General features: G+C 39.1%; 2 protein-coding genes and 1 long non-coding RNA gene across 6 annotated transcripts; 2 read left to right on the top strand and 1 right to left on the bottom strand.

The window, feature by feature from the left end:
* The first annotated feature begins 8,210 nt into the window (after positions 1-8,210).
* On the top strand, positions 8,211-9,128 carry LOC135415290 (uncharacterized). The gene is made up of 2 exons (XR_010431056.1): positions 8,211-8,299; positions 8,785-9,128. It is a non-coding gene; the product is annotated as an uncharacterized LOC135415290 (long non-coding RNA).
* Positions 9,129-26,401: 17,273 nt separating this feature from the next.
* On the bottom strand, positions 26,402-45,859 carry RPAP3 (RNA polymerase II associated protein 3). Of its 3 annotated transcripts, XM_064655822.1 has the most exons (18): positions 45,729-45,857; positions 44,837-44,878; positions 43,690-43,848; positions 43,008-43,148; positions 42,395-42,517; positions 41,083-41,210; positions 40,374-40,495; positions 39,960-40,030; positions 38,622-38,750; positions 37,130-37,257; positions 35,408-35,529; positions 33,928-33,998; positions 33,645-33,761; positions 31,462-31,673; positions 30,148-30,343; positions 29,525-29,622; positions 28,003-28,103; positions 26,402-26,896 (listed from the first exon to the last, which is right to left on the bottom strand). In XM_064655822.1, the coding sequence occupies exons 3-18, from the start codon at positions 43,840-43,842 to the stop codon at positions 26,805-26,807; spliced, it is 2,004 nt and encodes a 667-aa protein (XP_064511892.1). In that variant the 5' UTR covers positions 43,843-43,848; positions 44,837-44,878; positions 45,729-45,857; the 3' UTR covers positions 26,402-26,804. The 3 variants fall into 3 exon arrangements, with proteins under 3 accessions (XP_064511892.1, XP_064511893.1, XP_064511894.1); XM_064655823.1 differs by lacking the exon at positions 44,837-44,878 and having other exon boundaries at positions 45,729-45,850; XM_064655824.1 differs by lacking the exon at positions 26,402-26,896 and having other exon boundaries at positions 28,024-28,134; positions 45,729-45,859.
* Positions 45,860-45,902: 43 nt separating this feature from the next.
* ATP23 (ATP23 metallopeptidase and ATP synthase assembly factor homolog) lies at positions 45,903-53,155 on the top strand. Of its 2 annotated transcripts, none has more exons than XM_064655825.1 (6): positions 45,903-46,198; positions 47,483-47,528; positions 47,636-47,717; positions 48,348-48,485; positions 51,451-51,534; positions 52,460-53,155. In XM_064655825.1, the coding sequence occupies exons 1-6, from the start codon at positions 46,018-46,020 to the stop codon at positions 52,661-52,663; spliced, it is 735 nt and encodes a 244-aa protein (XP_064511895.1). In that variant the 5' UTR covers positions 45,903-46,017; the 3' UTR covers positions 52,664-53,155. The 2 variants fall into 2 exon arrangements, with proteins under 2 accessions (XP_064511895.1, XP_064511896.1); XM_064655826.1 differs by having other exon boundaries at positions 46,072-46,198; positions 47,446-47,528.
* The last annotated feature ends 13,762 nt before the right edge of the window (positions 53,156-66,917 follow it).

The raw sequence follows: 66,917 nt of genomic DNA, 5'->3' as shown, positions 1-66,917 counted from the left end.
CGTTTTCTTAATCACATCTTCACTTGCTGCAACAGTGTTAAGGAGCTTGTTTAATACTGACACAAAGCAGTTAAAATAAATCACAGCAGAAGAAATGACCATATGCTTGGCTGGACAGGACTAGGATTTTGCATGAAGACATATCTTGCCCAGCTGATACACATAGTGGGAGTACAAGAGTTAAAACCAAAATTTTAAGCAAAAAGTCTTCCATTAGATCAATCCCTCTGTTAAATAGTGGCTCTCTATTTCTTTTTTCAGTGAGTTTATGTCATAACATATCAGAATAGATGCAATCCAGCCTGCATGCTGACTTAACTCACTGTGAAAACAATCACAAAGTTGCACAGAAGAGCCATCAGGTCTTTCATGGTGCTAGGCATTTCCTACCAGATGGGAAATAACTAAGGATCTCATTCTAAAAAAGCTATTTTTCTTCTTCTTTTCGCCTTCTTTCTGTGAGTGTGGGTGTTGATTTGGACACACACAGGCAGGTTAAAGCGAGATGGCTGCATACTGTGCCTGTTTACTCACCAGCTCCTCTTGCAGTCATGCCACCTCTATGGCAACAAGTGAACCGTGTGTGTAGCTCCTGACTGTCAGCCCACACAATTAAATCAAAGCTTCTTATGGGCTGTATGAACACACCATTCTGTAGGCTGAAGAGTTTCAGAGGCTGCTTTGTGTACAATGAAATGTTTCTGCTGAAAGACGACTTAGTCTAATAGCTTCTGGACTGATTGAAATCTCCCATTATCTGAAGTCTTTTAGAAATAAGTTCTCCATCCTATCAATTTTGATACTCACAAGGGTAAAATGAATGTTGGCTGCATTTTTTTAGCAGTTTGGTAGATCCGGTGATCTGACTGGAAGAAGTTGGGTATCACATGTAAAGTTTTCTGCTTTCATCTCTCACAATTTACAAGAGCAATATCCAAATATAGTTTGTGTTGGCACAGAAATACATTACTTGAAAGCAAACCTGCTCCCACTGAGACTATTAAAAATTCTACGGTGTGGGGAATAACTCAGGAATGACATTTACTCCTTCCATTGTATGCTAAAGGAATTGCAATATGAGAGATAAAAACAAATTTTAAGAAGTCAAAGAAATGACTGTGGAATTGCTTAGGTGTTTTTGGCCAACACTGCAGATTCCCCATCTAGAAGAAAATGCTGATTTTTTAAAAAGCTAACAGTTAATTTAAGGAAATAAGATTACAGTTTTCACAGCATACTATTTCAGAATTATTTCTGTAAGGCTCCCTTAACAATTTATTTTTGCAAGAATTAATTTTGACACGAAAATAATACAAAGAAGATGCAACTCTCTGATATGTTTTGGGAGCTGTTTATGACGCTGTGTAGTGCAAAAATTGCTCATGAAGTGATCTGATATCGTCCATCCCATATAACAGCAGCGCAAAAACACTTAAAAAGGTTAAACTACAAGTAAAGGTACAAATCAGATTTGGTGAAAAATATGAGCCTGTTCTCTTGTTTTGTCATCTGGTTTATTTTTATACTATTTATTGCTTGATCTATGTCTACTGTTCCAAAATTATGTTATTTTAATTAAGCAGAACTGCTCAGCCTTTCTCACACACTTCAGACATAAAAATGAGGATAGCATGATGACAGCAGAATGTTTTTTGAAAATACTCTCATGAATGGTTTTCCTTCAGTGAGATTTTTTTGATCATTACTGTATTATAGCACTAAGCATATGGAGAAATTTGCTCTTGTGAAGAAGAGCAAATATATTCAGTGTTCAAGGCTGGTCAGGGTGTTGTGAATCATCTGACTGGAGAAAAGGTCCAACCAGGATGGGAATTATGCAAAGATGCATTTTTTTTATTTTTTTTTTATTATTTTTTTTTATTATTATTTTTTTTATTTATTTTTTTTTTTTGAGTCCAATTGCTCTCTAATGAGAGCAGTCACACAACACATGAAATCTCTAGACTACTCCCTGTTTTCTCTGTGGAAATTCAGTTTCCGTATCTCATCTGGTCACTGAACTATTAGCTACCCTGATAATCAGGATAGAGAAAGAGGTTCCTAGTCTCTTTTTTTTAACTGGATCCCATTTTGAACAGACTAACTTAACCTTGTTAAATGAAAGGAGAGAAAACAGACAACAACTAGGACATTGACCTGGAAAGTATGAGAGAGATTATTTTCAGTGCCTGCCTCACAGGCCAAAGGAAAGATTTTAACTTCTTCTCCTTTTTAAGCTGCTCCACCCATTAAAAGACTATGCGTTTGTCTTTGGCATGTATTGTGGGAAAAGTGCTATAGGCATCTGGGTCTGAGAGAAGCTCAGGGTGATGAACCCAAACCTTCAAATAGAGGAGAAGAGGTCAGAAGGGAAAACTCTTCTTAATCTTTTCTGTGGTTCTTGAGGTTCCCTATCAACCCTGTCTATCCCATCTGTCCTTTTCCAGGCACTACATGATAAGCCCTGACTAGAAAAAGACTAGAAAACTGCTGTCTTGATGGCATCCATATGTTGTTTAATTGAAACAGAGAATGTATGTGATTTTCCAGTACTATTTTCAAAAAAAGAGACAGAAGAAAATATTGCCATTTGTTATATTGCTTGTTTTGCGGATAGGCAAAGTTAGGGTTATTAGACATGCTCCTGCATCATGCCATTTTTGTGCCACACTGAGTTAGTTTACGAAAGAATAAGGAGACAGCCAAGGAGGAACAGAGATATGTAAACAGAATTTTAGCTTTTGCAGTGTTCCCAAGGAAGACACAGAAAGAAGCCAAACAAATCATGGATGATAATGGATTTCTTGTAGCAACTTCCACTTGTCAAGAGCACTCCAAATCGAGCTCTCGACTGAGCACAGCTGCTCCTTTTTGGACCACCTCCTGAACCCAGAAGCACCTATTCAGGAACACCCCAGCCATCCCTAGGGCAGATCAACACATACACATCCATATGGCACTGTGCAGCCAGAAAGATTTTAGTCAGAAAACTGTGTCCGTGCCAGCTGGCTGCTCTTGCCAGTGAAGATGATAGTCTGAGATGCAGAGTCAGTGCTACAACTTTGTGGTATTTGCCTTCTCTCTGCTAACACAGGACTTCTTGTCCTGCCCTGCAGCTTGGTGTGGGCACCTGCCAGAGGGGGGTGCTGGGAGCTAACCCCACCTGAAGAAACACAATGTTGGTTTTTGGTGTGGGAGATAAGCTCAACATACAGCATAGATTAAAGGCACAATGTCCAATGATATATGTTAGCCCAAGTATTACACTGATGTGCACCGAGTGGACAGAGAAGTATTTAAAAGATAGGCTTCACACTAATCCTGAGGCTTTTAAGACTTTATGAAATCAAAAATGCTTTAAGCTTTACATCTTTATTTCTCATCTTATGTTCTCACACAGTAGACTCAATTATGTCAATGGTATTTTCCAACCTAAATGATTCTATGTTCCCTGATTAAATCTATATGTTAAATATCAAAATGCTGTGGAAAAGACATTGTACTGAAAGACCCTATAGAAGTCTGTCAAGCTCACCAAACTTGCCAAGGTAGTTTAAACATCAGCAATGAGTACTTTAGGGAGAAGAAAATAAGAGGTCCTGAAGAGCTCACTAACCTACCAGAAAAAAACCTAATAATGTCTGTAAGTTAAACCGTAACCCAGATAAAACTTGGGTACTGCTCCTTTAAGTGATGAACTGGAATTTAGAAACCATATTTAGAGCAGGCAGTTCTCCCTCTCCTGCCATCTCCGGATCACATCCAGATGCCTTACTGTGATCTGCTCTATCTGAATACAATTATCAGTCTTGATACAGGGACTGGAAATATAAATCAAGTTTCTTGTATATGGGATATGTCATGGGGTGATAGGAAAAACACCAGCAGTCCTGAGCCACACAGCTGCAGACTCAGTGGCTGAGAATGGCTGGAGTGAGGTGCAACCTTGTGAGAAAACTGTGAGAACTCAACTCCAGCCAGGTGTGATGATGGGCATGTTTATGTCATGGTGCACAACACAGAGATAGATACTTAAGCCAACTGTCAGCCTTGCCAAGAGAAAGCTGGCAGCTACCTCTGACTGCCTGGATCAGAGTGTCACAGTAACGCTGTTTCAGGGGACAAGGTAGTACTTTTGGGCTGTGCTGCACTCACTCGTACTTGGTGACTGGCTTCTTTATAAAGGTCTTCAAATGCTCAATATACTTTAAAAAAAAAATGAGCAAAACTCAGCTGGAATTTATATTGTTTATGATGTAAATAGAGACTGGAAAACCAATTCATGCAGCAATAAGTGAAAGTCCTCTGATTATTTTTCATATTGAGTTAGCAGACTAAATTTTACCCACAACTCCATATGCATTTTTAGAGGTGTGACAAGTAATGATGGGTAAGGGGAGAAAGAGACTGGATATTTTTGCTACTAGTGCAACTCAGAACCATTTCCTCTCTTCACAATGTGTTACAACCAACGGATGTGCACAGAGTATGCATTTTAACTAGGAGTCGGATGTACTCTTGGCCCAGTAAATTAATACCTGTTTTTTTTTAATGCAAACTACAGTGTATGCCTCAGAGATTAATCAAAAAGATGAAGTAGTTTTAATATCCATTTAGGAAATGCTACATTAATCACATATTTTTATTTAAATTACAAAAAGAAATTGCCAGAGAGGCCTGACTTCAGGCATTTAGTTGGAATTCCATATATTTGTTGCTAACAGTTTAATAAAAGTATCAAAATTGGTTCTTCTGTTTTGCTGTTGTCCCACACCAGTATATTTCTTCAAGGCATTACCTAGTTGATATACTTGAGACTTTATATTTAAGTCAATATTTTTAGTTCTATTTAGCATTTGAAATCAAATATTCAGAGACTTGACCTATTCTTCTGGGCAAAATTACTGCTTCAGATGCCTCTGTTAAAATATTAATGAAAATATAACGTTTTTTTATAACTATGACTTTAGTCTGCACTTTTGATTCTAATTAAAAACAGTAAATCTGCCAGAAAAATCTAATTGTGTGCTTTCAGAATCATCATAAAATGGGAACATTTCATACCTCAATATTGTTTTCCAGAAATTCAGCTTTAAAATAGGAATGAAAATTGTTTTAAATTACATTACCATGAAGAATTTATGTTAGTGTCCTGTTCATAAGAGTTAATAGTAGTTTCTCATATTAAATCAACACTGGGTTTTATTTGAAATTTTTTCCACTATCTGTCCATCCAAGAGTCCAATGAATTGAGGCAAAGTTGAAAAAGCAAAATGTGCCCACAGTAGACCTACTCAGTGAGGTTTTAGATAATATTTTCAACAAAACTTTAAGCCAACCATTATTTTTAAACAGCTTCTCCTACAACGTCTACAAGAGGAAGGGTCCTAAGAGGAATTAAACATGGTAGCTGCTTCTCCTGCTACCTTGTTTTGTATTCATATTGATTGTTGCTGTAATGTATTTATTAACACCTTTACCTCCCAATTTTCTGTGACTCTGTCTGGGGAGCTGTTTCACAGCCAGAGGGGTAGATGTGGAGTGATAATTTCCAGAAACTCAATATGAAGTCATAGAATCATGGAATTATTAAGCTTGGAAAAGAACTCCACTGTCCTGGTCCTGTTGGCTGCACTATTTCTGATACAAGACGGGATGCCATTGGCCTTCTTGGCCACCTGGGCACACTGCTGGCTCACGTTCAGCTGGCTGTTGACCAGCACCACTATGTCCTTTTCCACTCAACAGCTTTCCTGATACCCTTCCCCAAGCCTATAGTGCTGCATGTGGTTGTTGTGGTTTAAGTGCAGGACCCAGCACTTCATCTTATTGAGCCTCATACAATTGGCCTAGGCTCATCAATCCAGCCTGTCCAAATCCCTCTGCAGAACCTTCCTATCCTCCAGCAGACCAACACTCCTGCCCAATGCGGTGTCATCCATGAAATTACTAAGGATACACTCAATCCCCTCATTCAGATCATTGATAAAAATATTAAACAGGACTGGTCCCAATACTGAGTCTTGGGGAATCCCACAAGTGACTGGCCACCAGCTGGATGTAGTACCATTCACCACTACATGATACTGATTTGTGGTTCATAGCTTAAGGAACCAAATATGGTGAAATTTGCTGTGAAAATATCTCCAGAAAAAGGGGAACAAGCATTTAAGATGTATATTTGGTAAGGTGGAGATTACTGTCAGTCACCCTCATACATACCCAAAGCTTTTCCTACTAGCTATTTGCAGAAACAACATCCACAATTGTGATATTTTTACGGGCAAGAGATGATCGCTCAAAGGCTGGGAACAGGACTTATCTCTGATTATGTAGGGCTGGTATTCAACTCATGAGATTAAGGCATGGACCCTTCTGCCATTGGGTGTGGAAGCAGACACCAGGGCTCACCACCTCCCAGGAATTGCCTCTCAAGGAAAGTTTTGAACATTACATAAAGATTTCAGTTTTTCTGTTGCCTACATTTTCTCTTGGGTTCTCTGAATCATAAAATCACAGGAAAAAAATCAGGTTGTAAGGGAGCACTGAAGGCCTCGAAGCCAGGCTACCTTTTCAGCTGTGTCAGGTTGCTTAAGGCTGTGTCTGGCCTTTTGAGCATCTCTTGGGGCTTCCACAACCACTCTGGGCAACTGACTTTGGTGTTTGAGCATCTTCATTGTGAATATATTTTTCAATACATGCAATTGAAATTTCTCTTGTTATAACTTGTGTCCATTGACTCTTTATTAGAGAAAAGCGAGGAAAAGATTATGGGTATACATTTTCTACAGCTACCTTTTTGGCAGCCGAAGGCAGCAGTTAAGTGTCCCTGAAGCCACATCTCCTCCAGGCTGAACCAGCCCAGGTCCCTCAGCCTCTCCTCACAGGTCAGGTGCTCCAGCCCCAACGAGTGTGGGGTCCTTCTGTCAAACTTGCTCCATATTTTTGTTGTTTCTTACACTTTATGGCCCACAAATAAACCCAGTAGGACAGATGCAAACCCATAACTGCTAAATAGAGATGAAGAGTCAATCCCTTGATGCCCTGGCTGCATTCTTGTTAATGCCTTATGAGGCTGACCTTCTTCCCCACAAGCGCACACTGTTGACTTAAGACTCCATTTGTTGCCCATCAGGACAACAATTCACAGGTCCTTTTTTGCAAAGTGATTTCTAGCCAGTCAATGCAGAGTCTGTGCTGTCATGTAGGCTTATTCCATTCAGGGGTTTTACATTTGTCATTTGCTGAACTTCATGAGGTTCCTGCCAGTCCATTCTTCCAGCCTGTTGATGTCTCTTCACATAAAAGCTTTGCCCTTTGGTGTATCAACTGCTATCCCCATTTCATGCCATTCATGATCTTGTTGACTGTGCATTCCACCTCATTGTCCTGGTGAAAACACTGAATAGTAGCGGCCTCAGTATCAACCACTGAGGAACACCAGCCACTTGGTAGACTTCAAGTGAGTTATTGCTACTTTTGAGGCACATTCACTTATTGTAGCCTCCCCATCAGTCTATACCTCCTGAGTTTGGCTACAAGGAATTTTACATTCTTCCACATAAGGAAGTCTGGCTTCAAAAGAAAGAATGAAAATTGCATCTTTCCTCCTTTAATTTCTCCTGTTTCTTTCTGTCTTTAGTGCAGATCTCTTACTGTGGGTGATGTAGCCTCCTGGGTTTATATAAAGGGTGACTGGCGACATAGATTTTTGCTATAATTTTTGAATGAAAGAGATTGTAATTCTGTGCTGTTGCTGTGAATCCAGGGAGGTCTGAGTATGCTTATGGTAGTAAAGACATCTGCTCGCTGTGCTATATTTGAGCTGCATTGAGGCTTTCCCACTCATTGAACACGGCTTTGATGCTCAGACATTTTCTCTCTGATAATTTATGCCTGTACATGTATTCCTACTGTGCCTAAAAACATACTGGGCAGCATATACTGTTGTCTCCAGCATGTTGTTGGTTTTCCATCAACCTTCTTCCTTTCCTTTTATAAGAGAGAGATGTGGGAATGTATCCTGAAAATGTGGACTTTGCGCTACAACGCAAGTGGAGATCTCTGATTTTCCTAAGAAAGTTACTTAACAAGTTTTCCAGCACAGGACTACCACAACTGGTAGTTTGGGATTTGACCACGCAGGTTGGCTGTCTGCCTGGAAGCCACTGTATGTTTATTTCCCCCCAAATCTGGGTTTTATTTCCACAGGAGGAAGAGGGAGTGAGATGGGAGGGAAAAAGTGTGATACACACCCATGCCAACAAGCCAACATGCACACCAAAATCAGCTGCTACAGGTACAGTTAGTATTGGACAAGGGGATGTTCTGCAGATCACATCATGTTTTGTTTTCCTGAGTTTTAGCATGGGACTTGATATATGATATATGGTCCATATGCTGGAGATTGCCACTCTAGCAATTAATCCAGCAATTCTGTGGTTATAAACTAGTTATTAAACTTGTTCTCAGCAGCTAGAGAGAGATCAAGTTTTGTATCTTTGTTTTCTACTATATTCTTCCACATTTTTTCAAAACAGAATAATCCAATGATCTAATTAAGCCATGCAAAGTTGAATTTTCAGAGGCATTTAGGACCCACTGTCCAGGATGTTCTAGGGCACTGGCTTGACCTACAAGGATGAAGAAAGGAATTTGAACCAGGATTTTCCATTTTGATGCTCATCCACTGTGATCTCAGGGAGGCGTAGGGACATAAAGTTTTCCCTTGAGGCTGGTAGGGCAGATATACCCTAAACTAGTTTCAGTATTCTATCCTTCCAGGTTTTTGTGGTCTGCCTGTACACACTGTGAGGAACTTAAGCTGACTGAAAATTCAGTAGCAGAAATTGATGAGCTGAAGACATTTTACCTCGTAGGGAGGAAGAGGAGGATCTGATGCAGTAATTTGGGTCCCAAATCCTCTTTGGGTTGTTAAACCTCCAAAAAGCCTCTCTCCCTATCATTGTTTGACGTGGAGGAGCCAACAAGACTGAAGACTGTGTTTCTTCTACTGCTGAGAATACACATATAACATACCTTGGAAATCCCCAGCATGCTGCTGCATTTGCTAAATGTAGATTACAATAATTTCAATAATTAAACTACAGAATTATTAAATGACTTGATCAATGACTTCAGCATGAGTAATTTTAATGCCTTAGGATAAAAAAACCTCTTACAAAATATGTGAAATAGCAAGACTTGTGCTCAGAAGTACAAGTTGTACAAGTCAAGAGGGTTGAGTGTAGAACAGTTTGAAAAGGAAAAAGCCAGACTTTGTTTTTATCCTATTTTACTTTCAAAGTCTGGGCTTTTGGACACACTATACTGTGGTCAGCCTGTTTTACCTTTATTGGGTTTGTTGCTGTTTTCCTGATGTCAGTTTTTCTGCTGGTGCCTTTCTTTTTTTTTGTAATAGTTTTTATATAACTCTTGAAGAAGATTTAGAAAAAAACTACATGCCAAAAATGTAATCATGAGGCTGCCAGTCAGGTTATTCAGACTAAACATTCCTCCTTGTGTGTTTATTTTTCTAAACTAGGTTTAATGTTGGCTTTTGCAGCACAGTCTACCAATCAAATAAAAAGTCACAGTATCTTTTTGGTGTAATCACACAGGCTTAACCTCATCTTCCATTTTTTCTTTGACATAAAGACCCCTTTGGAGGAAACTATTCTATAAAGCTATTCGTTGCTTTGCTTTTCTTTTATTTATGTTCACAGATAAAAGAGCATTATGAGGAAAAATCACTGTAGCTCTAACCTTGTTTTGCTTTGTGTCATGAACAAGACTATATCATGACATCCAAAGAAGCACAGAAGAATATAAAAGATTCATATTTGTCATGTTTTCACAAGGTGGATTTAGCTGAGGAAAAGTGATATTTAAGCCAGAAGGCAAATATGTGTGTTGCATATGCTATTGGAAACTCAGCTGGTGAGGGGAGTGTGTGACTGTCATGGTTTGAGAGCCTCAAAATCCAATTCCCTAGTCTAAGCCCCCTCCCACATCTCAACCCAGTGTGAGATGGGTTTTCCAGACAACCATACGAGACTCAAAATGGGGGAAAGGGAATATATTACAATGACTGTACAAATAAATACTAACATACATTATATACAATCTTAATTATCTCTACCATGACATAAGTATTTACAATGGATCAAACCTCTTCTCCCCTCCAAATAAAAGTCCAGGAGGGAAGAAGGAAAGATCCCTTCTTCAGAGCAGCAATGTCTCTAAGGCAGCAGGTTTATCTGTTTCACTCTTCTTCTCATGCAGCAGCTGGATCTCTGCCAGCACATACGAGGGGTATCCAAGCCCCTCAGCCACCCGTCTTCAAATGAGGGTCTTCCTCCGTGGGCTGCGTAGCAGGGATAAAACTCGCTTCACCACAGGTATATCACGAAGTGCAGGGGTATCTTTGTGAAAGTCCCTTCCTCAGGGGGTTCACCCCTGAGTCAGAACATCTTGGGCTGCTTTCAGTTGCAAGCCTTTGCCTCAAGAGTTCTACCAGAGCTCCTGTGCTGTCTCAGCTGCTAGGCTTGGCAGCAGCAGCGAGGGGGGCCAAGATCACCCCCTCCGCATTCCGTCTGGCCGTCCCAGTCCAGCTTCAGGACGCCTGAGCTTCTCAGCTCCTCTCTCTCCGGTGCTGCAGCACTCTACGACTCCTTTCAAGCCGGAGTCCATCTCCCTCCTTTTTCGGAGGTCTTAGAGGGGTATGGGGTTTTTATTTCAGTTCTTACCCCAACTTCCTCTTGCTCTGCTGCTCTCTCAGACAACTTGGTGTCTTCCTTGGCTGCATACTGTTGCTTTCTTATCTTTTGGCTCTTAGCCACAGTCTCTGGACGCTGCTTCTGTCGCTGCTCTGTCTCTACTCACTCACAGTGGAGAAAACATTTTTAGCTTTGAGCCATAGGTACTTAGCCCAGCATTACACTGTTCCAAGTCCCTGCAGCCCACCCCAGCCAGGGGCTGGGGGGCCCCAGAGGCCCCAAGGGGCTCCGAGCCCCTTCCTCATGGTGTCAGAACATGGCTACCCCTTCTACCACCAAACTACAACTAAGCTTCTCTTCCGTTCTGGTTGTGATATGTTTATATTTTGCAGAAGCACTTATTGGATAAAACCTCAAAACTTCAAGGGTCACCGCCCCCTGGGGTTTTACCATTTTATAATTTCAGGGGGGAAAACTGTTTCCCCCCACCACAGTGACATACGGCTTTATGCCTGAAAGTAGTGTTTTTCATTCATTCTTTGTGTTTAGCAAACTCACCTTTGCAAGGAAAAATTGCTATGATTTCAACAAGTAGCAGAGCAGTACAAAAAGTCAGACGTTGGTCTGACAGCTGAAGAGAGGGTCCTGATCCTCTTTTGTACCCCACCATCTCTTTCCTTCCTTATTAGCTGCTCCATTGCACGACTGGCGCTCTCAGTACAAAAGAGCAAGTGCAGCCTGAGAGACGCTGTTTCTTGGTTTCTTCCAGCCTCCATCCTGTGGGCAAAGTGGAATAAGCGCAGAAATTTAGGAAAGGCATTTTTCAGCCCTGTGCACCTTCATTCTTCCAGCTTTCCTTCAACATATTCCTATTTTACACAACATTTATTCTTGCGGCATGTCTGGGCTAAAGGAAGTGCACAATTGTTCAAGCCAGTTGAAGAAAACTCCTTCTTGCAATAGAACTGCATTTGTTTCATTTGCCTTGAATGATAAGCAGGAACCTTTTCTTTTCTCTTTTCTCCAAATAAGTCTTTTTGGCTTTTTGGTGTTTTGCCTTGTTTAAAGAAACTGAACTGCTAGTGATTAATGACTCAAACATTCAACCACCTGCAATGATTACTCAGGTGCTGTAAGAGACTAGACTGTTGGTGCTCATGGCTCAATCAGCAGTGTGCTTTGCTAACAATGTGCAGAGTGGCAACCCACACCAGGTGCTGAGGGTGTGCACATCTCACACATCAGGCTACAAGCTGAGTATTAAACAAGATAAAGAAAGAGGGAAATCCTGTAAGGTGGGATAGTGTTTCTTTTTTCGTACACAGATGACTCAGCTGTGATGACTCCTAGGAACATTCATACCCAGATTGAAGCTTTTCATCTCTTGTTGGTGAGCCATAATGGGCCATAATGGACTCAGCTGCACTGATGTAAGAGAGAGCTGCAACATCTTAGAAGGTGTCAAAGACTCCAGAAATATCCCATGATTCACAGGATTGTATCATCCGGTGTAAACTCTGTTCCAGGAGAGGTGCTGGAGGTGTTCCCACCTAAACTCTGAGTTTTGGGGGTTCTGTCACCCACCTGGGGCTTCCGTCACCACCTTGATGGATCTGGACTGTGACCACCACTTCGACCAATGAATATTGAAATTGCAAAAACCAAGTCTTGTTTCTGGATCCAGTGGATGTCTTGCAGGTCCTTCCAGTCACCCAGGGGGTCTACAGGCCTGCTCCGACTCCCTGTACCAGCAGCACAGCCTCACTCCAGCACCACACAAGCATCTGCCAGTATCAAATCCCAGCTATCTACCGTTTCCTGCCAGTGCTGACTCTCCAACTGTTCCTGCAGGTTTTCTGGGTGAGGGGGAGGTGAACCACATGGAAGTGTGGCCATCTTGTCTCTATGCTGTGGCCACGTGTGGTTTTCTGGCCAGCCACCATCTCCAGTGGTCCAGTAGGTGAGGCTTGGGAAATTTCTCCTCATCGGTTGGTTTAACTCAGATTTATCAATATTGTTATTAGCATCCTTCTTGGTAGAGTTATTTTTTTGCTTACATCTGGGTGTATTTGGTCTCTCTCCGGAAAAAACAGGGGTATTGAATGTGAGGAAGGAGACTTCTGTCTGACGTCTCTGTCACTCCAAATTGTCTCAAACCAAGACAAATATACTAAAAGATTTTAATTTCTCCAAATGGAGGTCCATTTCTATTATCTCTTTCACATTATTTATGTTAACACCGTAAAGACAATTCGTGTGGCTTTCATCAAAAATGCATAAATATAAGGAAATATTGTGAATTAGATGATTTCTTCCCATTGCTATTTTTTGCCTATTATGTTGCAAACTGTAAAAGTTCTGAAAAGCTATTTTGTTTTTGTATCTTCCCACAAAAGAAGGGATGGAGATATAGACGCATCTCATTTGCTGTTAGTGTACAGGCAGTAAATCAACCTATTTCTCCCTGCCGCGGTCCGAAGGGGGGATGGGGCTGTGGCACAGCACGGGTCTGGGACACAAAGTAGGGTGCCGGTAGAATCGTTTATTCAAGTGTGCACGCGTTTTTTTATCAGGTCAGGAGGGGAAAGGGCCAGAACATGGGACGGAGCATGAGACAGACAAGCGGGGGGACGAACCAGGATAGGGAAAAGGGCAAAAGGGGGAGGAGCACAGGAGGAACCACAGATGGAAAGGGTGAATGGGGGCTGTCTCCTCTCTGCAGCTTCTCCTGCCAACCAGCAGAGAATCAGGGGAGCAGGGAAGTGAACAAGCTGGGACATACCCAGGAGATACAAATTCTGGGGAAAACATACAATGTGTATATACATAATAACTGTAAAGTCTGCATCATAAAGTCTGTTCAATCACTGTACATATTTTTCCACTTCTGAAATTGTTCCCATTCTAATTCTTGGTCCTCGACATCTCCCATTTTGCCTTTTCCCCAAAAGAATTAATCCTTCCTCTCCATTTACAGTCCCTTTCATCTAAAGGCACTCCCATGTACCTCCAATTACAATAACTCCACATCTTCCTGCTGAGCTGGCTCTCCACTGCACTCCTCCTTGCTCTGTCCTCAGATGGTTTTGGTTTTTCTTGAATATGGTGAATTTTCAGGGAGGGTCAAAGGATCATGTCACGTGTTGGAGTTGGCACAGCTTCAGCAGCCTCCCAGGAAGCCCCTCTCCTCCTGGAACAGTCTCACCTGTGTTGCTTATACCAACCCCCTCATGGCTGCCATGTCTGACCACTGACACTCTTGCTGCTTGCAGACTTTCTTTTAGTTGAATAGCAGCAGCAGCTCTCCAAAAGCCTGTTAAATAGAGCTGCTCCCTCCCTGACTGACATGAAATTTGCTGTGTTTGGCTCAGCAGAAAGTGGTTTTTTCTATGTCTTTTGAGGTACTTTCACAAAGCTTATGGTTTGTTCATTAGGACAGTGTTATGGCTCATAGACACAGTTAATTAGCACTTATGAATAAAAGGAAAGTAGGAGGGAAAATTAAAGGAGTAAGAACAACAAAAATGAATTGAAAGAAAAACAATGTAGGTCTACAGGAGCAAAGCAATCAAAAATTAATAAAAAAAATATTGATATGGTAGGTTTTACAATTACTTTTCATTTTCACTCTGTCTAACATAAAGGAAATATATGTGTGTGCATATCAGTCCATCTGTCAGACAGGTATCTCTTTTATTCCAAGCAACCAGGAAACAGAGGAGTACTTCAATAGGAGGAATAGAGTAACTGTGTGTGGGTGTCATCAATGCTATCATGCAACTTTTAAAACCAGCTGAAGAAGGGCCACTAGTTTTAATTTACTTTGTTCCCTATGGCTGTCACTCAGATTTTTTTTTTGTACAACTGTATTATAAAAAGTTTAAATGCATGAATTGTGCTGCAGACAGGCTGCCCCCTCGATGGCTAAACATAGGCATCAAAAATGCTCCTGGAAAAAAGTTACAGTCTTTCAAACAGTCCACTCACTTTTGGAAGATAAATACATTTTAAGCGTGGCTTCTACAAGGTAAGAAATTGGGTGTAGCTTATAATGAAAGATTATACCATTGTATGAAAAATACACAGATGGGCTGAATAAAGCTAAGTATCACTTTGGGCATTACTGACATTTTGAGCCTTTTGAATGCTTGCAATTCTATTTGTATTCTTTTAAGAAGGAGCATTGTTTTCATTACTATGTACAAGCATGGTCAGTAGGCTCAGTACAGCCAACGCATCCTATTCATCCATAAATCAATACACTTTATGCTGTCTAAGAGAATGACTCAGTGATCAGAAGAAATCCACATCAGCTATTGTGTCATCTCAGCAATTCCGGGATAAGTCAAGGCAGAAAGAACAAGGAGCTGTGGCAAACTCTGCTCTTCCTGTCAGAGCAGAAAGCTGTGGCTCTCGTCTGACCTTTTTTATTTCCTTCGAATAGTGCCAGCGAGTAATTTCAGGGAAGAAAATCTTCCTGTGAGCCAACAGTAGGCCACTACTGACTCTCTGAATTTGTTTATGCTGGTGTTCACACCCTCCTGACATGCTTAACCCTCTTGTGCTACTCTTTAATAGTAAGATCCTTGTCCCAAGGATCTCCAAAGAGACGTTAGCCTGGAAGATTAGGTCCCAAGACCTATTTCCAGACTGTGCCCTAGCTGTCAGGGGTGTTTTTTTTCCCCAATCCTGGATTTTAGGGCAGTTCTGTGAAGTTCAAAATTTCCTGTCAAAGTAAGTCTTGTTGGTAGTCTGTTGGGTAAGGAGGGGAATCAGAATTCTCATTTTTAACATTAGGTAGAAGAGGAAAATGCAACCAGGATCCTGTAGGACAAGTCAGATGATCCAGGACTGGGTGATAGGAAACAGACATCAGGCTGGGATTGAAATAATTGAAGAGCCAAAGCTTTTCTTTGCTGGAAGAAATAATTTCGTGAAGATATAGGCCTTGTGCTCTCTTTCCCTGATAGCATTTCTTTGCTCCCAAGCTGACTTAGATTCAAAGATTGTCAAATAAATTGAACAGATCAAATATAGTTCATAGCTTTCCCTTCACAAAATTCACTTCATAAATAGTCTATGTTTTTTCTTGAATCATTATGCAAGCTGTATAATTTGGAAAGAAAAAGGATATTTCATGCAAATTTCATCAAATACAATCTTCAATGACTAGCACTCTTAGGTATAACATGAGCCCAAAAGTTGCTCTGAGGTTTTTCCTTCTAATTCTCAGTTTTCATCTTGGTCCTGCCAGAATCCTGCCCCACTGAGAGGTTCAGTGCATCTCTCTCTGCCCTGACTCTCCCACAGATCTAGAGCTGCCTTTCTCATCAGAAGAAAATATTTTTACCTTCTCCTGCCAAAGAAGAAAATCTCATCTTTACACTTGGGCAACAGTCTTCCTCATTATCCCAGAAAGTCTCAGATGTTCCACCTCCTGTGTACAAAAAAACTCCAGCTCCACCATTGCACTGCAGTTTCACGTGATGATCTGTTTCTTAGGCAGCAGTGACAAGACACAAGTACAGGTATGGTGACATGACAAAAGCTTTGTGGCTGCGTAACACCCTTCTGCAAGTCCTCACTTTGGGAATATTTTGATCTTGTTTATCTTTCTCAGTACCAGCACTGACAGACCTAGGGTAGGAACTTCATCTGCAGAAAGACTTAAATTTGGGCTCTTTGAAAAAAACAAACCTGGTGTCAAATTTGGCGTGTTTAAGGAATTGTGTAGGGTGATAGGAACAAAAGACACTGGGAAGATGGTGAAAAGAGGCATCTTCCATCTAACATGTAAGTGCACACATGTGCACAGCCTGGAAAACAACCTGGAGGGACAAGTGCTCCAGTGGGATCATGGGGTTGTGGCACCACTGCAGGACTAGAAAAGTGCTGGGACCACCTGCACTTGAGGGTAACAACTCTGCAAGTAAGACAGGCAGTGAAAAAGAGGAGAAATTCCCTCTATGCAAAGAAGCAGCTCAGAGGTGCAAAGCATTTCCATGGCACAGAAGATGGGCTGAGTGAAGGCTCATAGGTCACAGTCAAAGGAGAGACTGGTGAGAGTGGAATCACAATGGGACTTGATCAGGGTGAGGGCAAGCACCAAGACTTCTTAAACAGCTTAAACCTCTGTATCACAGACCCTTGTTCTTTGGCACATTTTTGCCTCCTTTCATTTGCTGGAAGGACACAGGTGATGGAAGATTTCTGGTGGTGTCAGGGAGAACTTCTTGATACAGGTAGTGGGTGGGCCAAGGCGGGTAATGCTCTCCAGCATCTGCTATTCACCAAAAAAGGAAGAGCCAGCTAGGGATGTGATCGTCAGTGATATCCATGGTTGTAGTGACCACACAATAAAGGGGTCCAAGATTCTGTGAGGGATGAGAAAGGAGTGCAGCACAGAACACACCTTGGACTCCAGGCAAGCAGACTGCTGCATCTTCAGGGAATTGTTAAATGGGATCCCATGGGGTAGGTGGGAGTAACAGGACCTGGCTTGGCTAAACAGGAGAATCATGGCAGAGCCCCAGCACAGAAGGGAAGCATAGGGGAGGTGGAGGGAGAGACAGGCTAAAATAAAGTCTGCAATAATAAGAAAAAGAGTATTTATTAGAAATACGCTATTTTCCTCAAGGGAATAGGGTATTGATAAGAATCTAGGGTAAGAAAAACACAAAGAAGTCACATACCAGTCTATCTTCAGGTAGAACTATTGAAAAAATATTTCCTGAGGGAAATCAATTTCTCCCTATATCTCTCAAGACATAGATGACATATGGAAGCCCCTCTAATAATTTTTGGCCTGAGACTCTGGTGGCAAATCCAGAATGCTTTCAATGGTAATTAAAAAAAACCCAACAAACAATCAACATTTGCAAATTAGCTTTTTGAGAAAGGTTTTATAGTCAGCAGGGTGACAGCCAACTTCTGTTTGAAAAAGAAACCTTCTGTGATGGTGTCTTTCCAATTTTCCATGACTTTCAAATTAATCAAACCTGGTTTGCTCCTTCGTGAACCTAACAGAGGTGCAAAACCAGCACAGTCCTATATTACCAATGAAGTTGAAAACAAACAAAAAAAATGTCCAAATCTTGAACTTACAGGATAACTAATTTCTAGGTAGAACTTGCCTGAGGTACAGGGCTATGCACAATAAGTGGGAAAACTCTCAACACAGGGCAAGTCACTACAATCACGCAAGATAATGATGGAGGGGCTTGGTCTTGTCCCTCACTTCATCACCTTGTTTCCCTTCTTTTCCCAAGCACTGATTAGTCCAAGTGTCCCTATGGGCTGTAATAAAAATGTAGAACTGGATGTAGCACTGCTCCCATAGGCTCTATCATGTGGCTGTTTTTTCCTGAGATTTAGAGGCACATAGAAATCTAATTGGCACATGTCTTTGGCAACCTCCCAACAGATGCTTATCAGTTTGGAAATATCTAACTTGCTAAGTTTTAAAATTTGTCAGTGTTTATTTCTGTACCTGGGGGAATCCTGTACTCAGGGATGTTGAATACATTGAGGTGCCTGAAAATGCTGCTTAGGTCTATTATTCTGATTTAATTCCACCCATTCAAAATGTCCCCCTTGCTCTGACAAACACACAGGCTGCATTCAGCCAGGAACTGGCAGTGACAGGAAAGACAGGCAGGCTGAAGGATGGCATGTATCAGCATAGAGGGAATCAGCAGGGCAAGGGAATGAAGATTAGAACAAGTTCTGTTTTATGCATTAGGTAACTGGGAATGATAAACAAACTTCCTTTATCAGACCCTAAAGTTTGAGAGTCTTAAAATGAAGATCCCTATATTGTTACCCCAGGTAGCTGAAGAGGAAGAAACAAGACCCCTAGTCAGCCTCTGAACATAGCAGCTGGTCTCTATAATGTTATTTTCCATTGGCATTACTGTAATTAGAGGAAGAAGCCTTATGAAATGACTTGAGACTGGAGTTCTGGCTGTGTGGTAGGAGTGGCTTCCTGTCTCTACCAGCACAAACCAGATACGAATGTGGCCAAAGCCTGGGTGTTCTATATGCAGCATGTAACCTTACCGAGCCAAATTTCTTTGCTTCTGAACCAGCAGAGGTGTTCTGATAAAGTCTGATAATGAGAACACTGACTGCAGGAATCTGTCCTCAGTACAGCTGGCTTCACATAAAACCAGAATGTGACAGGCAAAAGCATGAGAGGACAAAGACAAGGGCAAAATGTAAGCTAGCGGAAGATACTAAGAAAGGGCTAATGTTCATAGCTTCTCCAAATCTCACATTAAAAGTATTAATCAATTTTTAGATTTTACTGAAGTAGAGAGAAATATCGAAAACACTGAAAATACACTGATTTTTAGTCATGCAAAAGGGAAATTCACTTCTCCTCTTGTTCATCCACCTGTCACCGAGTTCATGCCACCGGTCTTACTCTCTGTACCAGACCCATAAGGCATGTGCCTCACCCAGGACTCTGCATTTCAAATGCCACAACACAGTTACAGTTTGAACAAGGCAGTTATTTAAGCTGAAAAGCCTTTGTTTCATCCAGATGTCACATTTGAAATTCAGGACAGAAACGAAGTAGAGGTTGCTCCTCAGAAAGGTTCCAGCCAAGTAAGACCCTCCTTGCTGTGGTCTGTACCTAATTTCAGGCAGCATCAAGCCACTCACAGCAGTGTTTCAAGTGCAACTTGAAGTGGGACACAGGCAAGATCAGAAGATCAAGCCCAAGCTTGACAGTTGCAAACCAGTGAAGCTGGTCTCTTCTCTTTTTAAAGTCTAAGAATGATAAAAATTTAAATAAAGATGATGTTCTCCTTAAACTCAATGCTTGCAGATTTTTGGTGAGAGATGCCAGCTTTACTAATGAATCAGACAAGCGCATCCACAGAAGAACAAAACGTGAAGCAGAAGAAAATCTCAGAGATCTGGCAAATCCTTAAGTATTTATTTCATGTCCTTCATTACAGATTGTACAGAAAATAGTCTCTAAAATATTTTTACCCATCTGTTGAAAAAAACACATGCATTTTCACTTAAATACTGCATTTAATAAAAGGTAACCCCATAATAGCCTGGTTACTTTTCACGACCACCAAAATCCAAACACAAAATGCAAAGAAATCTTAACATCAAGGACAGAATTGGAGTCTTCAAGGCTCATGTGCTATGCAGTGTTACACACAGGCTCCCGCTACAGCAGTATCTCATTATTTCTTAGTTCAAACATCTGAACGTAAGGCTACTTTAGAAAGAGGTGGCAGCTTTTCCACTTTTAAATGAAGACTCTGGAGTGCACTTTTCTGAAGTCAGCAAAGTGTTCCTGATTTTCCCAAAAATGAATAGCAATTCATTATAAACCAAGTTCAAGCACCACTTGTCAAACTCAGTACTCAGCCTGGTAGAGCCAGGAAGATATCAGATTTCAACTTAACAAGTCAAATACTATTCTGCCATCACAACTGGGCAAGTCAACCATTTAATCCTTCTCTGTTTTTGGTGATATTTGTACAGACTGCTGCTTGTTTTGGGAGGAAGTTGCCACTGAGTACATGCCCCTGCAATCTGAAGTAAAAGCATTCCTGCAATACACATAAAACCAAAAAAAATCTGTGGTGGTTTTTTTGTTTGTTTGTTTCTGTTTACTGGGGGTTGTTACAACCCACCCCTGAAGGCAAGGGTAACTGAGATTCTTGTTAATAGACTGCCGCTGAGGCAGATTAGAGTGAAATGACATTGAATGAGTGGTGTTTTTATATATGGTTTATGATTGGTTTATTTTAGAACAATTTGCAATGGAATTGCAAATTACAACAAAATGCAACGGAAAGTATGGATGTAGCTGTTTTGGTTATTATCTGTAGAAATGCAAGAATACAAAAGCCTAAAGATATCACATAAGAAAATAAAGAAAAAGAAAGGATAACAGTAGATAGCAGAGAGGAAAGATACCACCACCCATGGATCCAGCGATGGCACTTGATTGCTCCTTAGTCACAGTCTTAAGCTGTTGGGGGTTCTCCCAGGAAGCAAAGTTCAGTGGGTTAATATACATACAGATTTAGGTGGGAACTACCAGGTACCTCCCCCGGAGGGGGAGTTTTACACTGTCTGTTGCAACACTGTGGATCATGCCCACTTCTCTGGTGGAAGGCCCCAGAAATGAACCTGGAGGCATTTTGGGGTCTTTGATAGTTTATGACACCTTCTAAGACATGACAACTGCCTCTCCTGTCAGTGTAGTTGAGCCAGTTATGCCCCATCAGAAGGGACAAATACCTTCAGGCCTACATGTGAATGATCCAATACTTCCCCAGGGTGGGGAGTTTTTACACCTGAGCCACTTACGTAAGGCAGGTCATTGGCATGATAAAAAGCAGTATCCCAACTCCATAGGATTTGTTTCTTATTGGACTTTTGCCTTATCTGGCTCAAAACCCAGCTTGTTGCTGAACAAAGGTTGGTTTGTCATGGTCATCCTCTGGTGATGAGTGCACACCCTCCGTTTTATGTGGATCAGATGTTTTGTCACCACACACAAAAAACTCTCCTCCTCCCCTTTGGTTGGGGTGGCTAAAGCAAACCTGGCCTCAGCAAAGCACCTGCTACTTTTGCAAATGTCCTTAACCATTAACATTTCAGTCTCTCACAGGGGTTTTTGTGCATCTCCTCAGACTCTGACCTGCTGCTCAGCACATTAGGGAAGACCTGTTCAAGTAAGTGGCCACAAAACAGGACTTCAATAGTTCATACAGAACATTGATATGTCTTATCATGCATCAGGACAAGGAAGACTTTTGTATATTCAGTTGTTGGCTAATGTAATGGTATTTATGCCTAACGATACATTTCTTGCTTCAAAACCCAGGTAGACATGCTTGGTATGAAGGGACAAGGAATTAAGTTTATGTTTTATGTTATCACCTCATGCAGCAACTGTCAGAAGAGAGATTGGAAAGTCTGAAGTTTGAAGATGAAGTCTGGAAAACAAACACTACTTTCAGCTACTATTAAGAAAGCAAAAGATTTCAGAGCATCCAATCCCAACTGAAGTCAGCAATCATTTGAATAGAACACTAGAAAAATAAAATGAGAAAAAAAAAAGGAATTTGCTCGGGTTTTATGCTGTACTTACTTCAGTTTATAAAGTCAGACATTACAGTGGAATATTTCTACAAAATGGAGCCTGAAGAAGCAAGGTCATTAGAAAAAAAAGGCTTTGGGCAGAAATTTTTAAAAATTAAGAGGCCTTCAGATGCCATTTTCAGATATTGAATTGCTTGCAACTAATGACAGGAGAGGGAAGGCAGTAGAGAATACGATGTTTTGAACCAGACGAAAAACAGAAAGGCCACAGTGAAAATGAAGACTTAAATTCAGAAAGAGGGAATCAGCACACAGTGACAGATATAACAAGAAAGATCTGATGCAAATGGTTTATGTGAAATACTACAAAAAAAAAAAAAAAGGGACCACTGTGTAAAACCCACACAGCTTTACTCCGGCAATCAATCTGAACTGCATGCTTAAGAGATGTGACGACAGTGAAAAATATAATTTCACCTTTTATTCTGAAAGTTGTACCTTCCCTTAGCCTAACCAGCAAAGAAAATAAGGTCAGATAAATCACTACTGCAATTCCAGGTCATTTGGCAGACTTGCATGTGCTAGTATTAAATGAAGACTAAATTCAAGCTTAGAATGTGTTCCTGAAAGGTCAGGCTAATTTCCTGCTCTCTCAAGGATAATCAGTAACATGGGATTTTGCAGGGTCATGTTGTCTTCTGAATAAAACAACCCTTAGAAATACACCTTAAGTTACAAAAGGATCATGCAAAAGCAGCAGTGATACAATGCAGTTCAAAACACTATTTGCTCTCTATGATCTGAGAAAGAAAAGAGTTTGATTGGCAGCTGCTAGAAAAGAAAGCTGCAGGGCTAATCTTATCTGGGGAGAAGTGAGAGTTAATAAGTGTGCAGCTCCATGCTTTATTAAAGCCCTTATTGCTATTCCTAGAAAAGCACCAATTTACTGAAAACAAACAAATGAAAAAACCTACCGGCAGAAGAGACTGGTAGAGCCTCGTGCCTTACAATTGCCACCAGATGGGACACAGGTGAAGGCGAAGAGGATATATATGTAATGCTCCACACTTTTAGATTCTAATACTGACAGTTGAGCAATCTCAAGCTGCCTAGCCTAAATACAGCACCTAAATACAACCTTGAAAGCTTCATGTACTTTGTCTTCTCTCTGCTTCCTCTGTTGTAGCACTGCTCATTAAGGTTTCATGGTAAGAAAATATAAGGGCTGGAAAAGGTACAGTAGAGTTGACAGCTACTAAATAAATGATAACAAGTTCAAATTGTGGCAATGGAAAGAGAGGACAGCAAGTGTAAAAATGGACCAACCAAGGAGCTCTTCAATGATCTCAAAAGAGAAAAGCATGTAAGTAATTAAAATGAGGACAGATTGTTTTAAGAATTATTACGAGTAATAAGAAAACACAGAACTAAAAGAAGATGACAAAATGAGCATCAGTTGACAGGAGTAAGAAGAGACTGCTCTGTCAGTGCACCAACAATAAAAGAAAAAAAACAAGGGAAGTGTTAGTTATGCAAGACGAAAGAAAAACAACTGACAGCTGATGACATTAGTAATGAACTGTTCAATATCTGTTTCCACTTCAGTATTCCCTAGTGATGGCAACTACAAGCAACTGTATCCACATAACTGACAAAGCAAGCTCTCTGCCTAGTAAGAGGAGAATGAGTTAGAACATAAGTTTCCTGAATTTCAGTGTTCACAGGACCCCAAAGACTTATGCTCTATATGTTAAAAATGGGTATGCTAACCTCATATTAAGATTAAAATTATAAAATATATAAATATAAATTTATATTAATAAAATTATTTTAAAAGTAGCTTCAAAAGCAATAGTAGTAGTTGATGTGAGGATTAGCAAGCTGAAATGTCTATTTTTAAACAGAACAACAGGTAAGAAGAGAAGCAGCAAAAACTTCTTGAGCAGAGTCACGACCATTAATTTTTAATCCTGAAAGTTTTTTTTTTAACAAGTACTCAAACTATATTCACCTATGCTTTCCACAGTAACTGACACAAGTCCACCAAGAACAAGTTACGTTAAAATCCTTTCTTCCACAGTAGTGTAATGAAAACCAGTAAATCAAGCATTTTTATCTTGTCATGTGACTGTCACAGGACATTCTCATAAGCAAGACAAACACAGCTCTGATTAAACTATTACTTTACAAATGCAGAGCTAGCTAGTTATTGGAAAGGCAAAAAATAAAGTCACAGTCTACTGTCAAAAGGGAAAGCTGTAAGGATGTTCTGTAGAAGCATGCCTTAGGATAAATTCCATCACTATTCTAACATCCTGGATTATGAAATCAATAGACAATATGGAGTTTGAGTGTCTCCTAGATCTACTGAAAGACAATATTCAAATTTAAAAAATGATCTTGACAAGTTAAAAGGTTGTCTAGACATTTAATAGCGATAAGGAATCATTCAAAACTCAAGTTTAAATCCATCACTGCAGCAAGCATGACCTCAGATTTCTGACACCTTGAATGGTGCAAGATAGCAAAGGGCTATAAGTATTCTACTCTGTTTATCCGCCTCACACTATTTACATCATTTTTTTTGTGACACAATAGCAATATAACCAGTGTAAAGCATATTGGATTAAAAAAAAAAAAGAGGGGAAAAAAAAAATCCACTTCTCTCGCCAAAAAGGATTCTTGACTTATTTCAAATCTAGAAATCTTCTCCATGTTTCATTAAACTCTCCAATTCAGAGATCTGGCAATCTTTAGAAGGGAAAAACACTGCCATCTCCTGGAGCAGGTGAAGCTGGCAGTTCTTCAAATGCCTGCATTCTGCTTTCCGTCTTGTATTGTTTTTTATGTATTGAAAAGTAACTTCGGGGACTTAACAAGTCACCATCAGATGTTGCATTTATAAATAAAAAGGAAAAGGCTACAGTAGCATATGATTTGCAAGATAAATCTTCTGGCCTAGGTTCAGTAGCAACATGAATCAGGTCTACTCATCCACTCCACCAAATTCTACATGCTTGAACAACTTCCTTTTCATCAGCCCTCCTCAACATGCACAAATCCTGAACAGAAATCTCTGTAAAAGCAGCAGTGGGACCAGAAACCAACCATGACAGCTTATTCTCATTAGAAGCATAGCACACTGCATGAGGTGGAGTTGTAGGTGACTCGTGGCCTACAGTTTTCAAATCTTTCTGCTATCAGCTTGCTTTTATTTTTGAAAGTCCCTATTCCAATCATTTGTTTTCATCCATCAGCATTCAAAAGGCAGCTTTTGAGAATGTAGCACATGCTCTATTAGTATAACCCAGTCAGGCATACTCCTCTAGTCTACACTGAACAACCTGTAACAGTGCACAGGAAGGCACACTGTATCTACAAAATCTATACTATGAAATTACTCTGCTAAGTACTCCACCACCCCTCTGTCCCCTGGCATGGTGTCTATTAGTTACAGTAGTATCCCCGATACCTTCTCCAAATACTGCTTTACAAGAAGGGGAATAAATAGCCCGTTATCAGGACTTGGGACACACCTAGAAATAACAATTCATATTGCAGGTAATCTGCAAGCAGTGTTATATAAGGGCTCTTCCATTTCCCCAATAGCACTGGCTATTCTCGTGCTCAGTTCCAGGACTAACCGGAAACTATTTTAGGGATTGAGTGTCAGTACTGTTCCTGTCAGTTGCTACCAAGCCCAAGGATTTAGCTCAGTTAGTTTTTTTTTAAGTGGATTATATCTGAACTAGGACATAACACAGCTCTTATGTTTTAAAATTATTTTTCTAATACTGACTACACAGAAGACAACATTTATACCTTTTCCTATTAATTGATGTTGGGAATTTGAAGTCTTTTTGAACGCTGTAGCTGTTCAATCATTCCTCTTAAAAACAGCACAACTACCAAAAAAGCATTAATATCTAAAAGCTTCCGTAGTCAGAGAAGCATCAGTACAGCACAAGGGCTGAATCAGGATGAAAGTAAACTGGCAGAATATTAGTATCTGCAGGATAGAAGAGCCTGCAGTCAAACCTAGAGACACAGGCAAATTTTTAGATACCACCACTTGGATACTACAATTAAATCTTACAGAATATTTGGCAAGTGCTATTATTTCCTCCTTCTGGTCATGTGAACAGTACAAACAGTTTATTAAGTCTAATGCTCGATCTTATCTAAGAATTTCAGTTAATTTCATGCTTTTGCCTTCTTCATACTAGAAAGGTATTTTGCTTAGCCTCCTGAGTCATCTTAAGGGGTTTACCTAGTTAGGAATAACTGACCCAAAAGGTAAGTTTTACCAGATTATGTTAAAAACATTCTTGAAAGAAGTGTTTTTCATTAAACTTTTAGTTTAATTCTACAGTATTTGTCTTCCTTCTATTCTGCAATTACAGTTCAGGTTCACAGGAATAGATTCCAAGGTTCTCAGCTGCCAATGCCAAAACTCCACTTTTAGGTAAACTCAAGTAAAAATTTTGGAATTTTTTTGCCATCATAACTCAGGTTCGCTTTGCACAGTACAGGTTCTGATGTGATCTTGAGAGAAGAATGATTTGCATCTTAATTAAAAAATTCCTTAAAAATGCAGTATCTTCAATTCAACATTTATTTAGTTTATTTTCTAAAATAAAAAACCATGCACATTTCTAATATACAACATTTTATTCTTACCGAAGACATGTTTATAATTTTTTTTTCTTTTTAATAAAGATCTCTATCTACAGTCCAAATCCTGAATGCCAACCTGCTCAACCGTTTCTCAGGCAAACACATTCTGCTGAAGAAAATATAGATTTGTATTGTTTCAGGTCCTGGAAAGCAACTGTACCTGCAGAACTAAAGAATTATCTCTTCAGGCACCTGCCATTTGGCTAAACCAAGTTTAAGAGTTTCATTATTTATAAAAAGCAACAAAATTCCAGTCTTTATACATTTCTTAGCTGATTTCCACATGATAAACATGCAGAAATGGAAATTTACACGTCAGTCATCTTACTAAGAGAAAATGCCATATTTCTTCTCCAATTCTTCAACAGAAGCATCTTTTAATCCCATGTGGTTCACATGATTGAATAACACCTGTGTAACTGTAAAAGAAAATCCCAACATGAACGGTTATTTTTGTGATTCATGCTCTTAAGATAAATTAGTCCAATTCTTTCCCCGGTGAGAGAAAGGGGTTTATGGATTATATAGCTGAAGTATGAATACATTTTCAGAACTGCTGACGAAGAACAAAAGCAGCAAAGGGAAACTCTCACTTTGTTTTGACGCCCAGGAGCTGCCTAACAACATATCCTTAAACAGTGTATAATCCTGACAACAGAGCGCTATTATTTTGTTTACTATCTTGACACTATGCCATTAAATGCAGAAGATCAAAGTTAATGCCAGATGGCAGATAAAGCTTAGATAAGGTTAAAGGCGTGAATGCAATTTTTAAGAGGAATTTACTTGCACTTAAATAAGTGCAAGTTATTTTATTTTAACAAAATTCACATATCAAAATTTTGAAAGTATAAGGGTTATTAGTGAAACTTAGCTGTAGATCGTAAATTTAACATCATTTGATCCCAGAGAAATGTTTTGCTTATAAGTATCTCACTATTACATAGTCTGTCTGCTGTGCTAAATAAATAAAAAGTTTGACATAAACCCCACTTTTATAAACCATAAACTCAAGGCAACGTCAACTTGAATTGCAAACTAAAATAACTGATGCCTCAAGAACAGGACTGAAAACCACGCTGAGTGGTTTAGAGACATTTGCATTCTTTTGCCAATGGAAAAGTCAGGATTTGTCAAGAAGTAGTTGTAAATTGTGGAAACTGTGTAATCTGGATACCTGTTATCTCAGATACAAGATTTCATACAAATTCATAAATATTTTACAGTACCAGCTAGAAACTGACATGCTAGTGAAGCTTATTTTTTCAGAATAAAATGCAGCAGTATTACTGATTAAAATAAGAGGATTTAGCTGTAGTTTTCAAATCTAAACAATAAATAAGGAATCAAAGGATTAAGAAAAACTACACAACACTCATATTAACTTCTAAACCAATCAAAAAGCTAGACAACTAAACTGATTATTATATGGAATAAACAAGAATAGCACTAAACTTTACATATTTTTTGTTAGACTCTAGAGTATCAGAAAATAAGTTTAAAAAAGCACTACCAAATTACTTACTTTTTTTCTCTGAGCCTGACATAAACATTACTGCCATATCAAATCTTTTTAATTCAGAGAGCCTCTGGAGGATTTCAAGGATGAGTGATGGCTCCTCTTTCCTGAAGAAGATTATTAGAAATATAAAAATAACTACTTTTGATTAGAAAGATCCAGTAACTGCAAGCAATATTAAAGAATTCAGGAAGAAATTAGAGGACCAGAAAACAGAATTCCCTTCTCTGCCTCTCCTATCCCCTATCTTTCTTGTCTTTCCTGTTCATTCTTCCATTCACAATGCAAAAAGTCAATATCCAGAAACCTTTATGTAAGTATCATTCTTCCACAGAGCAAGAGTGAAGAAATATAAAAACCTAGACTGATGCAAACTGACTGCTGGTCCTGTACAGATTACCTATCACATGATTTAATGCTTACACCTGGCCATAACATCATCATTTTTATACATATTGGGTAGTGTGAAAGGAAGCAGCACCTGTGGCCACAAGAAGCTCAGTGAAAAGCTGAGCCAATTACAGTTGCCTAAATTTTTATCCATTCAGAAAATCCCTAGATTGTGTTCATTTTACATTCTTCTGGTCAACAGTAAACAGACATTGTCACAAATACTAACAAACTATTTTTCTTCCATAACTTCACACTTCTTCAGGAGGGAGACAGAACTTTCACCTCACAGCAAACAATTTCAACTTCCTAGCCTTTATATGTCATACCACCAAATGCAGGATAGTATGTCTGAAGATGGCATTTTTCATCCATATGACAGATATTTTACTTCTAGGGAAACCAAGGGAAAGGCAAACATTGATTTACGTTTGCTCTTCTACGTAAAACAATGCCCTAAAAACATTTCTAGTGTGTGCTTGCAGGCAGAGTAATTCAGAGAAGTGGTACACTGCCTCTGACAGGTAAAATGAACTTTAGCACTCAAATGGTAGTGTGGATAGAAATTTCAAAAATATTTTGTCAGGTCCTGTCCTATCAGAACTTCAGTCTCCAACACACATTTACCACAGGCTACTGTAAAATGCTAGCACATAATTAGAAGTCTCAATGCATCACAATAAGCATAGCATAAAACCAAACCTCTCAGAATTTCTCAACTTTAGAAAGTTAAAATAGAAGACAATGTGCAATTATATGTGATAACAGAATATACACAGCAATATGAATAAAAGTTATTTCATGTAGTCTAATGCCAGTTTCTGGTGCTTTTTAGAAGAACTAGATTCAACAACCCACAGTAAAAAGTATTTATTTCTTCACTTCTTTTCTATCTGATTTTTCAAGATAAGTTTCGTTTCTTATGAAGGAACAATTGAGTCATTCCAATTACTGCATCATGCTCATGTAATGTTGTGTGCTGGAAGTAACTTTGTATGCCCAAGGTTGGGACTAAAGAGAAAAAAAAACCCAAACAAACACACAATAAAAAAACAACCTCCCTCCAGTCAAAAAAACCCACTCCAAACCCCTCAGAACAGCAATAAGCAATGTAAAACAAAGGAGGAGTTAAACTTACTCAATGTAGAAATCATGTAGAATTTTCAGTATCTGGTTAAACAAATCTGGATCTAAGGATTTCTGAAACAGCTTTGCATAAAGCGAGGGCTCTATTTGCTTTGGAAAAATTAAAAAAGTGTTATTTTTGGACAAAACGAATACACCTGAGTCATGACAATTAGATTTCCATTTTAAGAATGTCTTGGACAATGCTGAAGCAAATAAAACCCAAATCACACTATTTGACATTAAGTATCAATTTTTGGGTTGGTTTTGACTGCGTTTCAAGCATTTGTCCAGTTTAAAATTGTTGCTATGTCTAATTACCCTAGAAGCATTCACTTGAAAAACTAGAATTTCACATGGTTACCAATGTATTTAAGTCTTTAAAGAACAAGGGCCTATGTTTGAAAAAAAAAAAAAAGATTATGCAGAGACTGTACTCAAAGTGAGTGAAAAGTCAGGCACAAGAGAAGAAATACTCAAATGTGGACCAAACTTTGTGAAGGTCATTAAAAAAAAGGGGCTATGGTACACTGTTAAGACATTCTAAACACAGCTATCTCTTACACCTAAGTGTACTGTTTCTTCAACATCAGTTGGAGAACTGTCCAAGCACTGTTGATACTCTATATTTCATACCTTCAGGTACAAATACATGTTTTCTGGGCAGTCTTTTAACTTCCTGAAGTCAGACTCAAGCTGGAAAGAGTTTGCAGGAACAGCAGGAACTGGAGAAGCAGACATAAATGATCTTCTGATATCTTTTTCTTTCTGTTTGCTTGCAGGGGAAGATGGATGCAATGTTGATGAAATTCCTTTCACACTAACAGGAAGCCTGCAAAGGTATTTTGAAACACATAATCAAGAAAACATTTAAGGAAATCCTACACTGAGACCTAATCATTTTTTTTAAAATAACGTGGTTTAGCTTAAGCAGATATTTAAAAATCCCTTCAGTTAATAGAAGCCTTATATTCGATTCACCTTTTCTAAAAAAAACACCATCACATCTGCAAGTACTTAAATTTACTCAGCCTCTCTCTATTTTGTTTCTGGAAATAACTGCATTTTATGATAGGTTTCTCCCATACACATCTTAAAAAAAAAAAAAAAACCAATTGCAATTTCATAATGCAAAAAATAACCATGTCAAATGAACAAACTGGTTTCAACACTGATAGCAGTGGATCTATTTTTTGTCTTAGAAGTTGTCATTTAAGTCCATTTATTTTTTAGACATTATAAAATGGCTAAGAATATACTTTTTTCTTCTAAAATCCATTTAACTGAGCTGGAAAAGGTGGGTGCAGGGGAAGTGTTTCTCACATGAATTCTTCAATCAGGGTTCCATAAAAAGTATTTACTATTAACAGAATGAGACCGTGTCAATGCAGTGGACAACAAGTAGATTTCCACACTCAGCAAGGAGTGTTCTATACTTTAGTGTAGTTTCAGCAAGCCAGACTTTAGTTTGCCTAACACAGTGTAACTTAGAAACTCTGAGTAAACCTTAAGTTATTAGCTGCATGCTTAGCAGAGGAAAGGGTGGTGACACTCATCTGCTCCTCTTCTCTCACACAACTAGTGTGCAAAGAATATTTGAACTTTGCCCAAAATCTATTCTAAACCACTAAAAATAAAAACCACAGCTAGGGAAAATGGAGTGCACAAGCAAGAGAGAGTATGGCATGCAGGAAAACACTATGAATTTATTTTTATTTTCAATGTAAGAATGAGTTTTCCATCTGACACTAAATAGATCATACTTGGCTCCACCACTGCACAATCGAAGAGGCAGATGTGCCATAACTGCAGTTTCTTTCAACATTTTCTTTTTAATTCAGATTCTCCAAAATATCTTTGATACCTCATCACATGTAGACATCTGGAAATGAAGATTACATTTCAACTACACTTACCTTTTTAAAAGAGGATCAGAATTACTATACTTACTTTAATGGTGACGCATCACTGATTTCTTCTATTTTCAACTGCTTTGCTTTTGGAATATCTATTGTAGCTAACAGATCATCCTGATCTAGAGTCTTTGTTGTTTCAACACTCAGTGAATTCCTCCAGTTATTGACTAAAGAAGTAGTGCCGGGCAAATCACCATCTGGTGTATCATCATCAACTTCTTCAATTTCTATTCTTCGCAATGGCTTCTGAACAGAACACATACCTCATGTCATATGCAGACTCAAACACAAGTGTTTATACAGGCCCCCAACACAGCTGTGTGTAATTTAAAATAATCTTATCATAACCAAGTTACATCTGTAGTGGTGCACACAGAAGACACTTTCAATAAAGCTAAATGGCAAAAAAGGAAACGTCATTAAATTCTACATGAAGCCTGTTATAACAATTTTATTGCTTTACCCTCATAAACCAGTATATCCTTACTCTAGAGGATCTCAGAATCTGCATTGTGTTTTCACCTTAATAATTAAAATAATAATAATTAAAAATCTATACTTTTTTCGGCTAGGGTTGAATAAGCAAGATCTATCATATACTTTGGCCAATGATGTAGCCTAGCTTTGTATGTAATCTAGGAAGACAAGTAAATATCCAGCAATATAAGCCTTGACCCACAATTTAAAATTCTGATATAACAGATCTCTGTAACTCAACCCTGCTGACTGATCAAGTTTCATATATCAAAAGGTAATTAACTGCACCACTAGAGAACACAGTACCTAAAAAGTTTCAGCTTCTTTAATCTCAACATGATTATGATTATTTTTGGCCATCACCTAGCACCACCTTTGCAGGTCTTACCAAAAAAAAAAAAAAAAACCCATCACTTTTTGCTTTGGAATTTCATTTTCTGAACATGAATACAGCATATATTGCTCTAGAAATATTGATGCAAATGCACATGATTAAACATACTCAACAACTGAAACTTCCAAGAAATGGCAGATTTCTCTGTCCAACTCTAACACGATCCCATTGGTAAGTCTTCACTACAGTTTGCAGACTGCTTTAAATCACATCAAAAAAGCCCCTTGTCATCTTGGTGTATTGACAGCCAATACCATCTCATCACTGTGGCTGACTAGTGGATATGAAATAAAATTACAGTTCTCTCTGCAATCGTTGGGCAGTATTAAAAGCACAGATTTTCATCTATACTTCTTCTACCTTAACAGAATAACAAGAGAAATACAAGCAACCTTGTATCTCCTGAACACTTCATATATATAATTGTCTGTAGCACTTCAGGTACTTCAGACCTGAAATTAATTAATTTTGATTTATAGAAATATTGTATCTAATTATAGAAAGCACAAAATAATCCCTCCTCCCAAAGGATCAAAATAACCACTTTCTACTAAAAGTATCCATCTGAATTATATATTCCATGAAGGTAAACAAATGTTTTCAAATTATCAAAAGCAGAACACTACATAGTGTAAGTACATACAAATAAAAGTCTGAGCAAACTTTGCACTTACGTAACTCATTTCTCAATGTATAAAGATTAAATGTACTAAAAGAGAAAACCTAATACATAAAGAATGCTGCTGTAACTCTCTGTATTATCATATTTTTTCATATATATCTCACTAATCTGAGTATAACCACTGATAATTCATAGTCGAGAAATATTGTTTATTGAAAACCAATACTCAGCTGTTCTACAGTTTATGAAATGAAAATGCAGGCTCAAAGCTCTAGCAGTAGCTCTATGTGACAGCAGCATAGGCAAAATGTCTTGTTACCACTATGGCGCTGCTGTAGAAACTGTAAACAGCAGAAGAAAAGAAGGAAAGTTTACCCAGAGCTTTGTCAAGTATGCGATCAAACACAGAGACTCAACTGTCTCCCCTTTCCTCTCAATTGCAATGTTAGCTATAGACACGGGACAGGGCTGTGGGGTTGCCTCCCTATTTCACGTTATAAAAGTACACGTACACCATATTTTCTGAGGGTGGTACTGTAGGCTGAATGCTTACACCACTGCTGCTGTGAACTTCAGCATTTCCATGTACGTGTATGTTCTTGAAAAATATCAAGAGTAATTTTTGGCTTTCCACAGGCCAAGAGTTAATCTACAAGAAGTAGATTTTTAACTTTAAGCTCTACTTTACCCATCATTATAGAAAGCAACTCACAAAACAACTTACTGTTGATTTAATCTGTAATGGGTCGTCAATCAGTTTCACTATATTTTTTATTTCCGTTTCTTTTATCAATACCGCAGGATATTTTTGGCGAGTTTGCTGTTCTTTCTCAGTTAATTCCTGAAAAAAATTGGCAAGTTATCCAAAAGATCAGAAGTTTCATGAATAATTATAAGATGTTAAAAATAACGTAATAAAGAATAAAAAAATTCTAATATTATACTATAGCTTTACATAAAACTCCCAAAGAAACAAAAAACCACCAAACTTGTGTAAGTATACATACATTCCTTATTTTAGTGAGTTCATTCATTGCTTGTTTATTTCCAGGTTCCAGCTTCAGAACAGCTTCAAAATCTGAGTGAAAAACAACATATAAATTGTGGATTTTACAAATTACAGTGTACTCATGGAATATTTTTAAGCCTTCTAGCAGGTAAGTCATGGAATCACAGAATGGGGAAGGTTGGAAGGCACCACAGTGGGTCCTCTGGTTCAACCTCCCTGCTCAAGCAAGGTCATCCTAGAGAACATGGCACAGGATTGTGTCCAGATGGTTCTTTAGTATCTCCAGTGAGGGAGACTCCACAACCTCTATGGGGAATCTGTTCCAGTCACCCACACAGTAAAGAAGTTCTTCCTCATATTAAGGTAGAACTTCCTGTGCCTCAGTTCCCATTACCTCTTGTCCTAATGCTCAGCACCACTGAGAAGAGCCTGGATACATCCTCTTGGCACCCACCCTTCAGATACACTCATTGATGAGGTCCCCTCTCAGATCCCTCTTCTCAAAGCTGAACAGGCCCAGTTCCCTCAACCTCTCCTTTTAAGAGAGATGCTCCAGTCCCTTAATCATCTTTCTCACCCTCCACTGGGCCTGCTCAGGAGCTCCATGTCTCTCTTGCACTGAGGAGCCCAGAACTGGACAGAGCACTCCAGATGTGGCATCACTAGGGCTGAGAAGAAGGGCAGGATCACCTCCCTCGACTTGCTGGCAATGCTTTTCCTAATGCACCCTGGGATACCACTGGCCTTTTTGGCCGCAAGGGCACACTGCTGGTTCACGGACAGCTTGTTGTCCACCAGAACCCCTAGGTCTTTCTCTGCAGAGCTGCTTTCCAGCAGGTAGCCCCCAGTCTGTCCTGGTGCATGGAGTTATTCTTCCCCAGGTGCAGGACCCTGCATTTGACTTCGTTGAGTTTCTCTGCCCATCTCTCCAACCTGCTGAGGTCCTTCTGAAGGGCTGCACAGCACTCTGGGATATTGGCCACTCCTTCCAGCTTTACGTCACCAGGGAACTTGCTGAGGAGGCATATGCCCCTTCATCCAAGTCACTGATGAATAAGTTAAACAATCCTGGGCCCAGTATTGAACTGTGGGGGATACCACTAGTGACAGGCTTCCAATTAGAGCCTATGACACTGATTACAACCCCCTGGGATTTGTTGTTCATTCAGTTCTCAACTTACCTCAGTGTCCACTCACAGGTCATCCTAATGCTTATACCATGACCCACTTTTTAAACAAATTTTTCAAACTATTTCTTACTACTTATCATAAACAACAACAGTTGTAACTTTAAACAAAACTGTCTTCCCAACACATGGATACCAACACAGAGTTTTTATACATGTTCAGTGAAACCCAACTAAATCCCTCAGTTTTTCCTTTTTGCACTGATAATCCTGATTAGTCAGAGTAAAAAAATCAGCATGTCCTTATACTGATCTCTTACCTGTCACATTTAGGCTAATTCAAAGTCATACCTTGCATAGCTTCTTTTAGCTTTCCAAGCGCAACTCTGGCAGCTCCTCTTCTGGCAAAAGCTTTAGAATAGGAGGCATCTAAGAGCAGAGCTTGTGTACAGTCATCTTCTGCCTCTTCATATCTCAGCAAAAGAGTAGTAAAAAATTAATGATCAGTTTCAACAGGAAGTTTCAACTGAAAAGACAGAGCTACCCAAACCAATTAAAATATAAAGGTAGATCCTAATTGCCTACATAGATATACATGTCACTAAGCTAAAATGTATAAAAAACTCAAAAACTCGTACAATACGATTTTTCAACACCTTGAAATTTGAGTCAAATCTTTTTGTATCTCATAATAGAAAAATTCACTTCCTTTGTGAAAATAAATATTTAAAGCTTGTCAGAGCAGAGGCCACCTTAAACACTCAATAGCCTTAAAATCAAAGTCAGTACCATGGCTTTGTACTTCTGAAAACCAGAAATACCATTACAAACAAAGAAAAAGCACAAGAAAGGAGAAGCAAGCAAACATGAAAATAAATTTTTCTACATCTGAATTTCTGTGACTTGTCCTTAACTATTTCAAAATGGAAAGTTCAGTATATCCTTGCATTAATGTCATTTGTTTCATTTTAAGATCAAATTTTTCCAGCCCATTTGTATTTAGTTATATTAGATCATGATTCCACTATGTGCTCATTAAAGTATTTTCATTCATTCCTCTTCTTCTTCAAACTATCACTAAATTTATTGAAATTAATTTTTATTTGCAGTTCTTATCGATACTAGCAGTTTGTATGAATACCAATGAGCGTCTGTTAGATTTTATGTTTGATTCTCTTTCAAATGTAAAGACTCACGATACACAGATTTATCATACAGAATCAATTTGCTTGCTTGGCAATTCAATTAAAGTATCACTTCCTCTGAATCTCATAGAATATTATTCGCATTATGATGTACTTTACATGATAAGTGTTGTGTCAGAAATACTACCCATGCAACCTATTTTACAATATCCTAATTTGAGATCAATGTACTGTCTCTACAGATACCCAGCCTCGTCACAGAACATAACACTGAGTTCTCTGCTTCTCATGCTACCATCTTGAAAGTTTTAAACTACCACACCATCAGGGAGTCACAAAAAAGTTCAGACTCCAAAAATGGTCATATGGAACTTATCTAGTTCGCTAAAAAGCATGCATTTCCTACTGTTTCTAGGTTATCTGGCTAAAGCTTAATTAAAAATAAACAAACTACACATACATGTCTCCATTAGTGAACTTAACAAAATAGTTTAAAAGATCACATTTTCCAGAAAAATCTTCTATTCATTCCCTTTGAAGTCAAAAGCTATAATCCACTTCTTTTTACAGTGCAACATTAGTAGCTGAGCATGCTTTATAGTCAAAAAAAACAAAGGTTCGGGAAGTTCCTTTCAGAAAGGTGACTATCTGAATTTTACGCACATAAAAGAACAAAAATCCAACTTTAGAAACTATAATTTCATACTGGTGTTATTTTATTCTCTCAGAACTTTTTCCTACATAATGCATTGCAAGATCACAGATTCATTCCCTCTCCTTTACTGCTTTCAACATGATTTATTCTATACTGAATTCTAACAAGGCTTAGAAGGAGTGACAATAACTCAACCTGAATGAAAATCTACTGGATCATTATTCCGTCTAGTTCACACGAAACAAACAACACAGCATCTGCAGTGCCACTTACTTCTCAATCTTTAGGTAGGCCATGGCTCTGTTAGCCGGCAGCAGCGCATTGGCGCCATCTGCTGCGATACCGCGGGTGTAACATTCTATTGCGGCCTCGTACTTTCCTTCTTTGAAATAACCATTACCCTGGAACATTTAGGTCAGAAAAAAAGAGCATTAAGAAAGATCCAGTGCAACGAGTCCTCTCAACAGACAGGGTCACAACATCACAAATCACAAAGAACACCCATATCAAGGCAGACATTTATGGCATATTTCCTCATATCTAGGCAGAACACAAAAGGTATCTTACTTCTTTCTAATACTTCAAGGATTAAAACTCTGCATGTGGCAAATTTTTAAATGCAGACTTGTAAGCCTACAACTTCTTATTTATCTTGATGCTTGATGTGCAGGATAAGCCATCCTGTACCTCCCAAATTGAAACATGACCTGAACCTTTACAATTCCCCTTTCAAGATGACTTTTGCACTGCACAAATCCATCTTTGTCCTGCTACATCCATGAATCTTATCCCCATATATTACTTGGGTCCAAATGTTGTTGTTCCGTAATTAATGCTCCATACAAGAAAATTATATTACTTTTTTGTTTGTTTTTGGGGGACTAAATCTTTTGCTTCTCAGAACTAATATGAGGCCACATATCTTCTCTGCTACTACTCCACTCACTGGCAAAAAATGAAAGGCCATAGTTCAGATTTGACAAGATCCATGTTGCCAGGAACAGGCCTGCAGTGAGTCAACTTTGCTACCAATGAAGTATTGCATTAGACTGAAATTTCTGTTCTGTGACCTCTTCAAACTCTTGTTCCTTTTACCTACTTAATGTAGGGTTTCATTCTTTTCCTACTAATTACTTCTCACAACCAGTAAAACAAATCTGAATATTGATAACAAGTCAGAAGTTACATAGCTAGGTAAGTGAACAGATATAAAATTTTGGTTTAGTTGGTAATGTTATTTCTTAATTGAAGGAGTGGTGAGAGGGAGAAATCAATAAGCCAACTTTGAGTTAGACTATGTATCCAGAAATATGTTTTTATTGTCATTGCTGCCTGCACCCCCAAAGTCTGTCTTATAAGTACTTTTCACCATGTAATCAAAGGTTTAAAACCACAAGAAGTAGTCCACAACTCTACTTGGACAAGCAGGGGTCAGAGTCAAGATGCATATAATAATGGAGAAATGGGATCTTTGTAAAGTGCAGTTCAGGTTCTACTGGTCTTACCACGTATTTGAAATTTAGCATATGCAATTTGGGCCGTAAAAGCTACCTTGCATAATTATTTCTCGAGAAGAATCCAAACAGAATCCACTCACCTTCCTACAGAGCCCAAAAGGAGAAACAATTAAGGTTACATCAACGACATTGCATTTATGAAGTTCAAGATAGCATCAGGTTTAATTTATACATTTGCATAGCTATTATCACAACACAACACTTTTCTTTACTAGGTCTCTCCTGTTCCACCTGAACCTGTGATTTACCAGATCTTTTTCTGCAATAGCCTTCTGCTTGAGCTGCTGCTCTTCAATGCGCTGCTTCTCTCCATCTGTTAATCCTGTTCTGACATCTTCAAACTCTTTCTGTTCTGAACTTTCTTTTGATGACAGAGCCTGCAAAGATGTATTTTTTCTCTCAGTATTTCCCCGCTTACACATTTTCAGAACATAAATTATAAATTCTAAATTTTTAAGATGCAAAAATCTGCCAAACTTTATAAGAAATCCCTGTGTTGTAAATTGAATACAAATCAAAGAGACCATTTAAAATTGTTTCTTGAAAATGTATTTCTATGAGCGACTGCGAGTCAGAATAATACTTGGTAAATAAAAAGTATGTAATTTCTGAAGCACAGTGCAAAATGACTCAAGAAACCTGTTTGTATATACTGCAATCCACAAATCATTTATTTCTTCAATTCCTGGAGACTATGTGTCTTCCTTCCGAAAACAAATTTTTCAAGCACTTTCCAAAAAACAGTTAAAGAGGTATAAGGATATTCATACAGCATTGAGAGGTGAGCTTATATATCGTAAGTCATCATAATCAACACTCTCTCCCTGTCATGAAAGGGATCAGAATTGCAGTAGAGTATTATGCTCTGCTAGGCTTAAAACAACTTCCTGGTTTGGCTGACCACAGCAATCAGTGGAACTACAAGCAGGCTAGCTGTTCAGTTTTAATTGCCAAGAGAACACAGAGGTTCTCTCATGTGTTGTGCTACCTTGTACCGAGCTTGACTGAAAGAAGCATTAACACAGGAAGTAGAAAATGAGGGAAAATTAAAAAAAACCCAACCGACCAAAAAAACCAAAACCAAACAAAAAAACCCAGGTGGTGTACACATAGTCGTAGTCTGCTGATTCACTATTACACTGATGTTTGTATGTGTGCTAGTTTATCCAGAAGTCTCCTGGATAATTTATCCAGCTGTCTCCTTTGAGAACGCCCGCAGGATCACTCTCGAGGAGAAAAGACAACGCAGAAAGAACCATTTCTTGCAGAATATACCATCTAAGAAGTCTTTCTGCTGTGCTTTTTGCAATCGGTTATGTCTATCTCGTATTGGCCTCATTAGCCACCAGCGTGCCTGTAATAAATGTGGATAGAGTCTTCCTTAATCTTCGTTTGTGAAGCCTAGCCATGATGGTGATGAGTTTATCCAGAAGTAACTCTATTACAGATGTTGATCTCAGTGAACTTCAAATGACATAAAAAGCACAAGAATTTGTTGAATCAGTTCTTGTTATAAATACAGACTGGTAAAGATATAAACTGAACAGGGTGTATTAATTTATGCTAGAGTCTATTAATCTTATTACCTGATCAATTTTCTTCAGTTCATTTTTAGCTTCAAAGTTGTTTGCATCCAGCTCTAAAACTTTTTCATAATCTATCAGAAGACCAGAAAAATATGTTTCAGGTAGGAAGGACAGACCAGTAAGAGCATTCTTTTGAGATAATCCTTTTTCTGTAGTTACTCAAGAAGCTTGAGATATTGCGAGGAATATATCATTCTAAGACATTTAAAGCTGAATTATTCTAGAACTACTAACATCTGCAGCAATCATTTGGACTTGCCACTTGAACTTATGCAACATAGTATTTAATTTCTTTGTTTATAGGAAACGAAAATTAAATTCCTACCTCAAATAAGCAGATCACACAAGTCCTAATCAAGCAGACAGATGAACAGTTTATATGTATTCTGAGGAAAGAATTTTAAGAAGACCTACCTTCTTTAGCACCTTGAAGATTTTTCAAAGCAAAACGAGCAGCCCCTCTTCTCACATAAGCCTTAATGTAATTTTTATCTAAAGCAAGTGCTAAATTGCAGTCAGATTCTGCAACAGAAAACCTAGAAAAAAAAATGAATGAGCAGTTTGGACACATCTAGGTAACAAACCCCAAAACTTCAGCAGTTTACCTTATTTGAACCTTCCCAGGTTCTTGATAACATGGAAACCTTACATACTTCAGAAGGGACACAGAACAAGTATTTAAACATCTCTTGATTTAGAATACATCAAAACAAGGAAAACAGAGGTCAACAACCTCTACCGCCACAGAAAAAATAACCAACTCCTCTGTAACCTTTCTACCCCAAAACAGGTCAAAGCCTTAGAAACAGAGCTCACTGAATCTGAAAGGCAATTTAGATGGTGTACTTCCTCTTCCTCTTTTTTCTTCAAGCATTACATTCTAACATAGAAGACAGTGAACTTCTAGCATGAAGGCAGAGGAAAAAAGAGATGAGGGAGACTACCAGATTCCTTATCCTAGTGATTCCTATCTTAGTTTGAAATTGGAAAGTAATCTGCAACAGTAGTTTTACAGAGACTGTATCACAGCATGATATATAATCAAGACTTAAAACCAGACCAAAAATCTGAAGGTAGCATTTCAAGTAAGAAAACATTACAGATTTAACAATGCAAGTCTTACTTTTTCATTCTATAAAAAGCCGATGCTCTGTTTGTGGGCAATACTGGATTGTATGGATCAGAATGCATCCCTCTAGTATAGCATTTTATAGCTTCATCAAAGTTTCCTTGTTTAAAGTAGCTATTACCCTGCAAACAGAAAAAAGTCTTTTCAGTTAAGTTACTTTACATTGGCAGAAACGTTGCTAATTTTTGGTGAAAAAAAATAGAAAAATCAAATTTTGTATTTTAGAATGCTTAAACGTTTTTGTTCGACATTTCTCAAGAAGTACTATTTTACTGTGAAATCTGTTTTTAAACTAATATATTCTAAGTATCCCACATATTAAATAGTTCTCACGCTATATCCTATGACATGGTTTTATAAAATATTGATTTTCAGTATCTGTAGGTCATTTCCAGAAACCTGTGACAAGCACATACACAGCTGCTTAAAGACTGAATTAATTTTTAAAAAGTTTTTAGTAACTAGATTAGGCACCTCTGCTTTCCAAGGTAATTATTGTAATTTCTCCCTCCTTTGGGACACAACTTTTATCTCTTGTACCCTCAAGTACTTCACTGCAGTCAAGATAATGGCAATGACACCTCAATTGCTCAGCATAGACTGCAGATTACACGTTTAGGAATTTCCACAGCAGAACCCCAAAAAAACCCCAAAAAACCCCCCAAAAAACTTACAAAAAACCAAACCAAAACTAAAACTCTTATGAAGTAAAGCATGCACGGACAGATGGGCTAGGTAATTGCTTACAAACAAAGAACTTTCTCAAAACCACACAAGTTGCTGCACAACTTAGCCTATTTCTCATGCCAATGAATCATGAGATAGATCTCTCTCTGTATCCCACCTTATTAGGTAAAATGGAACTGGTACAAACTTGACATTACTAAGGCAGAGGAGACATACAAGTTCATCCATCATTCCCAGATGTACTGGCCTCACAAATGGACTGTCTCTAAATCCTTGGGGATTTAGTTTGGGGCATTCAGATGTTTGGTTCGGGTAAAAAACTGTTTGATCTATATGGCAATTCTATACAGCAATTCAACTTCTCAAACCAACACATTTATCATCATAAGCATCCATTAGGCAGAATCTGACAGACTTGCTGCTATTTGTGATGAGAAGAAAGAGAACTGCAGTGAGAATTTTCTCTTTTGGAATAGGCAGGAAAAGAGACATAAAAACTTCCAGATAGGAAATCCTTCTACCAGATGTGTGGTCTCAGTGGACAATCTTTAAAACAAACTACAAATGCTCCTACATCTAAATTGCTACTTTGCCAATAACACGTCTATAATGCTATAACCTTTTCCTTCTCTGCAAGAGCCTTTTCTGCATCGATACGAATTCCATCTTCTTCAGAGTCTGATTCTGGAGATACAGAATCATGAGTACTATCTTCTTTATCGAGTTCTTCAAGTATTTTATCCTGAAATCAGAAAAAACCCCAAACCACCTGTTACCTTCATTATAATTCAACAGTGTAAAATAATAAAAGTAAGGCTTTCAGGAAATTATATATGTGTTTTCAAAGATCTTTACTCCTCTCTACTAAGCAGTATTTCACATTTCAAAAGTGAGAGAACCATCTTTTAATACTAGCAGCTGTGTTTAGTCTTAAATTCTAGTAGAATTATGACTTTTTCATAGACCTATTGTTAACACAGATTTTTTTTCCTTAAACTCAAATTCAATCTGCTGGATAAAAGCACAGTCAACAGAAAACCAAGTACTTATCAATATTCCAAATACTAAACACATAACCTTTTTGGGAGAAAGCTATTTTATGTTTATACAGTACCCAGCACGGTAAGAGACCATCTCGTAGACTGAACTCTCAGTACTCTAACAAAATTTTATTTAAACACAGAATCAACTGAGGACAAGATTCAGGTAACAAAACAAATATTCTGACTCACCACATCAAGTTTTCCCCATGCTTCATAATCATAGGACTTGATCTTGTTTTTCTTGTTTTCTTCAGACGTTATCTTTGAAGGGACGTTACTTTTGCTTTTCTTCTTTTTCTTAAAAGCCTTGTTTCGAATTGGTGGTAAATTCTAAATTAAGTAATTTAATATAAAACAGATGTGTGAAAGTCACTCGCATTGAAGAATCTATAGTACCTATATCTAGATACATCCAGTACGTATCCACTGACTAGTTTTATTTTAGAAATCCATCCAGCACGCTGTTCTCATGAACTCCACAAAACCACTAAGAACAAGTATAAATCTTTCAATACATAGCATACATGCAGAGTATAACTGAAGAATAATTTCAATATATTAAAATTCAGCAGTAAATAAGTGATACTGATGCTGCCAACAGAAATATTCTCCTAAATCTACCCCAAACTGACTAAAAATTTACTGGCCTCATCACCTCCAGAGGCTACTACCCCACAGTTCTGTTGGTGGAACAGTTTACAGAGGAATCTTTGGTCTACTTCAGATGAAGAACAAGTCAGCTGCGTTAGTTCACACCTTCTATTCAGATAGTTAAAGTCAACAAATGTAATTTTGCTAAAGTAACATGTAATTATTATAAACACTATCACATTATGAATAGCTAAATTGACACTGGTCTTGTGATTTTTACCTCTTCTGGGACCCCACTCTGTTTCCTTAGTTCAGAATCCACTTCTTTAATATCTTTTTCCCAGCTCTCCAATTCTCTCACAAAATCCTGCAGCTCTTCAGCATTTTGTTTCATTTGTAGCTGTAGTTCTACTGTTTTATTCGGTGCATTCATTGTAATCTGCCAAAATTCAAGGAAAAAAGCTTTCTAAAAAGAACTTGAAAGCATACAGAGAAAGAAGCCACTTATTTCAAAACTAAGAAGTCTGACTTATACGCAAGTCAGGCTTCCCAGTAGCATAGTAGGAATCTTAAATATTAAGAGACTAAAAAGAAACACAATTTAAACGTCATTGAAAATATGAAGGGAAGCCATTATTTGGATATAACAAAGTATATCATAACAAACAAGTCATGCTTTCCTGACTAAAAGCGCCCAACAAGTCAATGGTAATCCTGAAAGTGCCAGAAAGTCCTCAAAACTTAATAATTATTAATAGTCATCATAAATTTTGCTCTTAATTTTACTATCTTAAGTGAGGAATTTGTATTATCAAAAATACCAAGTACCAATTAAAAAGTAATCTTACAAATAAAAATCTTGGTTACAATTCAGAAAAAAACCCCATGTTTGTACAGTTCATAGCACAAAAATCTGAAAGGATGAAGCAACCATGTTTTGAAAACAACCATGATTAAGTAATTCATGATGAGCTAAATACAAACTTAGAGAGGGAGAGTTATAAATGATTGCTAACTATAACCTCTTGACTGAAAGCTTCAGGATCTGTTACAAGCCTCATGTAAGTCTAAATAAACTATTTACAGAGATAGTACACATAAAATATTTAAGGGACAAAAAAGACTAAATTATTTAACATTATTTATTTAACATTATTTTTAACATCTAGTAAGATAACAACCTAATATCATAGAAATATAAAAATTTTTAGCCAAATAAAGTTAATGATTTCTGCAGTTCAAGGGACTATCCATATTCATAGACAAGGGTCTCAAAGAGATGGAAAAACACATTGTATTATTACTAGCAAACTAATGCCACCAAAGTAGAAATGTTTTTACATCCACAGAAGTAAGCAGCTGAGTAGATGCCCTGCTGCAGCAGTTGTGCTTCTTCCTAGTTCATACATAGTTGGTAACATACTTACACTGAACAACTTATTTTTCTTGAAGTCTTCTAAATAGTTGGTCTACTTGAAACAAAGCAGAAAAAAACTTTGGATGGAGCAAAAAATGCGTATCTTTCATCACATTTCCAATAAAGGTGCTTACTATGTTTTTTTTCCCACCTACAACTGCTGTCCCATACAGAACTCTCTCTTTAATATTCAGCCCAATAATTTCGTGAAACCTGTGCATGGACACACCAAATATTCCACACAGACTTGTGTATCCTGGCCAATGGTAGTTAGAACAAGACACTTCAAAAGATGAGAGAAAATGCGCTGTGACCTGCTGAACTTTTCTTTTTGCCATGACTGACTGAAACAGTTTCCACTAAACATGTGGAAATCTAACATGAAATCTGTCTGTTTCTTCTCTGGCTGTTTCGTTCCAGCGTATAATGTAAGTTTGCTCCGTCACCCACCAGCCGTACACATCTTAGCAACAATCTTAATCCACGCGGTGACAGCGGCCGCTTCACAGCACAGCTCTTACACCCTTCCAAGGCGCTTTTACTGGATTCTCAGAGCTGGGCCCTCCCCAACACCCGAGAGCCGCCCGGTTCCCGCGGCTCTGCGGGGGAGCAGCCGCACGGCCCGGCCGGCAGCACCCGGGGCAGGGCGGGCCCGCCGGGAGCGGCTCCCCAGGCCGCGCCGCAGGAGGCCCCGAGGCGGAGCACCCCCTGTAGCCTCAACACCCGCCGCTGCACCGCCCCAAGCTACAAGCGAGGCCCTGACTCCATCAGGGTGGGCTCCCCCTCCCCTCGTCTCCCGCGTCACCCCGCGCGGCCGGGCCGCCACTCGACCACGGAGCGGCGGCACCGCGGGGGTGAAGCACCGCAGCACGTCCCGCTCGTCCCACCCCTCCCGGCTTCACCTGCTCCGGGTGTCGCCTCTTCGCCCCGCCGCCGCCCCTCGCCCTCCCCGCGCGGCCGAGGCCCCGCCCCGGATGCAGCGCGACCCCGGAGCGGGACGGCGGAGGGAGCGGCCGGAGCCGACAGCGCCTGCGCCCCAGGCCCGCCCCCGCCCACGTGTCGGGAGCGCGGGCGGCGATTGGCGTTGCCTGGCCCCGGCGCGGTGCCCGCTGCCCTGAGCCCTGAGCCCTGAGCCCTGTCCCCTGTCCCGCAGGGACGGGGACCGGTGGGAGCGGGAGGGCACGATCGGCCATGGAGCATGGGGAGGGTGACTCGCCGCCGGCGGCCGAGAAGAAAGGGGCGGTGGAGGAGGATGATTTCGGCTATCGGCTCTTCCCAGATCGGAACAAGAAGCCGCAGAGCTTCCTGGTCCGCAGCCTTTTCACCTTCCACAACAAGTGTCAGTTGATGCTGAGGATGACCCTGGAAACGAGTAAGCGCTTCCCCGTGCCCCGGCGGGCCCGGCCTTGGCGCAGCGGGGGCCCTGGCGTGGGACTCGTGCCCCCGTGTCCCGCCGCTGTGACCTTGTGCCGCGGGGTCTCGGTGCCGGAGCTGCGCCCCCTCCGCTGCCGCTGCCCCGGGGCGGCCGGACGGACCCCAGCAGGTGGCGGAGTGGGCCTGCTGCTTTATGAACGCGCTGGTTTTGCCTTACACAAGTTATTTCGAAAGTGGCCAAGAGGGCGTTTTCTTTCCCTAGCAGAAGGTCCTTCTCTACCTTTTTTTTTCCCTGAGAAATTGAGATGATTTGTCAATTTCTGTGCATTTGTGCCCTTTTCACACAGTCAACTGTGTGATGTTGACTGTGAGTGTTAGCAGCAAACGATGGTCACTGTAAGTCGCTCTGTTTATACTAGTAGTAGAATAACTATCAGTCAGGAGTGACTTGATTCCTGAACAGCTTTGACTCTGTATGCTGGGCTGCATCAGAAGCAGCGGGGCCAGCAGGTCGAGGGAGGTGTGATTCTCCCCCTCTCTTCTGCTCTCATGAGACCCTACCTGGATTACAGTGTCCAGCTCTGAGACCCTCACTATAAGAAGGACGTGGAACTGGTGGAGGGAGTCCAGGGAAGGGCCACCAAGTTGATAGCATGACTGGAGCACCTCTCCTACAAAGGAAGGTTGAGAGACTTGGGGCTGTTCAGCCTGGAGAAGAGAATGTTGTATGGAGACCTCATAGCAACCTTCTAGTATCTGAAGGGGGCCTACAAGGAACTTGGATAGGGACTCTTCATAACAAACTGTAGTGATAGGACAAGAAGTAATGGGTTCAAACTGAAAGAGGGGAAATTTAGGTTATATATACGGAAGAAATTCCTTACTCTAGGGGTGGTGAGGCACTGGAACAGTTGCCCAGAGAAGTTGCAGGTGCCTCATGCCTGGGAATGTTCAAGGCCAGGTTGGATGGGGCCCTGAGGAACCTGGTCTAGTGGAAGGTATCTTTGCCCGTGGCAGGGGATTGGGACTAGATTATCTTGAAGGTCCCTTCCAACCCAAACCACTCTGTGATTCTGTATCACTTCACATAGTCAGAACTGTACCAGATGCCTGTTGCATTGTATTGAGGTTAAATACTGCAAAGTATGAATTTGCATGTATAGTGCTTTTCTTGATTTTTTTTCTTTCACTGTGTTTGTATTTTTATTTTATAGATGACTTTCAGAACTTTTGTTTTGAATGTAGGGATTTAGAGAAATTGATTGCAGCAATGTTTTTCTAGATCCATATGCTCAACTGCTCCTTGAGGCTATGAAGCAATCTGGTTGGTACGTAAACTAATGCATCTTGTTCTGTGTAGTAACATCACTATTGTAAGTAGTGGCTGATGTTTTTCAAATTCTTTTCTGTAACTTTGTTTGTTTGGGCCTTTCAGCACTGTCTTCAATGACCGGCACTTTTCTTGTGAAAACTGCGATGGCTGTGTCAGTGGAGGTTTTGATGCTGCCACATCTCAGGTAGGTGTTGGACATAGCCCCCTTTCAAAGTACTACAATTTTTTTAGTGTTTTGTTAGGATTAAATTTACCAACACTGATATTTGCGTTAGTAATGAAAACAAGATAAATGAAAGATGTTCCATGGCACTGAAGGGAGACCTCATTGCAGTCTATAACTTCCTCGTGAGAGGAAGAGGAGGGGCAGGCACTGATCTCTTCTCTGTGGTGACCAGTGACAGAACCTGAGGGAATGTCCTGAGGTTGTGTCAGGGGAGGTTTAGACTGGATATTAGAAAAAGGTTCTTCACCCAGAGGTGGTTGGGTGCTGGAATAGGCTCCCCAGAGACAGGGTCACAGCACTAAGCCTGTCAGAGTTCAAGAAGCGTTTGGACAATGCTCTCAGGCACATGGTGTGACTCTTGGAGATGGAGGGCCAGGAGTTGGACTCGATTATCCTTGTAGGTCCCTTCCAACTCAGCATATTCTGTGTGATTCTTTATTGGAACTAATACGCTGCAGAACAATAAGGCTGTTAATGTTGAAAAACAATGATCTAAAGAGACTAAATGCTGTAGATGATATGTGCTCTGAGAAGTAAGGGAGGTATTGAAACTTGTTGAAAAGGGTTCTTTTATCTCTTCTTCCTCAGATTGTTCTGTGTCAGAACAACATTCGCCAACAATCCCATATGAACCGGGTGGTCACACATGAATTGATTCATGCATTTGATCACTGCCGTGCACACGTAGATTGGTTTAAAAACGTCAAGCACTTGGCATGTTCAGAGGTAAGTTAAAATGCTTCTAATGTCATTTTATTAATTACTACTGGTTATTAGAGATGCTTCATGTTATATGGTCTGTTACACACACTTCACTTATTTTGATCCTTTTTGTCCTTTCTGTCAGGTCAACCTAAATAGCTTCATTCAGAAAACAAATACTTAATTTTCACAAATATTAGTAAGTTAATGTCCTATAAGTAGAATGATCACTGTGAATATAGACTTAGCACGAAGTGGTTATTGACAGATGAGAGTAGTTAGAAGGGAAAACATATTCACATATTATTCAAATGTTTATAGCATTCTTTTTCTCCTGTGCAAATCTTGGTGTGTTGGGTAGTTTTCACAGTAGTACAGTAACTTTATTTTTGTTTAGATTTTTTTGATTAACAACAAGCTTGTCTTTTCCTGTCACATTCATTTTTTGAATAATTGTGATATTGCTAATAGTACACTGTAGTTATGACTCCATGTCAACCGGATGGGGCTCTGAGCAACCTGGTCTAGTGTGTCCCTGCCCATGGCAGGGGAGTTGGAACTAGATGATCTTTAAGGTCCCTTCCAAGCCAAATAATTCTATGATTCTATGATTTCAGAGCACATTTTCTGCTTAAAAGGCTTTAATAATTGATGCTTTAGGAGGTGAAATTAAATGGATCACAGGTTCGGAAAGATTCCTCTTGTGTATATGATCCATGTGTATTTACATGCTTTTATTTCATTTCTGATATAATCCATATTGTTTGGCCACAGAAAAACTCTTATGATTATATGAAAGTATATACTCATGACTTTGTGAACTAGGTATTTTTTAACTGGTTTTTTTTTAAAAAATACATAAAAATATTATGGTGGCTTTGTTTCTGGTTTGTTTGGGTTTTTTTAGGTCATGGGTTGGTTGATTTGTTTGTTTTTAATGAGAACTTATTTGATCTAGACTTTAGATGTGCACAAGTTTCACCTATAAACAGTATGTGAGGTAACCAAAATTATGAGTTTGGTACTGAACAAGTCAGATTTCATAAAAATTCATTTTAATTCATTAATGGAATTCATATTTGCTGTTGAAAAGAGCTACTGTCACTTATTATCTTTTAATAGGTAAGATTTAATGAAGTAACCTTATGTGGTATCAATAAAGCCATTCTGCCAGGAACCCACTGAGCCATTCTCTGACTTCCCCTCCTCAGTGGTACAGGGGACAAAAGTAAGATTCAAAAGCTCATGGATCAAGATAAGGACATGGAGGTCATTCACCAGTTGCTGTCATGGCAAAAATGCACTTGACTTGGAGAAGATTAATTTAATTTATTACCAATTAATGACAGAATAGGATAGTGAAAAATAGAACTAAAATTACCTTCCCCCTCCTCTCAACTTCTTCCCAGGCTCAACTTCACTCCTTCATTCCTGGCTCTTCTATCTCCTAGCCTGCCAAGCAGCATGGGGAGACAGGGAATGCAAGCTGTGGTCAGTTCATAACACTTTGTCTCTGCTGCTCCTTCACCCTCACTCTGTTCCCCTGATTCAATGTGAGGTCCCTCCCACAGATTACAGTCCTTCATGAACTGCTCTGAGTCTTTCCCCTGGGCTGCTATTCTTCAAGACCTACTCTAACTTGACTCCTTTCCACAGCATACAGTCTTTTGGGGATGGACTGCTCTAGCATTGCTCCCCCATGGCCCACAGTGCCTGACAGAAAATCTACTCCCACATGGGCTGCAGCTTTTTTCAGGGCATGTCTGTCTGCTGTCATGATGTCTTTCTTGGACTGCAGTGTGGATTTCTACTCTACTGTGTTCTTTCACAGACTGCAGGCACTCCTCTGATGCTTGGAGCACCTCTTCCCCCTCCTTCTTCACTGGTCTTGGTGTCTGTGGGGTTGTTTCCCTCGCATTTTTCTTACTCCTCTGTCTCTGTCTACAGCTGCCCTGTAACGCTTGTTATCCTTTCTTAAACATGTCATCACAGAGATACAACCAGCCACTAACGGTCTCAACTTTGACTAGTGGTGGGTCTGTTTTAGAACCAGTTAAAGCTGGTTCTTTCTGACATGGAGGCAGCCACTTGTCCTGTCTCACAGAAGCCACCCTGGCAGGCATCTCACTGCCAACATCCTGCCATGTAAACCCAATACAGTAATTCAGAATTATTAACTATTGTCTATTTTTTTGTCTAAGCATTTACACAGTGCAGAATAAAGCATGTAAGACTCAAACACAAGTTTAGAGAATATATATATAAAACAAGATTGTGCATGTTCTTGCTCTCGTTGAGATTATGTGTTTACCTAAAGTCTTCTGATAATTACTTTATTACATGGTGTTTACATTTTTTGTTGACAGCTTTTTAATTCTTACCTTTCATATTTTCCGTTCATTTATTCTCACTCTGGTACTTAGTTGTAGGAAATCACAGTTTATTTACATTTCCTGACAGACCGGCTAGGGCACAGTTGGAACAGTTGGCAGACAAAAGAAATTACAGTGTACAGAACAAAACAGTTAACCAGTTAAACCATACATACTCATTTAAATGTGGCTTTTTGCAAAACAGATGGGTTACTGCTCTTCTGGGTATTGCAGCTGTAATCTTTGAAAGGTATCTGCCTTTCTTTCTGACTCTTGTAACAGCTTCTGATATAGATTGGGGAGAATATTACTTTCCATGTTCTTCTAGCAGTTTATATACATATATACACACATACATATGATCTCTACTGTAGGAATATGTGAGATGTAGTTCCTGGAAAAACTTAAAGGTTGCTGTAGTAATATTTTGCAGTTCACTGAGGCTGAGAGGGTGGATATAAAGGGTAACAGGTACTTAAGAAACTAAAGTGGCCTTGGGAATAATCTCTACCAGCAGTCACCAGAAAAATACTGAAGAAAAAAATTTGTTACAACTTTTTTGACATTGTGTTTTCATGTGTTTCTCTGATCTTGTGGCTTTGTATTTTTCTCAATAGATTCGAGCTGCTAATCTCAGTGGAGACTGTACACTGATGAATGAAATAGCCAGGTTTAAATTTGGATTGAAAGGGCATCATCAGGTAAAGACTGCAAATGTTAAAGTCTAATCATTTTTATGAGCCGTCGTTACCTACTTGATCTCAGCCTTCTGCACTTTCATACCCAAAAACATCAGAAAAAGAAGTAGATGCCATGGGCTTGCTGTTTTCTCTTAACTAACCTTTAATGACTGATGTTAATTTTTTTTTCCAGCGTGTTATTTTTATTGGAGTGAAATTCCTGAATACTTAGTAATATCATAAAGCAATACCATTGACAATGGATGGCTAATAAGAACCAGACAAAAAACAGGGTTTGCAGGAAATGTAGTGGGAACGTTCTTTTTAAAAGTCTTTGAAAACTGGAGGAAGCAGAATGACCAGATTTCTGAATAACCATGTGTATTAAGTCTTACAAGAATTAATTTTTGTAAATAGTAATGAAGCCTACAGATTGAGTCACAATTAGTTGCTCATGTTAGAGTGGCAGTAGCTTGTAGCTGATATTTACATCTTTTTTATGTTTTTGTAGACAAACTGTAAGAATAAGTTGCCATAAAGAGAGGTATCGAATGCCAATAGAGAGGTCATTCCTTTATGTTTTATAGCATTTCAATTTGAAACTAACTAACTGGTATTTATGTCTGTTTCTTTCTGACATATTTTTCTTGAGTGCAGGATAAGTTTTACAAATACTTGATACCTACAAAAATGCCAAATTGTGTTTTAATTTCTGTTCTAAGGAATATCTTTTAATTATCACATGGTTTATGTGTACATGGAAAACTAAACCACATAATTAACAGAGGATAAAACTAAAATATACTATAATGCTTATTACAGGCACTGTTTGACTCTTCTGTGATACAAAATTATTGCCTATGTAGTAGGAGTTACTACTTGACAAAATCTGGAAAAAATTTATACTAATAACGTCAGATTTTTCTTTATCTTTTTTCCCCTTTAGACTTGCGTACGAGACAGAGCAATTCGTTCCATTCTGGCTGTTAGAAAAGTTAGCAAAGAAACAGCTGAAAAAGCTGTGGATGAAGTTTTTGATGCCTGCTTCAATGATCTAGAACCTTTTGGAAGAATCCCACACAGCAAAGCAGATGCAAGACGTGCTTATAGAGACTTTCAGAACAGAGATCGCTATAATGCTAATTTGTAAGGGGGGAAAGGAAAACACGTGAGAAATTGTTAATTCTCTGTTCTGTAACATCTGGAGTTACAGTCTGTGCACACAGTGCTGGTGGAAAGGGCAGTTCTATCAAATGTATCAATTAATTTTGTAAACTTTTCAGGAGCCAGCTTCCGTGGAAGTAAACAGGGTAAATGAACAAGACTAAAAATTGTGTTTCCTCACCTGTTATTCCAGGAAGATAATTTAGTATATGCCAAATGACTTGTCAAAAATAATGATCTGCGCATTTCAATGCACATTTAATTCTTTTCAATCTGACTGACTAGGAGTTGGTTTCTAAAAGTTTTGTTGTTACCAAATAAATCTTTTTATTTCCACCATCTTTGATGCACAGTCATGAAGTCAGTGATCTTAATCACTCTATTTTAAAAGATGAGCACCTGAACTACAGCTTGAGGGTCTAGATTTAATAACTATGGCTAAACCTAAAATATAATAAACTGCTGCGTTTGTTTTTGAGCACCTCTTGAAATTCTTGGGAGATCTAACATTTGTTAGTGGTGGGAAAGCTTTTGTGACTTGAGTCCTTTATGCCCTGAATTGCTGCTCCTGTGCTGATTTTCTCTGGTGGTGGAGGACTGGATATGATGATGAGTGTTGCCTTCTCCTGTTCTGTGTCCCAATATATTTTGTGATAACAGGACTGTCAGTGTATGAAGCTTTGTCAGGCAACACATAACTGTGAGATTTGGCTGCAGTGGGGCAACAGGCTCCCTGGTGAGACTAGAGCAAGAGTGAGGTACTGAACTGCTCAAGTAAGGAAAAGTCAGCACATGCACAGATTTCAAGTGCCTGACAGATGCTACAGCTGAGAGGGGAAGATCCTCCCATGTACCTCCAGAATTTGGCAGCCTCTGACAGGGCTCTTTGACTGTAGCTTTGGACTTGTGCAATCCACCTATTTATTTCACATGCCTACAATGTTTTGGATCTGACAGTCATTCTGTAGTTTCCTCCTGAGAAGTATTCACTCATGTCATTAGCCTCTAGCCCCATGTCCTGCTTCTAAGGTGTCACTTGGGAACAAGATTCATGAAGAAGACAATAGAGCCAGCAGTGTGTTTTCCTGACCAGTAGCACACAATTTGAGAAGATTCACACCTAAGCACTGCCCTCACAAAGGATAAAACAACACATACTAGAAGTGCCTGAGAGGTCTAATCAGCCTGACTTGTCTGAATTGTTCTGTTTGTGTTGGACTATGTGTGTAGGTGTAGCATAATTCATACCTACAGGAACCATTATTTCTGGCACTAGGCATTAATGCAGATCCCTCAGAAAGTCATCCCACTTGTATTGGAGGAAGTTGTCTTGACAAAGATTCCCCAAACCTGCCCTTTCAAGAGTGTTAAAGAATTTCAAATGGAGATTTCATAATCTTATTTTCTTGGGGTAATTCCATCCGTGACTGACATAATCGGATGGCTGAATATCTGAACAGAAAAAAATGGGTATATAATACCCTGGATACCTATAGAGAAAATTACAGATTGAGTCCTAAGCTTCCCATGTTTGATGCAGTCTGTATAGACCTAGGGTTTCCAAAATCCCCTGGGGATCAGAGATGCCTTGAAAACAGCATAATCTTATATGTTAATATTCCCTTAACCTTTACTTCTCTTCAAATCACTGTTTTAGTCAGTACAATGTATGACGCTGAGTTTTTTATGCTTCTGACACATACTCTGACAGATAATTCCTTCCCTTCCTTATACCTTACTAACAGAAGTTCTGCCTTAATTAACGTGTGTGTGTTTGCATTTATATTTTGACCAATACATAGTTTAAATATATACATTTGTCTGCTATCTAGGATAAGCTTTATAAAGTTTACTTAGAAATGGAAAATACAGCAATAAAAACTAGAAAATGTAAGCATGCAAGCTACTTTTTTCCTTCAGGATTTTTGATAGATGAACATGATCAAAATCTTGGAAAGAAAGTATTCCAGAGATATCTGTAAGAAATGTTGGTAACAAAGACTACATTGAGCTATATGAAAACATATATATAAAATATAAAATCAGTATGTAATGTGATGTGATCTTGGGCACAGTGATCACAAAATGTTTGAGTTTGCAATTCTCAGAGAAGGAAGGAGGGGACTCAGCAGAACTGCTACCTTGGACTTCTAGAACTCAGGAAAAAAAGGAGAGTTGATGACCTTTTGAAGAAGGGACAGGCAGCTCAGGAGGAGTACAAGGGTGCTGTGAGGTTATGCAGTGAGAAAATTAGAAGGGCCAAAGCCCAACTAGAACTTAATCTGGCTACTGCTGTAAAAGACAATAAAAATGTTTCAATAAATGAATTTGTGACAAAAGGAGGGCTAAGGAAAATCTCCATCATTTATTGGATATGGAGGGAAATGGTAGCAAAGGATGAAGAAAAGGCAGAGGTGCTTAATGCTTTCTTTGCCCCAGTCTTAAGCAGTAAGGCCAGTTGTTCCCCAAGTACCCAGCCCTCTGAGTGGGGAGTCAGGTGCGGAGCGGAATGAAGCCCCCATAATCCAAAGGAAAATGGTCAGTGACTTGGTACACCGTTTAGACACACACAAGGCTATGCAGCTGGGTGGGATTCACTGAGGGTTACCGAGGGAGCTGGCAGAAGTGCTCACTGAACCACTTCCCATCATTTACCAGCAGTCCTGGTCAAAGAGGAAGGTCACAGTTGACTGGAGGTTAGCAAATGTGATGCCCAGTTACAAGTAGGGTCAGAAAGAGGATCCAGGGAACTACAGGCCTGTCAGTCTGACCATGGTATTGGGGAAGGTCATGGAGCAGATAATCTTGAGTGCCATCATCTGGCACATACAAGACAACCAGGGGATCAGCATGATTTATGAAGGGTTTATGAAAGGCAGGTCCTTCCTGACCAATCTAATCTCCTTCTGTGACAAGGTGACCTCCTTAGTGAATGAGGGAAAGGCTGTGGATGTTGTTTGCCTGGACTTCAGTAAAGCCTTTGACACTGTCTCCCACAGCATTCTTGTGGAGAAACTGTCTGCTCATGGCTTGGAGAGGTGCACTGTTCGCTGGGCTAAGAACTGTCTGGATGGCTGGACCCAGAGCGTGGTGGTAAATGGTGCTACATCCAGCTGGTGGCGGGTCTTTAGTGGTGTTCCTCCTGACTGGGGCCAGTCCTGGATCTGGGCAAGGAGATTGAGTCAATGGTCAACGATCTAGACAAGGGGATCAAGTTCACCCTCAGCAAATTTACAGGTGACACCAAGGTGGATGGGAGTGTTCGTCTTCTGGAAAGTAGGAAGGCTCTGTGGAGGGATCTGGACAGGCTGGATTGATGGGTTGAAGTCAACAGTATGAGGTTCAATTAGGTGAAGTGCCGGGTCCTGCCCTTAAGTCACAAAAACCCCATGCAGTGCTACAGGCTGAGTGTCTGGAAAGCTGCCCACTTGGGGGTATTAGTTGACAGTTGTCTGAACATGAGCCAGCAGTGTGCCCAGGTGGCCAAGAAGGTCAGTGGCATCCTGGCCTGTATCAGAAATTGTGTGGCCAGCAGGACTAGGGAAGTGATCATCCACCTGTACTTGGCACTGGTGAGGTCACACGTTGAATCCTGTGTTCAGTTTTGGGCTCCTTACCTCAAGAAAGGCATTGAGGTTCTGGAGTGTGTTCAGAGAAGGAGCTGGTGAAGGGTCTGGAGCACAAGTCGTATCAGGAGCAACTGAGGAAATTGGCACTGGTTAACCTGAAGAAAAGGAGGCTCAGGGGAAACCCTATCGCTTTCTACAACTATCTGAAAGGAGGCTGCAGCTAAGTGAAGGTTGGCCTCTTCTCCCAGATAATAAGAGACAGGACAAGAGGAAACAACCTGAAGTTGTGCCAGGGGAGTTTTAGATTAGACACTAGGAAAAATTTCTTCATGGAAAGAGTGGTCAAGCATTGAAACAGGCTGCTCAGGACAATGGTTGAATCACCATCTCTGAAAGTATTTAGGAGGCATGTAGGTGTGGCACTTAGGGACATGATTTGGTGGTAGACTTGCATTGTTAGTTTAATGGTTGGACTCAATGATCTTTCCAACCTAAATGATTCTTTGATTCTATGAAATAATTGCTATGAAATAAAATTGCATAACCAGAAAACGTCAGCCTAAGCAACAGATACATTTCTGTTACACCAAGTCCAATTGTAATGGCAGAAAATATGCACTACAAGTCACCAGTAAGCAAGCAGGACAGTCTGATGTCTTCCTGTCATTCCTTGAGGAAACAAAGGACAATAATTTCATGGAAATTTGCACACAGTGTTTATCTATTCAAGCAATCATTTAATTGCTTTAGGTGCAATTTTAATATACATAATTTTTTCTCATCAAAACAGAGGTAAAAAAAATGACCAAAAGCTCCATGCAAATACAAAAAATATGGGAATCGATTAAGCAGCAGAGGGTGCTGAAAGACTGTGCAACAGCATACTGCTGTGGAAAGCCACTTGCAGATTATACACAGCTATTCTTCAGTGTGCAGTTCAGTCTTGGTTTAAATTTCTATTTTAATCAAATTTGCATAACTTTCATATTAAAAGAAGTTAAAAATTAAGATGTATTTCCATCACATTTTTTTCTGCTTCTGCAGAATATTTGCTTCCTTTAGAAGACCACCTCAAGACATATATGGAAATACTTTTGGCATTTGTGCTGTTTTGGAGTGTGATTGCATTTGCAGGGAGAGTTAGATAAATGCTGGGGTACGTGTGACAGAGAAAAATGTCAAGCAGTAAAGACCTGTCATCAGTAAATAGAATCATGCAAATTGCATTAGCTCAATTCCTCATGCCTGAATTTTCACAAGATTATAATTTTGTCTCTTATATCCAAAAGATTTTCAAGTTTTGACAAAACCAAATAGCAGGGAAAAAAGAGAACATCATTGTCCAAATAGTAAAGATATATAATTTTACATAGGAGAGTAATTTAATAGAGTCTTCAGGTGTTTTGTTTCTGCTAGAGAGGAAGCGTTAGCTGTGACATACCTCACTGAATAGCTCCTTGTCAGAACTGTTTTTAAAGTTTGCAGTACCTAGCTCTCAGGTGCATGGATGTATGTCAGTTACCACAAGAGTCTTCATGTGTAGTTTTTTAAAACTGTTTTAGAGACAGTAGCAATTATAAGTGAAAACAACAAAAATCATCAGTAAGCAAAAAAATGCAACTCTGAAATAATGAAAAGTTCATAAGTTTTCAAGGAATTGGTCAGGGAGTCTTATGTCTCACTAGGTTTGAAGAATTCAGCACCAAGAGGTTTTTATCCACTGGAGATTCACCCAAATTAACTAACTAGGATTCATCCTTCAGCCTGCCTGTAAGCCTCATTAAAAAGAAAACTCTAAAACAAATATTTACATATTTTTATTCAGTAGGACTTGGGTTTTGTTGTTTTTGTTGTTGTTGTAGCTCTTTAAGGGGTCATGAGAAATTAATTCAGAATTTGGGAGAAAGTGAAACCATTACTCTCAGTTTCTTCGGAAAGAAGACAAAGAGAAGAAAAAGGAGAAGAAGGGTACACACAAAAGACACTTTGTTGGTGGGTAAGGAACAAATATATAAGAGAGTTCTTGGTCTCAGCCCCTGTTCTACTAAACACTAAGCAAAAAGTTTTGAAGTGCTTGCCGATTTTACACCCATGTTCCCTACGTACAGACATCAGCTGGGGAAAAGGTTGTAAACAAGGCAGGACTGTGTAACAGCTGGACAGCATGATGGCTGCAAGGGGAGGAGGAAGCCTCTAGTATCCAGTCAGTTTGGTTAGTTCCCCTTCCTCCTTTCAAGTGCAAAGTGAAGCCCTCAGGGACATCTTTCCCACTCTCGAAAGTGTTTCGCAGTTGAGTGATTTTCCTTCATGTCCATTTTTTTTCCTACTGTTTTCTCCTTGTTTGAGGGAGTTACTTCTCAATGAATACATTACACTTGTCCCCTTTCAGGGAGACACTTGTCCACACATCAGGGAGATGGTAAATGAAATTCTGTCTGGGGAATCAATGTTACATATGTGAGATTGAGGGGTATTTCTTCCTAGTGCCCTCTTTCAATTTCCATATCCTAGTCACACAGCAGTGGATTTTGCTCTGATAGCTTCAGTCTGGTCTAGTGGGACCAACTGGGAGTTCCCAAGAGCAGACTGTGAATGAAGATTTGAATCGCCTTCCCCCGGTGCTATTTCTACGGAGCTTCCTTCTCACCTCTGGTCATATGCCCGTGAATAAACCTAGATATGTGTATGCATCTTGACTGTGTCTCCACCACTCCTCCTGTGCCCCAGCTCCTGCTACTGTCTTCCTCTGTTCCTCAGCTGCCCTCACACTCCCTGCATCCATGCCGAACTGTTGTTGGTTCCAGCAGGTGGCTCACCAGGCTTTAGTGTCTTGATTTGACACTTTACTGGAATACACTTGGGAAACCATAGGGGAATATGTTTCCTTACCATAGGAACCATGGCAGGGGATGGGCACTATCTGTGACCCCATGTTGATACTTAATTGAATTTCTGGCAGGGGTGAATATTCATTAATGGGAACTGGGTATCACAGAATATATATTACACTCAGGTTTCACGCCTTCTGCCTTAGACCTGGTATGAAGAGTGGGAGACCTGTAGGACTGGGAATACAAGAAAAGAAGGTCACAAGTACACATTTCCATCTTGATGCATTTTTCTGACTGCTGGGTAAGACCAGACTTAAAAGGACAGCTTTAATATAACAATCCTTTCCTACTCTTTGGCTGCTTCCGATAGAGTGAATTTGTCTGCCAGCCACTGACTGAAGAGGACTGGATATAGTGTCAACTCTTTGTGGTTCCTGTACACTTCTACTTACTCCCTGCAAAGTAAAGACACCAAGGGGGTCCCCTTCCTTCTCTTTATAATACCAATACTCTGACCTAACATTCCCCAAGAGGTGGGAAGCCTAGGTTCAAACCTCCTCAGACTTTTGCTCAGAAAGGAAGAGATGCTCTGTATTTCAGACACATGGGCTCAGGAAGCCTTCCTGGGTTCAGTCAATGAATCCTGGATAGCTGAGTCCTTGATGCAGTTAAGTTTTTAGAAATCATACTGTTCACATTCCTTTTTGAGAGCTTATCTCATATAGAAAATGCACTTTTCTGAAGATATTTTCTAGAAACCCACTAATCCCATCCAGCAAGGCTAGGTACATAACTTGTACACTACATATTCATCATGAAGTAAAGCATCTACTCCATGTACAGTGGTAGAGTCTTAAAGAGTGTGTCTTAACCTACCAAAAAAAAAAAAAAAAAGTGAATGTTAACACTTTCTTTAACATTTCTTTTAGATTTCACTTCAGAGAGTATTATGAGTTTAGATTGCTTTTCTCTTGCCATGTTGGCCTTTATAGATGCTTTTTGAGACACTTAACTGTCACCAGTCATGACATGTTTAATGTAAGCAATTTAACTCCATTCCAAATGATGGCGTAAAAGAAAAGAGATCTGGTCCCAGAGGTTGGGCGTCTGAGAACAGAATGTTGTCCCAGGATGACTGAAGTACCTGTGGGTGAACTTAAGAAAACACCAGGATTTTCATATTCGAGATCATCCTTCCTGTGGTGATCCTACTTCTTGCTTTTTCAAGACTCTTGGACATGCTCCTTGTCTCCTGAGAATCTCAGCAGACTGCTGTCTGCTCTATCCAGTGCACCTTCAGCAGCAGTGGCTGTGTCAGGTACCAGTCTTCAGGCACATTTGCCTCAATCTGAGAAATTCTTAAACTAGTGCTTAGAGTAAACCTCCTTCTTGTAAAATCCTCGCTGCAGCACTGGAAATTTCTATAGAAATCAGCATCTCTACAGTTAGGTTAACAACTGTGCAGAAGTTTTTTAGAGATCTAGACTTTGTCTAAATTTTTTCTGTTATGTTTTAGGGTTTTTTTGTTGTTTGTTTGTTGGTTTGGGGTTTTTGTTTGTTTGTTTGTTTGATTTTTAACAGAACCCTTGTCCTTTTCACTGTAGCCTCATAAAGCAAATTCTAAAAGAATGGGTGAGAGACAGGATTTTGAGAGAAATTATTTCTGGCCTTGTAAGTGGTGCCAGTGAAAAATACCAAACCTTTTCACTGCTTCTGTTTCTCTCCTTCATGAATCCTGCTTTCAAGATGTGAATGTCAGGCTCTCAGATACACAGACTCTTTTTTACAGCTCTGGAAGTTCTGATCAGTAAAGCACTTAAGAACTTACTTACATTTAATTGTGTCATTTTTACAGACTTACCGTTTGTTGCCTTGTGAACCACAGTAGTCAGCACCTTGGAGAACAGTGCTTGAAGTGTATGAAGTGCACTTGAACTTACTCGGTGAGTTATTGGATGTATGGTCCTCTCAAAACACAAAAGGAAGGTCATTAAATCGATGTGACACACTTCCTATGTAGTATGTTAACTTCAGTGATCTCTTTGCATTTCCATTTGAAGTGTTATTGTCTGCCTGCTGAGACTCTTCCTGCTTTATAGTAGTCATATCTTGTCCTAGAGTGAACTAGACTTTAATGTGTGTTGTTAAAAACCTTTCACAACAGAGACTGCTGAAATTCAATGGTGAATGGCAAGATTCGTGTATGTAATTTGTCAAGTTTTAAAGCATTTGGGCATTCCTTGGCGTGAAAACCACTCTATAAATGTAAGATCACTGTGACTGCTACTTGTCTCCTTAGACAGAGAAAAACATGACTGGTCTAGCAAATCTTGCCAGCATCCTTATCTTATTAAAGCCTTCAGTTTTGTTCATTTGAGTCACAGGTAAACATTGCCTAAAAATCTATTTTCCTTCTCTTTGAGACAATTGCATGCTTGAAAAGAATATTTTTTCCTTTTTCTTTATTAATCCTCCATCAGAATGGTTAAAAACTCACAACTTTTAGATTTCTCCCAGCTCCTACACATTAGTAAGATCAAAACATTTAACATGATGAAACACAAATTAAGAAAAAAAATTCATGTACTAATTAAAAATATATCTTATGTTTGTGTATTTTCTAAAATCAAAATTACACATCACTGATGTATCTAATTGAATGTCACAATATCAGTAATTGTGCTGTCTATGAAAGAAATTTGTTCCAAAATGTCACCTTGCTGTCAAATAATCCCATAGATTACCATAAACAGAGCTAGTGAAATTGTACCGTGACCGAAAAGATATGTGATGTGAATCCCAGTCATTACCAAAGACATGACTTCCATTGTAATTATCTGCCTATCACAATCGCTTCTTTCTGCAAGCTCTTGCTTACCTGCTACCACACAAACTCATTAACATTTCTGTTGATGCAATAGCATTTGTACAGCTAACCTTTGTGCAAAGTGGCAGCATTTCTTCATTATGATGGATTCTGTAATACCACCACAACTTGCTTTGAAGATTATATTTCTCTTTTCTTAATTTATGGTTAAATTAGAAATTAGTCTAACACCTGGGTTCCATTATACTGAGTTGCTTCAGTGTTCTCCATCTAAAAAGGGATTATTGCTATTGCTCAAAGTGACTTTTAAAGGCATATAAATCCTTGCACATTTCAGCTGGTTTTTGATGGAAAATAAAAATATTTTTGAAGTAAATTAAATAATTATTGTTTCACTTTTAGATATCAGATTTGAGAAACTGCAAAACTCTTGCTATATCTAGACTTTATGACAAAAATGTTACAATCTCTTTTCTAGATGATGCGAGGCTAAAGATTGATTTTATATCAATATTTCAAATTCAAAGTAACAACCTTCAGTTTTTGATTTCTTTTTTATTGTCTGCAAACATAGCCTCTTGTTGCATTTGTTGGACCGTTGTAAACGATGAGTGGCTTTTGCAACACCTGTAGAACATTTTCTGTAAGTAGTTACTTGATACTTGTAAATTTAGATGAGAATTAGTACTCCCAGACTGGTTTAAGATTGAAAGTAAATACAGGTTTTAAATTCACCTGTGCTGAGAAATATAATGAGAGCTTTGGTGCTAGACAGAAGAAAATATTATATTTCAGGTATTGGGTGGATCTGTAGAGCTTGTCGCAGTTAGTTTAGATGATAAATCTTACATTTCATCTAGCAAATTCATGAAGCTTATTAGGCATTTGGTGTTTGAATTAACTCTGTACTTCTCACAGTGATGTGGTTTGTGAAGCTGAAGGTGAACACGCAGCTAAATCTACATTTGTGAGTTCTCTGCCTCACATGTAACAGACACTGAGCCACTTTCTTGCTGATCATATCTCTTCCTCTCCTGAGAGCTCAGACCTCCTGTTCTTCCTACTATCCCATTCCTAAAACCTGCTTAACCCCTTTTTCTGTCTTATTTCTGCCTCACATCAGTTCCTTTTTAATTCTTTCCTAAGGTTCACTGGAGTATCTCTCTTCACTTTACTGTGCAAATTTTTAGTCCCAGTTGATGCAGCAGCAGGGAGGCAGGTCTCTGACAGACTGCATATTGGAGACAGAAGAGGACTCTATGCAGCAACGGGGTGTGGTAGGTCAGGATGCGTTCTGCACACTGAACAGAAGAGCTCTGTTAAGATCCAGACTGTGAAAGCTTGCCAGATGATAATTCAGCAAGGGAATTTGATACAATGAAGAGTGATCCATGAAACAAAATGAAAATAAGTTCTGGTGGGTTTTCATGAGATATGGGTATAGTTACAAAATGTATGTTTAATTCTGTGACCTTGTAGACCTGCAATACAGTATTAGCATTGTTTGTATCTGGCCACAGGCTTTGAACTGAATTTGTAAGGCCCAGAAGAGAGTTGTGTCAGGCTTGACCTCTCTTAACTGTTTTTGTTTTACTTGGGTTACCTTTAACTTTTTAATTTTTCTACTTTACCTTTTTAGAGTATTCCCATAGTTTTTTTTTGAGATAACAATAGTAAGCAGTTGTTCTATGTAGAATGAGGCATTTTGGGCTACTATAAATACATAGTACAGAGAAATACCAGCCTGGTAGGATAGCAGTGGCATCAAGAAAGGGAAATGCCATATACCTTCATTCAAAACCATACATATAAGCACCTGAAACCCAAAGAAATTGCCTGAATCTAGGTATATGTTTTCTTAAAATAAGGCAGATTGTCTTAACTCAGGTTATTCATACTCCTAGTATAGGAGCATTTTGTCTTTTGTGTAATAGGGTGAATGTCTTGAGTGTGTGGTTGGTCTCAGCCAGAAAATTACTACAGACCAACACAACTGCAGGTAATTCTTCAATATGGGCATTAGTATATCTTTGAAACTCTGTATAATGGATGCATTCACTTTAGTATTTTAAAATAAATGAGAGAAACAGAAGAAGGAATATTTTATGTGCTATATTTATATGAAAACAAGAAATGTACCCTATTTCTTGTATAATAAGGTTCCTAATATGGAAGGCTTTCAAAATCTTCCTGAGCATTTGCCCCTAGAGAGGGATTTAGACATTCAATGCCTGAAAAATTCACCCTTAGGAGTACAGTAACATTTCACAGTGAAAGGAAACAAAAGAGACTCAAAATTATGTGTGAAAAGAAATCTTAATTGTTTCTGATTAAGGAAAAAGGTAAAGTAGATTAATCAAGAGAAAGACATAAAGACACTTATTTGCATGGACAGTTTGAAACACTCTATGATTATGGGTGCAAGGGTTAAACCAGATGGCATGCATTTTAAATAGATGCTATGGCAACATGTCAAATATATCTGGATTTGCATATACTTTATGTTAAAAGCATGCCAGCACTGTCTTATATATTCAGAGCCTGGCAAGTGGAAGTCAAAGAAGTCACCTGTACAGCTGGTGCAGGTAATGGAATTCTCATCAGGCAGATTTAGAAACTCTGAAGAAATGTGCTGAACACAACACTCCATCTGTTTGTAACCTCTTGAGACAAACATACAATTTGTATGCTTTAAAAAACAGATATTATAATTTTAGTATTTTACTTTGTGTGTGCTCTAATACATTTCAATATGTTTCATTTGTTTGGAGAACATATTAATGTGCATATAAATACCTAAGCCATGTATACATACAAGTGTGTTTTGTGGTTTGCTATCCCAGTTCTGCTTCTGATAAAAAATAGGAAACATCATAATGGTCTTAACGGTTAACCTAACAAAGCAAATGCTGAAAAATATGTTATGGCTGTACTGTGCCAGGTGGTTGCTACTAAGACCTGTCTAAGAGGCAACACTAAATAAAATGATAAAATCAATCTGAAAAGCAGAGACAATAAGCATGGAGATCATAAGACAAATACCTGTGAGAAACATAATAGGCCAGATTCTTCTTTTAGACAGGCATGAAGACCTTTAGCTAGATGCTATGTGGTAATTTTGCCATGGAACAGAATTGAAGGCAAGGTTTCTAATATCTACTTTAATTTCGACTAACTTTTTCTCTACAGTGAGAGCCATGTTAGCTTGAGACAATGATTGAATATAAGATTTTGTATTGTACAGTAATTACTGCATTGTAATTTCATAGTGTCCTGCCTGTAACTTTAAAATGATCTTATCCAGGTTGCCTCAGAAGCAGATGAGGGAATACACACCTGCTAATGTTACTGCTTTTGGCAGTAGCTGATTGCTTTTATGTCTTACCTCCTACTCTCCTATCAGCTTTAGCCATTTTCTTTGGTTTTTCTGAGTGCCCAGGAGTCCCCTCAAAACAGAAACAGGACAAGTGATAGCTGTCTATATCCAGGTCATCTATGTTTTGCATGCTTGATTAGTCCCATCGACAACCCTTGGGTACGCACTTGCTTCGTGAACGTCTTGACCACTGTGTTGGTGTTGCAGAGACTGTCTGTTCATACACTGTGGATCTGCTAAAACTGTCCTTAACTAGACTTGTTAGACGTATGCTGATTAGCTGCACAGAGCACCCACATAGGTCTCAGGATGTCCCAGTATATTCAAGCCCTAACTTGTGTAACAAACTGGCGAGGAAGTGGATAAATTCATGCCGTAACGATATGGCGCAATTTTGCCCCTTTTTCTACTTCATTTTTTTCCCCTGGCTAACATGTTAAATGACAGGGTATTTCAGTTAACATCATATTTATTGTGATATGCTTCTTTGAAAGATATTTATGAGTCTATATGGACAAGAGAAGGGTTGCGCTGTCAGGTCTGCAGGATGCACATGCCAAACTTTGAACCCTGAGTTTTCAGGATTGCCTGAACTGAGGGCCTGGGCATGTTAGGGATGCTGGTGGAGGAACTGGATATGTGAGTGGACTGTGGTACAGCTGTCAAACTCTCTTCTGTGGCAGTGGATGCCTCTAAAATGTTGAGTGGATAGCCCCATTCAACCTAGTTCACTAAGGAAATGTGGCTTATGGGTCCATGATTCTAATGTGAGTGTCCATGGATCCATCCTATCCATTTCCCATGTTCCCCAAAAGTGCAGGGGGAGAGAACTGAGAACACCAGAAGTGGCTGAGAATAAGTTTGGATGTGTGACAGGTATTGCACCGAGGGTCTGAGGGTGCTGTAGTGATGCTGATGGTAAAAGATGAAGCAGCTGAGTGTTGTGATGCAGAAGAGGGTAAAAGCTTCACAGAAAATGTGGAGAGATCTGTTTTTGTTGTTTATAGTAAATGACAAGACAAATTCTTTGGAAACAAGTCTTCATGACTGTGTGCTTTGCATTAATTATTTTCTTTCTTTACAGACCTTTAAGCTTTGTTGTTTATGCATATAGTGTCTTAATTAAATAAAAGCTTAATAAACTGACAAGGACTTCAGTCCTTGTCAGTAGTATCTTCTGATCATGCTTTATTTATTTCATAATCGGATGGGTAAATTTCTTGTTCCCAGTAGTTATATACTCAAACCATTTTTTGTTTCTTAAACAAGTAAGACAAATTTTATATGATTGGTGTTTATATAATTGGTGTAATATGGCATAATATTCTTAATGTTCACTTAAAGAATCTGTAAATTCCAGTTTATATAAACTGGCTATGAGGAAAGGGTACTGCTTGTAATAGCTCTGTAGATCAGATGTATCTTGATTAGAAAAGTCAAAGGCAAAGAAATTACTTTATTCAAGTTAGAAATAAAAATTCTCAAGGACTTAAGCAAAGTCCAATAATTAAACAAGAATAACAGTTTAACAATTTCACATTAGAAAATTATCATAGTTGTCATATGTTAGACTAATACATAAGATAGCAAAAAAACTAATTTAGGATACATATCCAACAACCATACTTACTGATTTT

This window comes from Pseudopipra pipra, chromosome 5 (assembly GCF_036250125.1).
Source record: "Pseudopipra pipra isolate bDixPip1 chromosome 5, bDixPip1.hap1, whole genome shotgun sequence".
NCBI classification, from domain to species: Eukaryota; Metazoa; Chordata; class Aves; order Passeriformes; family Pipridae; genus Pseudopipra; species Pseudopipra pipra.
The sequence above is the reverse complement of the archived record's forward strand: the minus strand, read 5'-3'. Positions and strand labels throughout refer to the sequence as shown.

What these genes read in the sequence shown, in the direction of transcription:
- RPAP3 (XM_064655822.1), bottom strand. Translation starts at nt 43,842, where the DNA reads ATGAATGCACCGAATAAAACAGTAGAACTACAGCTACAAATGAAACAA. An exon ending in CTCTTGCAGAGAAGGAAAAG is followed by an intron (nt 41,211 to 42,394) that starts GTTATAGCATTA and finishes TTCTGTTTGCAG; the next exon opens with GGTAATAGCTACTTTAAACA. An exon ending in CATTACAGATTAAATCAACA is followed by an intron (nt 31,674 to 33,644) that starts GTAAGTTGTTTT and finishes TGTTCTGTTCAG; the next exon opens with AAGCCATTGCGAAGAATAGA.
- ATP23 (XM_064655825.1), top strand. Translation starts at nt 46,018, where the DNA reads ATGGAGCATGGGGAGGGTGACTCGCCGCCGGCGGCCGAGAAGAAAGGG. An exon ending in TTGATGCTGCCACATCTCAG is followed by an intron (nt 47,718 to 48,347) that starts GTAGGTGTTGGA and finishes CTTCTTCCTCAG; the next exon opens with ATTGTTCTGTGTCAGAACAA. An exon ending in AGCACTTGGCATGTTCAGAG is followed by an intron (nt 48,486 to 51,450) that starts GTAAGTTAAAAT and finishes TTTTCTCAATAG; the next exon opens with ATTCGAGCTGCTAATCTCAG.